Below are 61,206 nucleotides of genomic sequence, written 5' to 3' on the forward strand. Positions count from 1 at the left end.
AAAAATGCTGGGATTACAGGCATGAGCCACGGTGCCCAGCCAAGAAAAGCATCTTACACGGGAGGTAGAGATGATGGAGCGGGGGACGGCCTCATTGCTGCTTTCAAACTCTTTTTACCAAATACTTTTTGTCCACACCTAACCCTACACAGAAGAGTGGCCGAGATGCCCTGCTGCCCACCTGCCCATGGCATGGCTGCCCTCCCAGCATTCCTTGCAGTGAGTGACATGTGACTGGGCTCCAGCCGATCAGAGGCACGCAGGCGCTAAAACTACCTGTGTGGTCGCCCAGGCCAGTCGCCTCCCTGAGGGTGCCATCTGTGCCCGGGCACCTCTACCCCTCCATCCAGCCTGGCATGGCCTCCAGCAGCCTGAGCCCCAGAGCCTCAGGGACAGCAGAGTCTTGGACCTCCCTCCACCCCCTCTGCCAGCCAGGACCACCCATGCTTAGGAAATGGAAAGAGACTTCCTGTGCCCAGCCGTGCTCACAGAGGACGTCGAAACACACACAGATACATGTAGGTAAGAGCTAGGCTGCCCCGGTAGAATTAAAATGGGGGCTTCCACCTCCTGTTTCCCCGGGAGCACAGAGGGGCCCCCAAGAAACAGAAGACACTGATTCAAACCCACCCCAAACCAGGGAGCTGCTTTCAGTATCCTGCAGAAACTCTAAGAATGGGGGATAAATACAAAGTGGGGGCCTGGAGACACGCACCCCAAAATAAGACGCACATGGCAAGAGCAGAGGGACTCAGGCCGAGTCTGCTCAGGAGTCCCCTTCACAGCAGGCAAGGAGGGCGGTGTCTCTGCTTGGGAAAAACACCTCAGTCTCTGCTGCCCGGGGTGTCCCCGGGGCTGAGATGGAGCAAGGAACTGAGGTCCCCTCCGCACGGCAAGTCCCAGGTGGGCTTCATCCACCCTCGCTTGATGGTGACAATCAAACATCAGCATCTAGTCACACAGCCAGTGATCGCAGCAATGCATCAGGCCCAGGCTAGACACCTGCCAAAGAGAGCAGAGGGGCAGGGGCCCCAGAAACGGGGGAAAGAGAGGAGGTTGCTCTTGTTGGGAGGCGGACCTCAAGCCGAAAGAATTTCAAACATCAGATTAACACCGTTCTTCTTTATTTGGGAAAATTACTAACGATGGCCTTGCTCTGGCATAAATTTACACTGAAATGGCACTTCTACGCAGGAACTGAGGACTGGTCAGGGATTCGTGGGACCCCAACTTGAAGTTGGTTGCTCAGAAGTTCCAGAAGCCGGGTTATGACAGACACGTGGGTAGGCAGCGCTGGGGACGGAGCCCTCGCCCTGTGGGGCCCGATGCTGTCTCCAGGTGGATGGTGTCAGAACTGAACTGGCGGACTCCCAGCTGGGGTCCACCGCAGAACTGGCTGCCTGTTTGTCGGGGAAAGCCCGCACACTTGCCCAAAGAATTCACCTGTGTCGTTGTGTGGTGTAACAGCAGAGGAAAAACACACGTAGGCTCTTTTCAACAGACGTCCTGAGTGCCCTGAGTACACCATGGGGAATTACTAATGTCCTTGCCCTTGACTCATCCAAAGCGCCCAGACCCCTCTTGAGGACATTCTGAGCAGGGTGTCACTCTGCTTCCCTGAGGGGCAGAGACCTGTCTCAGGAGTGAGGGCTCTCTGGAGGCAGGGCAGCATGTGAGGTCTATTTGGGTGTGAGCATAAGAGTGAGAATACGACAGTGAGACAGAGTGTGACAGTGTGTGAGATTGAGTGTGAGTGTGAAAGTGTGAGTGTAAGAGTGAATGTGATTGTGTGAGCGACTGATAGTAACTGTGTGTGAGAAAGTGTGTGAGAATGACTGTGAATGTGAGAATGAGTGAATGAGAGGAAGTGTTAGTGTGTAAAAGTGAGTGTGAGTGTGATATTGTATGTGCGAGAGTGAGTGTGACTAGCAGTGAGTAGGAGTGTGAGTGTGACACTGAGTGGAGTCTGAGTCTATGAGGGTGATTGAGGGTGAGTGTGAGTCTGAGTCTAACTGTGCATGTAGGAGTGTGAGTGTATGTGTAAGTCAGAGTGATGAGTGAGTGTGAGTGTGAATGTGTGTCTGAGTAGTGTGAATGTGTGAAAGTGTGAGTGTGAGTGTTAATGTAGGAGTGTGAGTGAGTGTATGTGTGAGAGCGATGTGTGTATGAGGGTGTGTGAGCGTGAGCCTGAGTGTGACTGTGAGTGTGAGTGTAGGAGTGAGTGCGTGTGTGTGAATATGAGTGTAAGTAGTTTATGAGTGAATGTGAGAGTGAGTCTAAGTGTGAGTAGAGTGTGAGTGTGAGTATGAGTGAGGGTATGAGGGCGTGAGCGTGAGAGTATGAGTGAGGGTGTGTATGATTATGAGGGTGTGAGTGTGAGCATGTCAGTGTGAGTGAATGTGTGTGGAGTGTGAGAGTAGGCGTTTGAGTGTGATTGAGTGTGTGAAAGTGAGCATGTGTGTATGTGAGTGTGATTGAGTATGAGGGTATGAGTGAGTGTGAGTGTGAGTGGAGTGTGAGTGAGTGTGAGTGTGAGTGGAGTGTGAGTGAATGTGAGTATAAGTGTGTGAGTGTGTCAGTGTGAGCGTCAGAGGGAGTGAGCATGTGAGTGTGAGTGTATGAGGGTGTGTGTCAGTGAGTGTGAGTGAAAGTGAGTGGGAGGAGTGTTAGTGTGGAGGAGTGAGTTTGAGTGTGAGCGAGTGAGCATGTGTGATTATATGAGGGTATGAGAGCGAGTGCTGTGTGAGAATGAGTGTAGGAGTGTGGGTGTGTTTATGTGAGTGTGACTAGTGTGAGTGAATGTGTGTGAGTGGTGTATGGTGAGAATGAGTGTGAGTGTCACTGTGAGCAAGAGGCAGTGTGAGTGTATCTGAGATTATGAGTTGAGTGTATGAGTGTGAGTGTGGGCGTGTGTGTGTCAGAGTGTGAGTGAAAATGTGATTGTGTGTGTGAGTGCAAGATGAGTGGGCATGTGAGCATGATTATGTGAGGGTATGAGCCTGAGTGTGAGTAGTGTGTCAGCATGAGCTTGAGTGTGTGTGTGAGCATGAGACAGTGTGTGTGTGTGTGAGTGTAAGAGTGTGTGAGCATAAGTGTCTGAGTGTGTGAGCATGAGTGAGCATGTGAGCATGATTGTGATTATGAATGTGAGTGTGAGTGTAGGAGTATGAGTGTGTCAGTGTGACTGTATATGAGTGAACGTTAGTGTGTGTATGAGCGTAGTTGTGTGTGTGATATTGTGTGTAGGTGTGAGCAGTGTGTGTATGAATGAGGGTGTGTGAGTGTGAATGAGTAGTGTATGAGTGTGAGTGTGAGTGTGCATGTAAACATGAGACAGTGGGTCAGTGTGTGTGTGAGTGAATGAGTGAGCCTGAGTGTAAGTATAAGACTGGGTATAAACTTGAGTGTCAGAGTGCGTGTGAATGTGAGATAGTGTGTGTGAATGCGAGTGGGAGTGTGTGTAGGATTGTGTGTGTCAGAGTGTGAATGTGAGCATGTGAGTCTGAGTGAACATGAGTAGTGTGTATGAGTGAAGGTGAGTGTGAGCATGAGTGTGATTGTGAGTAGATTGTGTGAGTGTAGGAGTGTGACTAGGAGTGAGTTTGATGTGTGTGTATGAGGGTGTTTGTGTGTGAGACTGTAGGAGTCTGAGTAGGTGTGTTTGAGTGTGAGTGTGCGTGAGGGTAAGAGCATGTAATAGTGTGAGCGAGTGTGTGTGTGAGCATGAGACTGTGTGACCATGTGACAGTGAGTGTAGGAGTGTGTGACTGTGAGTGAATGTGTGAGCATGACTGAGCTGTTAGTGTAAGCCTGTGTGAGCATGACTGAGTGTAAGAGTGTATGAGTGTGTGTAATGGTAGGCTTGTGAGTAGGAATGTATGCATGAGTGAGGATGTGTGTGCGTTAGTGTGAGTAGTGTGAGTGTAAGCATGAGTGACTGTGGGTGTGAGCAAGTGTGTGAGAGTGAGTGATAGTGAGTGAGTGATAATGAGTGTGTGATTGTGATTGTGAGTGAATGTTAGAGTTTGTGTGTGTGTGAGTGTGGGTGTGTCAGGTGTGGTGGGCTCTGGAGGCGGGGCAGCCTGTGGGGTCTATTTGGGAGTGTGAGTGCAAGTGTGAGAGTTAGTGTGTGATTGTGTGAGTGTGAGTTCGAGTTTGAGTGTGAGTGTGGGTGTGTCAGGTGTGGTGGGCTCTGGAAGCGGGGCAGCCTGTGGGGTCTATTCGGGAGTGTACGTCTGAGTGCGAGTGTGAGTGTGTGAGTGTGTGAGTGAGTGTGACTCAGGCACGAGCCGCAGGAGCCCGGGGCACTGGCCGGATTCGGGGTTTGAAGGCCCGGGCGGGCGCGGTTACTTCTCCACCTCCTCGCGGGGGAGCCGGGCGGGCCGAAGGCGACAGCGCGGGCGCCATCCCCAACACCCGACGGGCTGCGCGTCCCGGCGCGTCCTCCGCGGCACTCGGTAACCAGACGCTTGTCCCCAAGGGGAAAACCGCCCTCTGGGGTTAGCGTTTGGCGCGCGAATTCCCAGCAGACGGAATCCAGGCCACGTTCCCTGTCCTCCTTGCACCCGGGGAGGAGGACGGTGCCCGCGAGGCCGTGTGAGCATCCCGCCGCCGCCGCCGCCGCCGAGCCTCCCGCCCCCGGGGACCCGCGCCCTGGAGAGCCCCGCGCACCCGCGGTGCCCCGTGCGCAGCTGAGGCTGGAAGTCGGGCGTCGTCCTCGCAGTGGTGACTCGGACACAGACTCCAGCACTGACGGCCACCGAGGCGCAGCCGGAACGCGGTGCGCTCCTAATCCCCGGGGGGCACAGCTTCCATTAACCCGGAGCCGGCACGGCAGCCGAGCCCCACCCAGGCCCTGGGGGGCGCGCGCCCCGGGGGCGCTGCGGGGCCGTCACTGCTCGCTCCCACGGCACGCCGAACTTCAGGATTATTAACGGGAAAAGGAGGGATGACTTCACGGGGCGCCCAGGACAAGGCCTAACTCCAGCGTCCTCCGGAGAGCTGGGATTCTCGGCCAGCACAGGGCGTGAGGACAGAGGGCGCGCGGCCGAGAGAAGCCGGGGGACGCCGGGGAACCGGGTCGGAGCCCTCGGGTCCGTTTGGGAACGCTTTCGGCATGGCCACTGTAAACGCTGCTTTTGGCTACGTTTTCTGCCCGGAGCTCCAGTCACTCACGTGTGGTGTCTTCTCACCGTGTCTGCTGTGTTCCTCCCTATGCTTCTATCTTCATGGAATGTTTTTCTCTGACCTACTTTCCAATTATTTTTTATTTTTCAACGACTTCGAAACTATTTTAAATCCTCTTACTGAGTTTTCAAATGTTGCTGGCAACTGCAGTTCTAGAGAGTGGAGGGAGAATAGGAAAAATGCAGTCAGAAAAAAAAAAAAAAAATGCAATACAAACCTTTCCTTTTTGTACTTGTCGTTTCTCCACTGACGTTCCCGGCCCTGTCTTTTTCTCCTGGCGGACACTGTCCCCAGCGCTTTCTGCAGCCGCCATCTCGGGCACGGTGTCTGCATTCCTGCGTGGACGTTTTCACTCGCTGGGTTCTCAGCACTTACCGTCGTGTCGCGTCTCTCCGTCTGCCTGGCTGTTTCTTTCCTTGCCTGACATTCTGTTTGCAATGTTTTGAGCGGAGAATCTGAGGCCACAAGGCAGCTCCTCCCGAGCCGGAGAGCTGGCCAGCTGGAGGGCAGGGCGGTGGCTCTGGGACCTGTGTTTTGCGTGGCCTCTCTCTGCACTTACACTCAGGAAAAGGCGACGCCTCAGGCAGGGATTCTCGCAGGGTGCAGGCTTCTCTCTGGGCAGTTGAATGTCATGCATGGATTACTTTGTAAACATCATATCAATATCGGTGTCCCACATTAAAATGTGAGGATAAGAAGCCCTCGTTGACTCATCAGTCTTGAATGGCTTAGAAAATGGGGCGCTCCGTGTTTGGGAGTGCGTCTGCCTCAGGCCAGCCTCTGTGGGTCAGGTGGCCGAGGGTGGGAGGAGGAGCAGGTGGGCAGCCCCATGGCTGTGACCCCGGGAGAAAGGAAGGGCCACCCATTCGCTCTTCTCCACAAAGTCCTGGGACGCGGGGAGCGGAGATGGGGTCTCACTCTAAGAGGCTGCTTTGTAGCCACACTGCTACCTCCTCGCTCAGAAGAAAGGTGGGCCACCCCCGACGAGGACAGGTGGCTCCCACTGGTTCGGCTGCTGATGGTTCCATGACTTTCTTCTCTCTAAGGCTTCACGGAGACGTCTGACTGATGTCCACCCCTGAGCTGGCGAGCATTCGGGTAGAGCACCCATCTCTACTTTTCTCACCCCTAAAATCAGAGGCTGGTTCTGAGCTGGCGCAGCTGCTGTCCCAGCATGCCGGAGGCAGGACTTTCCCTGCTAAAACCGGACATTCCTAGCAAGCAGACAGCAGGTCACTCTACCTCTGAAGAACAGCTGGGCCTGTGCGTGTCGCCCTCAGGCATCTGGCCCCAGCCTTCTCCTCCAGGAAGGCGGGGAGAGGCTGCTCACTGGGGCACTGCCAGGGGCCTCGGGCCGTGCATCCTGCCCAGGGTGTTCCTGGCATCTGCCTCTGTACCCACAGCCACCGCGGTGTGTGTCCCAGGGATTCTCAGCATCGAATTCTCCCTGTGCCTCCCTCACTCTGGAAGTTAGCAGGCTCTGTTGGAAAACATCACAGCACGCTGCTCTCAAAAGACCGCAGTGAGGCTCCAAACTGCTCTGAGTATGTCAGTCACTTAGAACAGCCAGAAAGCGGCAGAATCAGCTGCGGCGTAGAGTCGGGCTCAGGGGACAGACAGCGTCCCTTGTCTTGCAGAGAAAATGCCAGCAGTCTGCAAATTTACGTGAAAAGCTTTGTGATTTTCCAGTGTCCTGAGTAATTCTAGCCAATATGCATGACCAGCCTCACACTCGCTGCTGCTGTCACTGTGTCTGTATCAAACTGACCGTTCTTTGGAGCTTCAGAGGGGACAAGGAGGAAGAGGTCAAAGCCAACTTCGCTACAACCTCAGAGGCGCCAACACCCTCCTGCTACAGGCGCATCTGTTCTCACCCAGCTCCTGCTGCTGCCCCGCGGGAGTCCGCAAAACGCCCTCCATGGCGACAAGGTCTTTGGGCCTTCAGGACATGCCGCCACCCTCTGTGCGGAAGAGCAGCCCAGGCAGCCCCAGCCCCACACGTGCGGCTCTGGGAGACAAGGATGTGTCATCAGGTGAGACTTAACCGTGAAAAATCTTCCAAGACACAGCAGCCTCCCTGAATTAAAACCACGTTTCTTCACTGACTGACTCTGGAGGCAGCTCTGAACCCTGACTGGCTCTGCTGAGCGCTCCGTGCAGGTGCGCCGCTGGGTGACGCTGGGGCTCAGCCTCTGGGTGGAGGCCTGGCTGGTCGCTGTCCTGAAGTGACTGGGCATTGCCTGGCCTTGGCCCCGCTGGTCCACACCGCCCCTCCCTGGGGCTGCTCACTGACCCAGGTCGACACAGCACATCCCAGACCCACCCAGCTCCTCCCTGGGGTGCGCACTGACCCAGACCCACCCAGCTCCTCCCTGGGGTGCGCACTGACCCAGGGAGGGAAGGTGGGCCATCCTTTCAGTGGACTGAAGACTGTCCAATGGGAAAGCAGAGCCAGCCCAAGGCCTGGCTGGAAGAGCGGGTCTGGGTGGCAAAGGCGGCTCGTGGGGGCAGCCCACACGAAGCCTTCCCTGGAGCCTGGAGCCCCCTGACCGCAGCTGAGCCTGCTGCACTCTGGCTCCCTCTATGGAAAGAGGACGTGGGTCTGCCCTCCTCAATATCACCCGGAAATTCTCTGGGGACAAGAAAACGCCTTCCTTCCTCCCTCCCCCTTTCCTCCTCCTTTCTTTCATCAGGGAACAGCTTCCGGCTGCCTGCACCGCTCGGCACTGTAGGAAGAAGCCGTGACTGACTTCACGAAGCTCCAGGTCTCACAGGGGCGACTGAGCTGCCCACAGATGAGGTGACAGAAGAGGGGGAGAGCCAGACCTCGATGGCCCAGGAGGGAAGAGATCCCTTCTGCCTGGGGAGACGGGGGCTTCCTGGAGGGAGCCGGAGCGAAGGGCTCACCAGGGTGGGACATCTAAGGGTCCCGGGGGACTGGCTGTGGGATGCTGCGGTCCCGCCTACGTGGCTCCTGGATGTGCGTGTGTGCTGAGGTGGAGGGGACAGGGAGCCCATGTGCCAAAGGACACGCGCCTGTCGCGTGGAGCAGGAGAGGCTGTGCACACCCTGAGTCGGGCTTTACAAAGACTTTCCGGCAGTGATGGAAAGGAGCCGCACAGAGGCGCGAGCCAGGGAGGGGTGGTGGGGCAGCGAGGGGGTGTCGGGGTGCACAGGCGGGAGACCCCTGAGCCGTGGAAGCTGCTCACTGAAGGCCAAGGTGGCGGAGGGGGCTGCCGCGGTGCTAGAGGTGCGTCCCCGGCGGATTTGCCTGTGTTGAAGGAAATGCTCCTTAAGCCGTGCAGGGTGAGCCTTTGCCCACTTCCGCCTGCCTGCGTGTCACCTGCCTGCTCCCAGGGACAATAAGCTCAGAACAGTGAGGATGGGGCCGCAGAGGCCCCTGGATCAGGCTCACCGGGGCACCCAAGAGACTGGCATTCCATAGCCTCCAGGGGGTGGCAGCCAGGCTGCCTGGCCTCAGCACACACGACCTCTGAGCAGAACTCACTTGGAAAACAGGAGCCACAGGCTAAAACTCTCCAGACCACGCACCAACATTTTCACGCGGACACGCCTGCGTATCTGCGGAGCCCAGCCGCCACATCCTCCCCAGCTGCTACGCCTCCCCTGCCTGTGAGGAGGGAAAGGGCTGAGCGAAAGGCCCCTGCAGGCCAGGAGGGGCAGGCACCAGGTGGGAAGATCTCATGGCAGGTGGAACCAGGAGGCCAGGAGCTCGGTCCCTGTCTAAATGCGTGTAGGTGGGCTCCTAGGGGCGAATCTCACTGCCAGGACAGGCTTCTCCTGCGTGGAAGCCCACAGTCTCTTCAGTGGCTCCTACCTGTGCCGCACCACAGTGGATGCCAACCACACACCGCCAGCCTCCGAGTCATGGCAGGGTGGGAATGAAACTGAGTTTGCAGGTGCACGAGAGTGCTGTGGGTGCCCTAGCGCCCTGGAAGTCCCGGCAGTTGACAGTGAGTTTCCGGTCAATGACTTTATCCATGACTCAGCAGACACCTGCAACCTGGGAGTGGATCAGCAAGTGTCAGTCCCAGCTGTGTTCATGGAAAGTGGCACCAGAGAAGCTCATGGGCAGAGTAGATGGCACAAAGGGAGCCTGCCTCCGTCGGTTTTCTCACACAGGGCATGGGCACTCACATGCAGGGCACGGGCACTCACACACAGGACACAGGCACCCACACAGGATACGGGCACCCACACACAGGGCATGGGCACCCGTACAGGACACGGGCACCCACACAGGACACAGGCATTCACACACACAGGACACGGGCACCCACACATATGGCATGAGCACCCACACACACAGGACATGAACGCACCCACACACAGGGCACCAGCCAGGTCTGAACTCACACCTTGTGCACATGGGAGCCGCCTCCTCAGCCATACACTGGAGCCATCCCTCGGTCTGGACATCAGCTGATTCTCCAGCTCCCAGGGAGCCACAGTGGACTTAGCTGGTCCGATGTTGAAGACACGGGTGCCAGGGCCACGGTGCCAACAGACCGACTTGAACCTGAAGTGCCCACCTCTGCACACTGTGTGCATGACTAGGCATTGGAGTGCGGGATCCCAGGCAGGTGCACTTGGCATTTGGACAGATGGTGGCAGCCTTCTCCCTCACAGCAGCTGCAGCAATGTTACCCTGGCCACTTGGCCGGAGCAGGCTGCTCACCCACACTGTGCCATGGTCTTATGGACAAACCCTTTTCAGAGTCTGGCATTAGCGGGTATGTCCTGGTCGTGAGGAGAAACAGCACCTCCCATCAGATAAAATCGACAGGAGGCTCTGCATGGGCTTCCTGGGGAGTGGGGGGGTCTGGGGTCCAGTGTGAATGCCTTCACAGTGGCCTTTGTGCTGCTGACCCCAGAGTCCTCCACACTCCACTCACAGGTTCATACCGCAACGTCATTTTCCGCACTGCCTACAGAGGACCAGATTATCCTCCAGTGTCTACAGAGAACCAGATTATCCCCAGTGTCTATGGAGAACCAGATTATCCCCAATGTCTACAGAGAACCAGATTATTCCCAGTGACTACACAGAACCAGATTATCCCCAGTGTCTACAGAGGACCAGATTATTCCCAGTGTCTACAGGTAACCAGATTATTCCCAGTGTCTACAGAGGACCAGATTATTCCCAGTGTCTATAGAGAATCAGATTATCCCTAGTGTCTATAGAGGACCAGATTACCAGTGCCTACAGAGGAGCAGATTATTCCCAGTGTCTACAGAGAACCAGATTATCCCCAGTGTCTACAGAGGAGCAGATTATCCCTCATTGTCTACAGGGGACGGGATTATCTCCTAGTGTCTACAGAGGACCAGAATTCTTGGACGTTCAGAGCAGAAGAGGATGTGTCCCAGGCTGCGGTGTCCTGGCCCTGGCTTCCCACGAAGCTTTCAGCAGCACAGGCATATGCTTTGTGTTCTTAGTCACACATTTACTTCAGCAGTGACCCAAAGCTTCAAGCCCAGGACGACCTCATAGATAAACCACTTGGGGTGGGCTAAAGCAAGCCTGCGGGTCAAAAACCAGTACCAGGACCTGACCCAGACAATGCACAAATCCCTCACGCCAGGGAAACCCAGGAGGTTTCCCTGAGGCTGAGCCCCAGGACGAGGTGATAGGATCAAGTTTCTGCAACGCTGCCATCGTAGGGGTCAGAGGGTTCCACTGGGTGTCACCCCCTTACCCCCTTTCAGGTCACTGGAGCAATCATGAGGCCTAACCAGACGCACGTGATGAGTGTGGATGACTCCGGAGGAAACCTTCCGAAGGTTTCCAGGGACACATTCTTGCTCCTTCAGAGTAATGGGACCAGCGGGTCACTCTGCTTCCTGATAAAGCAGTGATCCCACATGCATGTGCAGATAAAACTGCTTTCCCTCCGCCCAGAATAAAAGAGGAGGCACCCAGCCCTCCACCCAGCACCAGCAGCTGGCGACAGGGCCAGAGCTTGTCAGGGCGGGCCCCACGTGCACACACAGTTGTGTGGAGGGCTCCCTGCCCTGTATGTCTAGTTATAACAGAAAAGTAGAAATCCAGGGGAACATTCTACCTGTGTATCTTACCCACCCATTGCACAGTTCCGGTTCAGAACCATAGCAACCTGGGCACAGAACTGCTCCGTCCTCCACCTGCACCACCGCAAAGCCACTGCATGGTGAGCCTGCATGAGAGTGTGGTGGGGACAGACAGGAGGATGCACGTCCCCAGCTGTTTTCTGCAGAATTCTGGATACTTTTGTGTTCCATAGAGAACGATAAAGTTGACGAAAAATCCACAAGGGTTGCTGTGACTGGCGCACGGCGGGCTGGTCTCCCAGGGAGCTGGGCCCACTCTGACCACCTTCCCGGCCACGCAAGGGACCGGAGGGCCTCCGTGTAGCAAACGCCACCGGGCTGTGCCTGTGGGAGATAATGTGCGCCAAACGCAGTCTCATCAACCCATCTGCCCTGCGACAACCAGAAGCTTGTCCAGGCGGAGAGAAAACATTCATCCAGAGCTTAGCAAATAATGCCATCAATTGAAACAGGTTTTGCTTCCACTGAGATGTCTTTAAAAGCACAGTGAGTTTGAAGTAACGGTTGTTTTAAACTGCCTACTTAGGCGTCGTGAGTGCATTTCAGTGAGAGCGTTTTGTTTGTTGACTTGTTTTTGTTTTTGTTTTGAGACCGAGTCTCGCTCCGTTGTCCAGGCTGGAGGGCGGTAATGTGATCTTGGCTCCCTAAAACCTCCGCCTCCTGGGTTCAAGCCATTATCGTCCCTCAACCTCCTGAGTAGCTGGGATTACAGGCGTGCACAACCACACCCAGCTAATCTTTGTGTTTTTAGTAGAGACAGGGTTTTGCTGTGTTGGCCAGACCAGTCTCGAACTCCTGACCTCAGGTGATCCGCCCACCTCAGCCTCCCAAAGTGCTGGGATTAAATGTGTGAGCCGCTGCACCCAGCCAGATCTATTTTTACAGCATCATAGTGTTTTAAGAAAACTTTTATGGCTTGTGACAAATAGCATATAAATCAGTAAGTTTTGTGAGCAAAGCTGTGTGAAAGGATAATACAATCTTGGGACCCCAGTGCACTCTGCCAAAAGGAAAAATTTACACTGGAAGCTGAATCATGCAAAAAGTGACCTTTCCTTTTGCTCCTCAGCAGAGGGCTGTGGATAAAAGCATCTCCGCCAGTAGCTGCTCCCCATAAAGTGCCGATGTAAGGAGCTGAAAAGGAACACATGACCCAGCCCTCTGCCCGCCCTCTTTCTCCCGCAACGTGTGGATTCTGTAACGGGTGCATACCCTCCCTCTGTCCCCTCCAGCCCACTTTCCCCTTTAAAGTTCAAAGCCCTCAATGTCGTCTTTGGAAGAAGGCAGGGACCACAGACTGTTCCTATGCTGTCGCGTTCTCCTTTTCTAGAAATGTCCTTAACTTCGGCAAAATAAACTTCGAAACCGATGGAGACCTGTCTCAGATGCTTTCTGGCTTATGGCTATGGAACCAGGACTAAGATCAAAAACAGGACACAAGCAACCCCCCTGTGGAACTGTGACCCAACCCCCGTGGGGACCGTCGTCCTGACCCAGATGCCCGCTGGCACTGCCCAGTTCTGAATTCCACGCAGGTGGCCCCAGAAGGAGGCCCCGGTGTCCTCCTTTGTCCCGGCATCGCGCCAGCCTCACCCTGTCGCGGCTGCACCTGAGGCTTCTTTGCTGTCCTTGCCTTGTTGGGCTCTGTCCTGTGAACACACCACGGTTTATCCACCAACTCTGTTGTGAACGGGCCTTTGGGCTGTCTTTGGTTGGCCGCTGTGAATACACCTGCTGTGAACGTTCAGATGCTCGTCCTTGGTGAATTTACATACGCATTTCTGTCGGGCACGTGCTGGCCTGCATCGCTGCCTCACTGCCTCACTGAGCCTCCCGTGTCCTGCTGCAGGACCCCTCACATGCACCGCAGCTCCCACTGCTCCACAGTTAGGACATGATTTGATGTTTCTGCCTTTCTCATCTTACTGCTCTAACTGCCATTCTAGTCAGAGCACAGGTTCCTCATTTTGACATAAATCAAATTTCTCTCTGTAAGTTTCTGGTGCCTCTAGATGTTCCATTGGTCCATGTTTCTTTCAAAAGTCCCACCTTGTGCTATTTACTGCAACTTTAAATTAAGGCACAGTACCCAATAGTGATAGTCCTTTGACTTAGCTCTTCCTCAAGATTGTATTAACTAGTACTAACTCTTTGTATTTAAAAACATTTTGTGATACTTCAGTTCTGGGATACATGTGCAGAACGTGCAGGTTTGTTACACAGGTATACAAGTGCCATGGTGACTTGCTGCACCCATCAACCCGTCATCTACATTAGGTATTTCTCCTAATGCTATTCCTCCCCTTGTCCCCTGCACCCCAACAGGCCTCAGCATGTGACGTTCCCCTCCCTGTGTCCATATGTTCTCATTGTTCTACTCCCGCTTATGAATGAGAACATGTGGTATTTGGTTTTCTGTTCTAGTTTGCTGAGAATGATGGTTTTTAGCTTCATCCATGTCCCTACAAAGGACATGAACTCACTGTTTTTTATGGCTGCATAGTATTCCATGGTGTATGGATGCTGCATTTTCTTTATCCGATCTAATATTGATGGGCATTTGGGTTGGTTCCAAGTCTTTGCTATTGTAAATAGTGCTGCAGTAAACATACATGTGCATGTGTCTTTACAGTAGAATGATTTATAATCCTTTGGGTATATACCCAGTTATAGGATTGCTGGGGCAAATGGCATTTCTAGTTCTAGATCCTTGAGGAATCACCACACTATCTTCCACAATGGTTGATCACATTTACCCTCCCATCAACAGCATAAAAGCATTCCTATTTCTCCACATTCTCTCCAGCATCTGCTGTTTCCTGACTTTTTAATGATCACCATTCTAACTGGCATGAGACTATATCTCATTGTGGTTTCAATTGACTCTTTGTATTTTTACATAAATTTTAGAAATGATTTTTCAATGTCCTCATGCACACAACCTCTGGTGAGACTTTGATTGCAGTGAATCTATAAATAACCTCCAAAATAATTAACATCTTTAAATATGAGACATCATATCCATGAATATGGTGCACCTCTATTCTTTAGGGCTTTAAATTTTTTCTGAATGATATGTAGATTTTTGTAAAAGAGTTTAAATATCTTTGATTAGATTTTTCTTGATTATTGGATATTTTTGGTGAAATCATAAACATAAAAAAAATTTTAGTTGTCTCTTGCTGGTATATAGAAATACAATGGATTTTTACAATTTTTAAAAATTATTGTTTAAAAAAATTAACAGACTTTTTTTTAAGCACAGTTTCAGGTTTACGGAAAAATTGATCAGAAAGTACAGAAAATTTCCAAACTCATCCCTCACCCAGTTTTCTCTACTATTAACATTTTGCATTCATATGACACATATTACAATTGCTGAGCTAATATTGATACGTTATTTAGCAAAGTTCATAGTTTACTTTAGGATTTACTCTTAGTGTTTCAAGTTCTATGGTTTTGACAAATGTATAGTGAGTGTATCCACCATTATAATGTCATCAAGATTTTCACTGCCCTGAAAATCTCCTATGCTCCATCTGCTCATTGCTCTCTCTCCCCTGAACCTCTAACAACCACCGATCCATTTACTGTCACTACAGTTTTGCCTTTTCTAGCATGTCATACAGTTGGAATCATGTACAGATGGCCTCCAAATTGCAAGGGTTCCACTTGTAAGTTTTCTGCTTGATCATGATACTAATACAACCACTCTGTTTTTCACTTTCAGTAAGTAATTCAATAATTACATGAGGAAGTCAACCCTGTATTATAAAACAGGCTTGTACTAGATTATTTTGCCCAACTGTAGGCCAGTGTAAGTGTTCTGACAACATTTAAGGTGGGTCAGGCTAAGTCGTGACGTATGGTAGGTTAAGTGTATTAAATGCGCTTTCGGCCTATGATATTTCCAATGTACCATGGGTTTATCAGGATGTAGGGCTACCATAAATCTCTTAAAGTATTTTACAGAGTTTGTCTCTTTTTGTCAACAATTATGCTTGTAACTGTAACTACCCTGGACGTTTTGCTATTCACAGACAATTGTTGTCTTGCTTTAATCCTTCTTAAAGATGATTTTGTTGATGAAAAGAGTGAAGCTCTGTAAAATATTTTAAGAGATTTATTCTGAGCCAAATCTGAATGACCGTAGTTCATGAGATAGCCATCAGGAGGGCCTGAGAACATGTGCCTGAGGTGATTAGGGTACAGCTTGGTTTTATATATTTTTAGGTGGGCATGAGACATCAGTCAAATACATTTAAGAAATACATTGGTTTGGTTCAGAAAGGTGGGACAACTCAAAGCAGGGGCTTCCAGGCTACAGGTAAATCTAAACATTTTCTGGTTGACAATTGATTGAATTTATTTGAAGATCTGGGATCAACAGAAAGAAAATATTCAGGTTAAGATAAAGGATTGTGGAGACCAAGTTTTATCGTGCAGAGGAAACTCTCAGATAGCAGACTTCAGAGACAGCAGGTTGTAAAATATTTACTATTGGACTTAAAAGGGTGCCTGGCTCTTAGTTGATTACCTCCTGGATCTGAAAAGGAAGGCAGGAAGACAAAGAGGAAAGGGGGATTCTCTATAGGACGCGGATTTTCCCACAAGAGCTTTTGCAGGGCAATTTCAAGGCATGGCAATTTCAAGACATGGCAAGGAAATATATTTTGGGGGGTTAAATATTTTCTTCCTTATCTCATAATGTTATGCCAGAGTCAGATTGAAAAGTAAGTCATGATATATAGGGTCAAAGAAAACCCATCTGATGAGAATTTATGGTTTGTAGGGCATGACTACCTAGGCCCCCTAGGTAGATATTTGGGCAAGATACAAATTTAGAGCCTAGTCCTCAGTTTACAATCAGCTACAGGACTTTGACAGGTGCTCTCAAATACAGGCTTCTGATGACTTTGGATATTGTGATGTTGGAATATGGGAAAATGTACAGGATTCATGAAGAGCTGAAATGCTCATGAATATCAAACAAAATGAGCATTAACTAAATGGACTGAACTCAGGAAACTGAAGCAATCTTTTCTACATTTGATTGGAATATTGATGATCCTTGTTTTGTTTTTCAGAGTGAAGGAAACTTAATTTAAACTATTTATGGCCACTACTGATTGAGTAAGGTATACGCCTGTGAACAAAAATTTGGAGCATGTTTGTTTCTCTCTGCCTGGTTTCTCTAGAATTTTGAAACTATCTGTGAGTATTCTTGTGACAATAGAGTTATTTGCATCTGTGCAGTAAGAATCCATTTTTCTTTTGCAACAGGACACAGTTGGAAAAACTGGTCATTTACCTCGACTTTGACTGGAGGGGTATGCTTCCCTTTGAGGACTCAATCTCAACTTGCAGAGCTGATAAAAGCCCAGTTGGGAAACTGGCCTCATGCTCTTGCATATGCAGTCTCTGTACGGGGTTCCTGACCTGTGGTCAGTAAAGAATGTCACTTTCGAACAGGCCTAGGAGCTCCAAGTTTATCTTGGGACCTTAACAGGAGAGAATCACCCAACTCACAGGTGTCTGAGGATACAAACCCATGGTTGGGTTTGGCTTTAAAAAGATTCCTGTGGAACAAACTTGCACCAAAGCCAATCCAAAAGGCCTAAGTAGACATAGGCCTAAGTAGACATTATTGGCTTGCACCAAAGCTTGCACCAAAGCCAATATTGCCTTGCACCAAAGCTTGCACCAAAGCCAATATTGGCTTGCACCAAAGCTTGCACCAAAGCCAATATTGGCTTGCACCAAAGCCAATCCAAAAGGCCTAAGTAGACAAAGGCCTAAGTAGACATTATTCTTGATGCACTTTATGCAAATAATTAGGCCAAGTATAAAACCAAAGTCTATTTTGCAAACAACTTGGTCCTATCATAATTTGTTTTCTTTTTAAACAAAATGAGGACTAGAAAGAGAGAAATTATGATCCAAAATTTATCAAACATATCATACATCTGTCATTAAATTCTAAATTCATTAGTTGTTTTTAAGTTTTTGTCTACGTTTTAGATTAACTCTGCTTGTTCCTGCAAACCAACCAGCAATCTCCAGCTGCAGCTCAGAAAGAACAAAAGGGATGGGTAATGTAGAAATCCGGATCAATATGCCAGGTCTGAGCAATTATCCTGCAAATCCTGCCAGGTGACGGGAACAAGCAGGATGCCCATCACCTGGAGGTTTCTGCTTGGGAAAGTAAGATCAAGGGAGCTAATAAAAGCCAAGTGCCATGCACCCAAATCCTAGCAAGCGTAACTGTAGCCACCAGTCATCTGGGTATGTCACGAGACATCCTTTCCTCTCCCTGGTTGGAGGAGGACTGAGTTCCAGTTTCATGTCAGCATTTGGCTCATGATAAGGAGTCCATGTAACCCCCTTGGGGCACATTTTTGTCCCCCACTCAATTCCAAGCTTCGGCTCAAAGCCCTAGGGAAGAGAACTGGATCTGAGGGACCCAGAGGCAGATGACACGGAAGTTAGAAGGCACAGTGCAGGTGAGGGTGGCTGATTTCTGCTGATTTAGCGAAGCCCAAGCTTCCCGTTTCACGGACAAAGGCCACGTTAGTATCCACGGCATAAATGAGGTCTCGGGAGCTCCAAGGCCACTGACAGTAGGTGGGAAAGAGACAGGTGACAGCGGATAATTCCTATTCTCTAAGCCCCCTGCTCCGTGGTACAAGCCGCTTTAACACCCATGGCAGCGCCTGCCAAGGTCGCTGGAAGTCGGGCATGCAAGGTTGGAAGATGGAGGAAGGACAGTCTCCCTTCTCTCCCTCACGTACCCCGGGTATCTGCCAGGAGGAGAAGGGAACCAGGACGCCTGCTCCCCTCTTTCCAGATGGGTAGCCATTCACCTTCAGTCTGTGCCCCTTTCGAATGCATCCTGAAACCCTGGGACTCCTTTTTTTTAAAAAAAAGCCTTATTTTTTTCCTTTCTTCTCTTTTGTCTTCTCTTCACTGAGAGGTAACTGTCTCTGTACCATGAGACACTCCCCTCAGATGCATACTCCGAACTGGAAAGAGTTAATTTCCCAAACCTTAAACCAGGTGGCTTAGGATCGAACTCGGGACAGGAACCCAGGAGCCAGACATGCCGGCAGAGGGTCAAGGGGTTGCTTTTGTTTTTGTTTTCTGCCAGCCGGGCTTTCGGCCCGCCGCTCCCTGTGCAAACGGGTAAAAGGCCTCGGGACTTCTGAGCTGTCCTTACCCGCCTCCTGGCTTTGTTCTGACCAATATTTTCTAATAACCTGCTTGTCACTTCTCGCCCTCAGGCCATCAGACTCCAAAGGGTCATGCGACCAGAGCCTCCGATGATGGTCCCTTAGACCGACCTGCAGGGGGTGCTGCCCGCCGTTTCCCCAAAACAGTGCTCCCTGTCGGCAGGAGGCAGTTAAGCTTGGTCTTCATCCTTATCCTTATTCTAACAGCAGTTAGATGGCCTTGAGAGGGGGATGAGACAGCAGGTGGGGGGGGGGTCCCTGAGAAACTCCAGCCAGCCTGCCCGCTGAGGCGGAGCCCCAGGAAGTTGATGACGTTTGCAGCAGGGTGGACCCTGGGCCCTCCTCTTCCTTGCGGGACCTGGCAGGAGCCGCTCTAGCAGAGAAACTGGGCTGCTGGAGGATCCCTGTTTTCCTTTTTACCCAACAAAACCAACCCTGCTTCCCTCACGCTTTATACCGTCTGAGAGCCTAAATTGTCGTGGCTGTGGGACAGACGAGAACTCTGTCTTCCACTGAACTAAGGAAAAGTCCTGTAACGGTTAGATTCTGTAACCTTTCCAAGCCTGATATTTCCTTACTACTAATGCAGTTACGTTAACGTTTCGTGTAATTACTGATGTAATTTTATTTAAATCTTTTCTCTTGCTATTTGTTTGCCTCCTTTTTGATTATCCAAGTGCTTTTCATCGTCACAGTTTATTCGCTTGTTTGTTGTATGAACTGCCTGATACAGGTGCTTTTTCATCATGGCTTTTGCAAAGCGATACTACTTTTCTGAAGACAATTTTGGTTGCGTCTTCCTAGACGTTTGTGCCTCTCACTTACATTTCCAAAACATATTGTTTGGTCAACAACTTCTCCACCTGAAAGCTCACTACATGAATTTGATAGAACAGGTGATATTTTGACTTGGCTTCAAGCAAAAACGCAGTCACCGATTTGTCAACACTATGACTTTTCGTTGGAAGTTATCACAGGGGACACATCATGTGGTGCCACCCCACGTCTCGGTGAAGCAAAGTCTCTCCTTGTGACCTCACAGCAAGTGTGAGCATGCGGGCAGCGCAGGGACCCCGCCCAGCAGCTGCCGTATTTCTGAGCCCATCCACATCTCCTGCCAAGCCTTTCTTATAGCCCAGTGTGGTGTCTCTAGCTTTGTGTTTAAGGGCAGCTTAACTGCGAGGTAAGCACAAGCTCCACAACCATGAAAAACTGGTGAAGAAAATAGCGCAGAAAGAAAAAAAAAGAATGAAAAAGCTTTCACCCAGAGCACCGGGTGTGACGAAGAGGAGAAGGGGAGCGAGTGGTCTGTGCGGCTCATCCTCAATGTACGCAGACCTTGAGAAGACAGCATGCTGAGTTCTTTGTAGGTCTGGAAGAGTGTGTCATGGAGTGAAAGACTTCACACAGTGGTGGGGAACGTCGATGTGTCTTGTGTTGTATACAGTGGACAGAATAGCTGATAGTGGATAACCATTCCCAGCTCTGATCAGAGCAGAAAACCCCACCGGCGCTCACAGCACTCACGGTGAAGTGGTGTCTTCGGGAGCACTGCTGCTGTGTGGTATAAAGTCACGGGAGAGACCGCGTCTGCTGCCTCGAAGGAGAAAACGTTCTCACGGAGCCTGCTTGGCTCTGACGGTTCCCGAATCTGTTGAAGAACACCACGCAGGCCCTCCCCATGCTGCGCATCGTCTCCTGCGGGCAGCCTCCCCCACCACCGCTGCGTTTGCATTTGATTGCTGCCATCTAAATGCTTACAGTTCAACCGAGAGAGGTGCCAAAGCAGTGACCTCAAGCTTAGTGGCTTCGTGGGCACCAGACTCAGGAGCAAAGTGAAGGCCGGAGCTCCTCCTCTGTAGAAACAGAAGCTCTGTTGTTCCCGTGGGTTTATGGGGGAAGGAACCATTGCCCCCTTTAAAAATCCCTGCCGCTACAAAGAAAGAAGAAAGGATCCCTGCGGCTTGCTCTTATGTTTTAGATTAGGAGGCACTCAGGCAGGTTTGCAGCAAGTGTCTATTGCGTGTTGCTGGGTTTGGGGTTCTGCTGATCCCATCCTCCAAATAGTGAACACAGTACCCAGTAGGGAGTTTTCAGCCCTTCCCCACTCCCTCTCCCATTTGGGAGTCCCCAGTGTCGACTGCTGCCCTCTTTATGTTCGTGTGTACCCAGTGTGTCACTCCCACATGTAAGTGAGAACATGCAGTACTTGGTTTTCTGTTCCTGCATTAATTCACTTGGGATACTGGCCTCCACCTGCATCCATGTTGCTGCAAAGGACATGATTTTGTGATTGTGTTCTTTTTCATGGCTGTGTAGTATTCCCCGGTGTGTCTGTACTGCATTTCCCTTATCCAGCCCAGCATTCATGGGCATCTGGGTCAAGTCTGGCCCTTAGCTGTTGTGAGCAGCAGCTCGCTTCTAATAACACGCTGTTGATTCTCGTTATTCAAGGTGGTTATCATCCTTTACCTGTGCCAGGTGTGGGCTGGCTCCCTGGCCAGGCTGCAGGCTGGTGGGCCTCTCACTGGCAGTGGTAGGGAGGCTGGAGTGGGATTTCCTCTTCAGAAGGCTCCTGGGGCTCACAGTCAGGTGATGCATCTTCACTGGGCATCTACTTGGCACCAGGCACCAGTCCTGAGTTGGGACTTTCCATCTGCAGGGTTCACAGCTCTGAAGATGTGCCCCGGCTGCCCCGGCTGCCCCTGCACACTGGAAGAGGCGGTGCATCCCACCAGTGCCCCGCCGGCCTTTGCTGGCGCCCGTCCCCCACATGCACCCGTGCAGCACATGACGGGTGCGCTCCATGCATGAGCTTCCACAGCTCAGCGGCACAGCAGAAGCCGTCCCGCACGGCTGCGGAGCTCGCAGGTCTGGTCCTGACAGAACAGCAGGTAGGAGGCCATGGCCGCCGCCCCCCCTCGTTCCCGGCTTCTGTCTGTAGGTCAGCCGGTTTGCCGGGGTTCATGTGTAACTCTGGAAGTCAGTGCTCGCTGCAGTCACGCGCACTCACAGGCTTGCGTAGCGCAGAGAATATGAGGCACCCCGGGCTCCCAGCCGAGGCCAGTGAGACCACACTCCGCCTCCTTGTTCAGCTCATCCTTGACCAGGTTCCTGTGACCACCCATGTGGTGCCAGGTGCCACATTTGTCACATTTTCATGCTTTTTTCTGGTGATCTGTGTCTAAAATGGCCCTGCGTGTCTGCTGAAGTGTTGTCTGGAGTTCCTAGCCCCAGGCTAACCACAAGAGAAAACATCACACACATCCCCCAAAACACCTGACCCAGACTCCTAGCGGGGTCGGGGTCAGGGGAGAGTCTGAGAAAGTGTCACAGCCAAGAGCGGCCTGTGGAGGCATGAGGGCGAAATGTCCGCTCTGCGAGGTCCTGGATGGCCCCGACACAGAAAAGGGACACTGGGGAGAAACTGAGGCAGCCTGAATGAAGCAAGGGTTTTCTTTAATGATGATGCATCAGTATTGGTTGCTTAAATGTGCAAATGTCCTTTGGTAAGGTCAGATGTTAACACGGTAGTGGGTAGGAAGTGCGGTAGGTAATGGGGTAGGAAGTGGGGTAGGTAGTGGGGTAAGAAGTGGGGTAGGAAGTGGGGTACTTATGGGGTAGGAAGTGGGATAGGTATGGGGTAAAAAGTAAGGTAGGTAGTGGGGTGGGAAGTGGGGTAGGTAGTGGGGTAAGAAGTGGGGTACTTCTAGGGCAGAAAGCAGGATAGGTATGGGGTAAAAAGTGGGGTAGGTAGTGGGGCAGGTAGTGGGGTGCTTATGGGTGGAAAGTGGGGTAAGTAGAGGGGTAGGTAGTGGAGTAGGCAGTGAGGTAGGTAGTGGGGTAGGAAGTAGGGTAGGTATGGAGTAGGAAGTGGGGCAGAAAGTGGAATAGTAGTGGGATAAGAAGTGAGGTAGGAAGTGAGATAGAAAGTGGGGAAGTGGAGTAGGAAGTGGGGTAGGAAGTGGGATGGGAAATGGGATGGGAATTGGGGTGGGAAGTGGGGTAGGAATTGGGGTGGGAAGTGGGGTAGGAAGTGGGATGGGAACTCGGGTAGGAAGTGGGATAGGAAGTGGGCTAGGAAGTCGGATGACCAGAACATTCTGCATTGCCTTCACGTGTGTTTTGGAAATGTGAAACTGTTCTGAAATTTAAAGTTTATGTTAGAAAAAGTGGGAGATTCAGGGGTTGTGGAACTATTCCTAGCGTCAAGGGCAGAACAGGACACACTGTCCCTTTGCAGGTGCACCCTGGCCTGCAAACTCCGCCACTCCTGCTGTGAGGAGACCCTGAGGACGGGAGCTGGGATGGCAGGGCTCAGAGCCCGCAGGAGCAAGGGTGTGGCCATGCTCTGACCATCCCCGCAGCGGCCACCCTGGGCGCGTGAGCCTCCCACATCCCAGCCAGATGCGCCAAGACAGAGCCACACAGGCCCTGCCTCAGCCAGGCAGGGAAGAGGAGCTGCGCTGTGGGTGCGGGGAAGGCTGTGTCTGCAGCCCCCTTCAGAGTCAGGCTGCATGCAGAGGGAGCCGGAGGGAAGGAGGGAGATGCCTCCTGGACGGGCTCTGTGGGCTTCACGGCAGCCCACGCCTTCCGGGTAGGACGGGCAGTGTCCACACCGCCAGCTACGGGGAGGTGGGCAGCTGATGGCGAGTTGGTGGCCAGGATTCTTGATTCCACCCCACAAGGCAAGACACAGACAAGACTGCCCGGCCACACAAGCCAGTGAGCCAGAGCACAGCACGGCAGCTGAGGTGCCACCACGTCGGAGCCCGCACCGGCTAAATATGTGAGTTGCTAAAAAAGATCACATTCATGGACTTGAGTTTTGTCTTTGCCATTATCCCAAACAGAGCCCGTGCTTTTGGACGGGCTCAAGGAAAATGTGCCAGGTGGTAAAATCCACTCATGGGGGTGGGGAGGTTCAATGTGGAGCAGACACGGGTCTGAAGTGGGAACTGGGTCCCGGAGCCAAACAGACCGAGGGAGAAATCTCCGGAGGCTCTTGGGGGCGGTTTTCTTGCCTGAACTCTCTTCTTGATTGAGGAATCCCCCAAATTGTGTGTCTGGGGGCCAGTCAGGTCCCTCCTCCTGCATCTAAAGCCCTGACCCCATGCCCCCCACAGCCCACCTTGTGGTTGCTGCCTCTCGGATGGGGCACATGAACACACAGTGTGGGTTCATGTCCATCCTCTGGGGCTGGCCTTGGCCATGGCCGTGGCGCTCTGGGAGCCGGTATGGAGCAGTGGAAGCCACGGTGACGGGAATCTCCAGGGCGGTCTGGCACTGCCCAGGCCTTCCCCGGCTCCGGCCCGTTGTCTGGCCAGCTGTGCACACCGGGGGCCCCCGAGGCCTCCGGCACCCTCCATGCTGGCTGGGAAGGCCAGTGTCAGCCGCTTGGCCATGGGCAGCCTTGTCCTGGCCCCAGCATGTGCCCCTCCCTCCGCCCTCACTCTGCCGGCCACATCCGCTCAGCCACGTGAGCCACATGGCGCCAGGGTGTCCTCTTGTCTCGAGCCTCCAAACCTCGTGAGCCTCAAGGGCATGTGGCTCTTCCTGCCAGGTTGACACGCCTGAGGGAGGACTAGACTGAACTCAGGATGGCCCCAGCTCATAGCGACCTTGTCATCGTCCACCTGGGCTCCGGCCTGGGTGAGTCCTTACTGGCGGTTGGGCGGGGGCGTCCTGTGCCCTTCAGCTGATGGATGTGTGCTGGGGGGCACAGGTCAGGAAGCAAAAGCAGAAAAACCAGGGAGGAGCGTGGGGTGTGGAGGCGAGGAAGGGTCCTTCCCTGGCCAGCGTGTGTGACCAACTGCGCCTCATGTCCCAAGGCCATGCCCAGGAGCAGCCCCCACTGTGTGTCCAGAGGGCACACACACACTCGACCCTCCCCTAATCCAGTGGTGACCTTGCCCCGAGTCGGGATGCACTGGGGTGGCAGGAGGGCAGCACTCCGCACAGCAGCTCAGCTCTAAGCCGCACGATCGGATGTCTTGCGCAGTCACCAGCTAATCCAGGACAACCAGAGAAGGTCACTCGTCAGGGCATGGTGGCCACCTTGCACCCTGCAGGACAGGTAACTTGGAGAGGGCTCAGGTTATTCTACTCCACAAAGACACTGCCCAGAGGCTGGTATGATAAGGGCCTGGCAGGAGTGGAGGGCATCTTTCACAGGACTCCCGCCAGGCGGAGGAGGGCAGTGTGCTCACAGGGCAGTGTTGTGTGGAACCCCCAGCTGGCAGCTCCAGGAGGGTGAGGAGGCGGTGGGCTCCTCTTCCAGCCAGCCCCACTCAGAGCCTTGGACAGAGGGTGGCGCAGCACGGAGAGGCAGGGGGAGCTGGGGCCAGGCAGGAGCAAGAGGCCCGGAGGGAGGCTCTGAGACGCAAAACCACACCTGGAAATCCAGACAGTGCCGGGAACACCCTGCGTGCTCTGAGGTTCACCTGCGCACATACCCGCCCGCGGACCCGCACACCGTGTCCTCTGGGTCCTGCCAGAACTATTCACCTTCATTCGCTGGAGGTTGTCTTAAAGCAAGGCCCCTATCCATCCGCATTTTAGCAGAATTGATTAAAATAAACTCAACACTTTCATGTCGTCCTTTTGGGGATTTCCTCAAAGGTTTAGCTATTTCAAGCACTATGTTGACTTTATAATTCACCTGCTGGAGAGAGCTGGCTTAAGGGATATTCTGAAACGAACAAGCAGCCACAGTCATCTCAGAGAAACTGCAGGTCACCTGTCCCATCCCAGCTCCGAGCCTCTGCGAGTCTCCCCTCCATGCAGAGCTCCCTCCCAAGGGATGACACCAGGGATGGCCCCCACTCCCCACACCGCAGAGGCCTCCAGATCCCGGGGTGTGGGCCCAACACCCCAAGAAACTCAGGGACCAGTGGCCACTTCTCCTTGGGGACAAGAGTTTGTCCAGAAAATGTGGTGGGCAAGATAGGCTGGGTCTGAGACAGGCCCCCAGGAGCCGGGGTCACAAGCCAGTCACCCCCGGCAGCAGGTGGTCGCAGCAACACATCAAGCTCTTGTGACTTTGAGTGTGGCCTCTGGAAAAGGAACTAAATGGACCGACTCATGTCCGAGACGCCTGTCAGCCTCTGTCAACCTCGATCCTCCCTGGGAGGCCAGACGCTGGGCCGGGACCCGGAGGGTGGGAAGTTACAGCCCAGAGAAGGGGGGTTGGGGGAGTGAGGACGATGGAGGGGGGAGGACAGGGTGGGGTGGGGGCTGGAGGTGCGGAGGATGTGGGGGCACTGCGGAGGGGAATCTCGGGTGTGGAAGGGCCAGGGTGCCTGTCACCAGTTGGGCGTCTGCATCTGCCCCGGCTCGTGGCTTCTGTGGCCACAGGCGCTGCTGCATTTTGGCACTTGTGAGTGCCCGTGTCCTCGCCCACAGGAGGAGGCCGCTTCTGCAGGGCAGGGCCCCCGATGGACTTTAGCAAACCCCTGAGGACCTTGGACCTGAGGACCCCCCACAAGGAAAGGTGGGGTGCAGGGCTGGCCGGAGAGGCTCTCTGTAGAGCTGCTTCGGGGGGGCTGCTTTACCAGGCCCTCCACTGGGTGTGAGAAGGCGGCCCCTGGTACAGGAAGGCTCTGCTCGGACCGCCATACTGAGGCCGGTTCCAAGTCAGAGGACGCGGTGCAGACGCATGGCCTTGAATCCATGTGGCTTTCCTACAAACTGGGGGTGAAGAGCACTCTAGAATTCTGGGGTGAGCCCCAGACCATGCCCTTCCAGTGAGCGAGGGGGCAGCAGCAGCAGACTCATCTTAGGAACCTGTCCAGGGGCAGTCTCTGGAGAGGCAGAGACAGAGACACGAGGCAGCACCCCCCAGAGACCCTGCTGCACGTGGCCACTAGCGTGTGGGGTCACGCCAGCCTCCTGACGGGGGGAGGTCCCCAACACAGCGTCAGTTCCCAGCGGTGGAAGCTGCCTGGCATGGGCTGGCAGCCGCTTGACCAGGCTTAGCCAAGGAAGCATTTCCCAGAAAACTTCCTTCCCGTCCAGAGAGCAGCCTCGGTTCTGGGCATGCCGGGCATGGGGCCGGCACAAAGTGTGGTTTAGAGCCGCTGCTCCAGGAGCTGGGGAGTGTGACCGACCGCACGATGCATCCTGCCACCTCCTGAGACCCCTTAACGCGTGGTGAGGGGGTCTGGAGCCACCCAGCCTATTCCGGTTGGGGCTGAACTCCCAGAGGGGAAGAAGTCCTGGGGCTGAGGCTGTGCTGAGTGGAGTTAGGAACAGAGAGGTGGATTTGGGATGTGAATTCAACGTGGGTTTTAATTCTCCAGGGTGAGAGCGTGCATGTATGAATGTTGCCGTGGTCTGAATGGGCCCCCCAAAATCCATGTGTTGGAACCTTAATACCCGGTACAACAGTGCTGGGGTGGGGCCTTTTGTGGGGAGCTTAGGTCATGAGGGTGGAGCCCTTGGGAGTGGATTAATGATGTCACACAAAGGACTGTGGGAGCGGGGCTGGCTCCATTTCACTTGTCTACCCCATGAGGACACAACGTTCATCGCCTTGTGCATGGGAAGGAGCCTTGCCAGATGCCAGCACCTTGCTGTGGGACTTCCCAGGCTCCAGAACTGTGCAAGGAAAAGATGTTCTTCATCAACATGCATTTCATTAAAGTGTCACAAACGGACTAACACACATGTATTGCTGGGGTGTGTATGTGTGTGTGTGTGTGTGTGTGTGTGTGTTTATAGGTTTATTGATGTATGGCATTGTGTTTGTGTGTCTGTGTTATGAATTTGTATGTATGTGTCACTGTGTGTGTATTTATAAGTTTTTAGATGTATGGTCATGTGTTTGTGTGTGTCTGTTATGAATTTGTATGTATGAGTGTGTCACTGTGTGTGTGTGCATTTGTAAGTTTGTAGATGTATGGTTATGTGTCGGTATGTGTCTGTTATGAATTCCTATGTGTGTGTGTGTGTGTGTGTGTGTGTGTGTGCATGTTTATAAGTTTGTTGATGTATGGTTATGTGCTTGTGTGTACCTGTGTTATGAATTTGTATGTCAATGTGTCAGTATGTGTTTGTATGAGTGTGTATGCATTTATAAGTTTGCAGATGTATGGTTATGTGTTGGTGTGTGTCTGTGTCATGAATATGCATGTATGTGTGTGTGTTGGTGTGTGTGTGTACATTTGTAAGTTTGTAGACATACGGTTATGTGTTGGTGTGTGTCTGTGTTATGAATTTATATGTATGTGTTGGGGTGTGTGTGTGTGTGTGTGCACATTTATAAGTTTGTAGATGTATGGTTATGTGTTTTTGTTATGAATTTGTATGTATGTTTGTGTCAGTGTGTGTGTGTACATTTATAAATTTGTGTATGTATGGTTATATGTTTGTGTGTGTCTGTGTTATGAATTCATATGCATGTGTGTGTTGGTGTGAGTGTGTTTATAAGTTTGTAGATGTATGGTTATGTGTTCACATGTGTGTCTATGTTATGAATTGTTATATACGTATGGGTCGGTGTGTGTGCATTTATAAGTTTGCAGATGTATGGTTATATGTTTGTGTGTGTCTGTGCTATGAATTCATATGTATGTGTACGTCGGGGTGTGTGTGTGTGTGTGCATTAATAAGTTTGTAGATGTTTGGTTATGTGTGTATCCGCCTTATGTATTTCTACATGTGTGTGTCGGTGTGTGGGAGTGTGTGCATGTGTGTTCATATGTTGGCAAATATGTGAATGTGTGTGCACTGAGTATATGTGTTTTTATTAGTTTATGTGTAGATGTGTGTTAATCAATTTGTGTGTGTGTGCGCATGTATGCCACATTCCTTGTGAAAAGAAAGATATTTTCCCAAACACAGAGTGACCCAGTGCCCCACTGAGTTCCTGGAGCCTTGGCGGTTCCTCCGTGGGAACCGTGCTCAGTGGGCCAGTCATGACCCAGGAAAGCTGCAGGAGATGGAGCCAGCCCTGCAGGGTGTGAGTGAGCTGCTGCTGACTCACTGCGGACTCACCCTGGGTCCTCGGAAACAAGGACCCTTGTCCCCGGCTCTCCGCGCACCCAGGATCCACTCAGACCACAGGAGCCGTGCGCAGGACGCCGGGGAAGATGGGGGCCCCTCTTGTCTCCGCCTCATCTTCCATCGGCTCAGGATCTGTCCACCACCTTCCCCTTATCCCCACATTGCTGCAACCTCACCCTTTCCTCCACATTCTTTGTATCCAATAGAGCAAATAATAATGGGCTTTAGTTATTTTTCATTGAGATAAATTTGCAGGTAAGAAAATGAAGAATAAAATCTAATTAGTGATAATCCATCAATCAGGCTAAAAGATACAATCTGGCTTAGTGAACATCGCATCTTTGTCTGCATTGTTGAAACAGACAACTGTCCCGCGTATTTATCAATGAGAAAATGAAGCGCTGATGTTTTTGCCATGCCTGCTCTTGTGACTGTACAAGGCTCATTTACTATTTACACAGTTATTGAGAAGGGAACGTTGTGAATGGGATTTCTTTTACATAACTGAAGATGTCTTAAAATCCTGCTACCCTAAGAGTTTACTCACTGCATTCTCATTTCATGGATACAGAGAAGGCCATCCCGGGTGGACTGCTTCTGAGCTTCAACAGTGGAAGATTTTCTGTAATGAAATTTCAACTTGACTCTCATCTGAGGTGAGAGAGTGTCTGGTGACATGAAGCTCGAGAACCACACACGACCTCTCACGAAAGCTTCTGTCAGATTCCCATCGGGTGCCAGCCCACTCAAAGGCAGCTAAATGTCACTAGGAAAGTCCTCTTGGCACTAACTGTAATGTAAGATGCAGGTTCAGAGAGGCCAGGTCCATCGTATGATGAAAGCTTGTTAGGGATTGATTTATCCGTCAGATTCCAAATTCATACATAGTAAAGGAGGAGAGATTTATGTCTTCTGCCCTTATAAAGAGTAATTCTTATTTTGTGTGTTTTAAAATTTGGGCTATGTATATAATATATTGTGGGAAGTGGAAAAGTTCCTCTCTAAAGTTTCCTGTCTTGTTAGCTTTGTGAAGCCCTATCCTGTGTAGCTGTTAGACATGCCATGCTTACAGGCACGTAGTATATTCTGTGTCCTTGTACTTTAAGCCAAGATATCTGTTCTGGACGTGCTCACAGGCATGTCCCAGCTCCCCATTGCTTTTACTTGTTTAGAAAAGTTTTAAGTTGTTAGCCAATCAGGTTTTAGTTTAAATTGTGAGGTCTGGCTCCAGCCAGCGGAGATCAGACACAGCAGTAAGGGTGACCCCAAATGCGTAAGGGATAAATCTGTCTGCTTTTCCTTTGTTCATTGTACCCTCTTGGCAAGATGGCTAACGAGAGTGCCCTTCCTGCAGTTCAGGAAGTAAAAAAGTAAAAATTGCTTTACTGAGAGATCCTTTGCCTCAGCGCTGATTTTTCTTTGCAGCACCGAGCATCTGTTTCCAACATTTATAGATCTATACATAGCTCTGTACAATCAATATTGCATACCTAATATATTATATAGAACATTACATAAATAGTATATAAATTATATAGATCTGTGTGTCTAAAAATAAGGACATAGAGAGAGCTATATAGGCATACTTTGTTTTATGGTGTTTTGCTTGATTTTGCTTTGTGGATGTTACACTTTTTACAAATCAAGGGTGTGTGGCAACCCGTGTGGAGCAATTCCGTGGGCACTGTTTTTCCAGCAGCAAGGGTTGCCTTCATGGCTCTGGATCACATTTCAGTGGTTCTTGCCATATTTTAAACTTTTTCATTATACAGATGTAATGGCAATCTGTCATCAGGGATCTTTGATGTTACCACTGTAACCATTTTGGGGTGCTATGAAGTGTACCCATATAAGACACAATGTAATAAATGTTTGATGTGTTCTGACTGCCTCCCCCCAATCAGCCGTTCCCCTATCTCTCTCCCTCTTCCCAAGCTTTCCTACTCCCTGGCACACACCACTATTGCAATGAGGCCAGTTACTAACCCGCCATGGCCACAAAGTGCTCAAAGGAAAGGAAGAGCCATCACATCTCACTTTACATGAAAACCTAGAAATGATTAAACTTGGTGAGGAGGAGAGGTTGAAAGCTGTGATCAGCTGAAAGCTAAGCCAGGCTTGCACCGGTTAGACAGGCAGCGAATGCAAAGGAGAAGGTCTTCAGGGAAATCACAAGGGCTGCTCTAGAGAGTGCATGAATGATGGGAAGTGAAACAGCCTTGTCACTAATACGGAGAAAGTTTTTGTGCTCTCGATAGATAATCAAAACAGCAACGACATCCCCTTAAGCCACAGCCTCGTCCAGAGCAGGTCCCCAACTTCCTTCGGTTCAATGAAGAGAGGTGAAGAAGCTGCAGAAGAAGAGTAGAAGTTGGCAGAGGTGGGTTCACGAGGTTTAAGGAAAGAAGCCATCGCCATGACCTGAAAACGCAAGGTGGGGCGGCAGGTGCTGATGGAGAAGCTGCAGCAAGTTACCTTCTGCAGCCAGGAGATCTGGCTGAGACTGGATGAAGGTGGCTGCACTAAACAACAGATTTTCCCTGTATATGGGACTGCCTTCTTCTTTTTTTTTTTTTTTTTTTTTTGAGATGGAGTTTCGCTCTCGTTACCCAGGCTGGAGTGCAATGGCGCGATCTCGGCTCACTGCACCTCCGCCTCCTGGGTTCAGGCAATTCTCCCGCCTCAGCCTCCTGAGTAGCTGGGATTACAGGCACGCGCCACCATGCCCAGCTAATTTTTTGTATTTTTAGTAGAGACGGGGTTTCACCATGTTGACCAGGATGGTCTCGATCTCTTGACCTCGTGATCCACCCGCCTCGGCCTCCCAAAGTGCTGGGATTACAGGCTTGAGCCACCGCGTCCAGCCCGGAACTGCCTTCTATTAGGAGAAGCGCCATCTAGGACGTCCCTAGCTAGAGAGGAGAAATCAATGCCCGGCTTCAAAGCTGCAAAGGACAGGCTGACTCTCAGGAGCTGGGACAGCCAGTGACTTTCACTGGAAGCTGATGCTTATGGACCATTCTGAACATCCCAGGGTCCCCAAGAACCCTGCTCAGTCTACTCGGCCTTGCTCTACAGATGGAACAACAAAGCCTGGATGTCAGCATGTCTGTTTACAGCATGGTTCACTGAATATTTTAAGCCCACTCTTGAGAACTACTGCTCAGAAAAGAAGACTCCTTTCAAAATACTGCTGCTCACTCACAATGCACCTGGTCATGATGTTCTTCTGAACCTTGTGGCCAAGACCCTCCAGGGCTCTCCCAGGGGCTCCGTCTATTCCGGGTTGAAGTTGCCACTTTTGTGTCCATCATCAAGCGGTGTTTTCTCAGGATGATTTCGTATCATGAAAGTGCTGCAGATGCATAATTTAAAGGGCTACATTTTATCATAACGTCTTCTTCCATTTATTCCGCTGCCTCTGCGCCCCATCCCTGTGGGCCTGTCCTCACTCTGCCAGGACCTTCACAGCTGTTCCCTCTGCCACCTCTGTGGTGTGAACCCCCTCACCCTGCAGCTGCACCTCGAGGAAAGCTCTGGCCCTGAGCAGCCAGTGCCCTGGTGGGGATTCCTGCAGGAGAAACCAAATGGGGAGGGGCAACGTGAGCATGATAGGGCAGGACAAGGTGTCAGGAGGGGGTCCCTGCTGGCCTGGTCCCCAGGGGCTCTGGGCGACAACCCACACCCCAGTGATGACCCGAGGGAGGCCATGGCGGCCATTTTGCCCACCACTGCCAGTCACTGGCTCTGGGCCACCCAGTCTGAGCTCAGGACCTCGCAGTCTTCTCCCAAAGAGGCACAGCCCCCTCAGCTGGGCACAGGGTACAGACCTGGACGGGACACCAGCACCTCCATGAGCCACATGAATGGCAATGGGCCCCATCTGCCACCGCCTGCTCTGCACAGGAGCATTTGGGAGGTGCTGGGGCACCTGTGTTGATGGAGCACAGGGCAGAGGGGCACTCTGTGCATGTGGGAGTCCCGCTCTGGCCTGCCGACCTCAGCCAGTGTGCAGCAAGCAGGAGATACAGGCCTTCCTGGAGGTCTCGTTGCCACTGTCCAGGTCAGCACCGACCGCTTCCTAGAGCATGACCGGACGTGGAATGGGCCCAGGGCCTCCACTGGGATTGCAGAGACAGTGAGGGAGGCTGTGGCCTGGGAGGTGAGGCTCGCAGGGGTCAGCACCGACCTGGCCTCCTCTCGGATTACACCGGTGGCCTCTCTCAGCCTCAAGATTCTCATCAGGGAAATGTTGCAGAAAACAGGCCTTCATGTCCCAGAGGGATATGAATTCACCAGGGCCCTGTAGGGCCGTGGAGTCCCCACAGGGTCGCGGGGTGTCCCTTAGGCTGTGCTGAGGTGCAGGGTCCAAGAAGCAAAGAGACAGGACACTGAAGAACTGGTGAAGAGCATCTGGACTCGGGGGTCACACCACCTGTGAGCGGAGATCAGCGGCGGCCCCAAATGCCCCGGAGCATCTGTGTTGATTAGGTACAAGCAGGGGGCAGGGTTGTGAGTGAGCTCATCATCTATAGGCCTAGTAATAGGGCATCCATAATCATGTGAGTTACAAGTGAGGGAGTCACCCCATTATGTCACCTGGGCAGAGAGGTGGGCCGTGCGCCATAGGGGGGCCATGCCATGAGCAGTAGTAGAGGGTCGTGTACAGAAAAGGAGTCCACCCCCATTAGGTCACCAAGGCAAGGAGGTGGGCTGTGTGCAGCAGGTGTCACGTGCAACACTTCTTATCTGGGGGCTGGAGACTTCAGAGGGTTTCTAATAGAAGGATGCTGTAAGCCAATGCAGTGGGAGCTGGCAGACGTGTGCTCTTCTCTAAGGTATTTATGGGAGGATGATTTGAGCTAGCACAGAAGCGAGAAAAGACTGACAGAGTGTCCAGCCGCCGTGACTGGTCACACCAGAGGGGCTCATCTCCCTCCGTTACTTCCAGGATCTAAGGCCTGAGGCCAACTTTCCACAGGAACTGGATGCAAGGTGCTACAGCTCCTTTCTCAGGAGGCGAGGCTCCTGCTCCAAGCCTGCCGTACAGCATTTGCCCTTTCAAGCAGGGCCGCCGCCGCCTGGGTCTTCGATTCTCGTCCTGGTCTGGCTGTTTTCCCATGTGCTGCTTCTGCTCTGTGACTGCTCCAGGCATTCCTCCTACTACAGACTACTGTATGGTTATATAGGAGGATTCTATAAATCAGCACTGAATGTGTCAGTACAGCTCCGACTACAATACCTGTATGATTATATAGAAAGGTTACATAGAACTACGTATGCTAGATATAAGTACTAAGTATGATTATATAAGCTGGATATATGTAAACAGTAAGTTATAACTCAGGCACTAATTCTACAAACTAATATATGATTGTATATGAAGGATTATATAAAGGAAACAGCTGAGCAATGACACTATAAACTAAGATATTCTTCAGGCACTGGCTGTGCCTGGGGTCTGGACAGTTCTCCTTCCTCAGTGCCCATGGTGGGTGTTACCCACAGGCCCTAAATCACCCAGGCTCATGCTGTGTCTTCACAGGGACATGGCACTCCTGTCTGCTTCATTCCATTAAAGAAAAAAACCAGGCACAGCCACGGGTGCAGAGCTGATCGTAAACAACTCACCAGCGGTTCCCCGCTCCGCAGCCACCCCAGCTGCCATGCTGACGCGTGGCCATCCCTGTGTGGTTCTTTCTGCTGGACATGGCATTCGCCTCCTCCCACACCTAAGAGGCCTGGGCCAGCCCTGTGGCTCAGCACGAGGAATGTTGTACATTGGGCAACTGTGAGAGCGGACTGGAGCCAGGAATCCGCACTCAGGAGCTGGACACGGGACATCGAGGGCGCTGCTGGCAGCCAAAGGGTGTTTGCAGGGGGAGGTGGGGAGACTAGGGCAACCTTGACCCAGGCTCTTGCTGGGATAAACACCTGAGCGACATTGTCAGGAAGGAATCCACCACTCAAGGGCTCAGCAAATACTAGCTCAGCAGGGGGCACTCAGCTGCTGGCGCAGAGAGCACTCGTGCAGACACAGTTGCACCCAAGTTGGGCTGCCCTCGAGTGTAAGGAGGGCACCCGGCCAGGCAGCACCCACCCTGGAGGCACCCTTGGCAGGCGCAGCCCACCTGACCCAGTTGCAGACAAGACCCGTGGCTCAGAGGCTCCGGGTGCGTCTCTGTCTCTGTGGGCTGAGGGGCATGGCGGAGCCCATCCTCAGCCCCACGGAAGCCTGAAACACCACCCTCTCTCACTGCTCACACCCGGCCAGGCTCAGAAAGAGGCTAGAGGCACTGTGTGCTTTGCGAAGCACACAGGACGAGCACAAGGGTTTGCAGCCCAGACATGCCAAATGCCTAAAGGGGGCACTCATTCAAAAACAAAGCTTTAAAGCTAAGGATCTATAATCCTTTGGATATATACCCAGTAATGGGATTGCTGGGTCAACATGGATGAACCTGGAAACCATCATTCTCAGCAAACTGACACAAGAACAGAAAATCAAACACCGTATATTCTCGCTCATAGGCGGGTGTTGAACAATGAGAACACATGGACACAGGGAGGGGAGCACTACACACTGGGGTCTGTTGGGGGGAAATGGGGGAGGGGCGGGGGGTGGGGAGGTGGGAAGAGAGAGCATGGGGAGAAATGACAGATACAGGTGAGGGGACGGAAGGCAGCAAAGCACACTGCCATGTGTGTACCTATGCAACAATCTTGCATGTTCATCACATGTACCCCAAAACCTAAAATGCAATTAAAAAAAAAAAAAGGAAAAAAAAAAAAAAAAAAAAAGCTAAGGATCATTTCTTCAAGGTACAATAATCTCTCTTTTTAGAAAAGTCAGTTTTCAACTCCATCTGTCTTATAATTGAAAATCTTTATGTAGTGAAGCATCTTGAAGTAAAACAAGCTGGTAACAAGCCACCGTCACAATCTAATGAGCATGGCACAGGGGCGCCTCCCCGCACACACCTGTCCTCCACCACATGGCTGGTTTCTGCCAGGTGCCTGGTGCGTTGCCTTCAGGCCCAGCCTCCGAAGCATACATGTTGGCCACAGCCTTGTAGAATAGTTAAAATTCATAAATGCACTGGGGTTTTGGGGTACCAAGCCCCTCACCTTGCAGGGAAGGAAGCCGAGGTGCTGAGCGCCCAACACCTTGATCAAGGACACCCAGTAACCCCACAGCAGGACCACCATTGACCTCGGCTGCCCTGTGCCCTTGTCAGGCGTGGTCAGGCCTGTGGAGTTTTGTTTGGCACACACCTGGCATCAGGAAAGTCACCTCCAAGATGTCCCTCCCTTTCACTCTGCCTCTCATTACCAAGCTCAGACACAACCTCGCCTACTTCCAGACATCCAATTAAAACCCACCTACACAGAAAACCTTTTGGGCTGTGAGGATCGGTGTTACAGCTGCGGGCCCTGGGAGGTGGCGCTCGGCCCTTCCTGTGCCCCTGGGCCCCAGGTGCCCTCACCTCCAGCACAGCAGTTTCCTGCACTGAGACTCATGCTGAGACTTTCAGAGCGTTCATTTGAGCGGGACCATGTGGCCAGTAAGAGCCCCATGATGAAAGGCCTCCCAGTCTCTGGAGGCCTCCTGGGAGCCACTGTCCTCATGAGATGTCCCCCACTACACTGGGCTTCAGATCCTGGCCAGCCACAGGATTCTCCCAACAGCCCGCCCCATGCCCCACAGAGCCAGGGCCCTTTCACCCTGCGGGCGGTCACCGCAAGGCCACGCAGCCTCCGGGGGCTCACCCGGTCCCTGAGTGGAGTGGGCCGCCTTCCACCCGTGTGCCAGCACCTGTGACTGTGAACTGCTGATGCTCTTGCTGCCCAGTGTTGGGTGCTGGGCACTCGGACATCTGGTGCTACTGAGGGCAGCGGGTCCCCGTCACCAACAGCGTGCACAGAAAGGAGGTGATCAGAACAGCCCCTGTGGTTCAGCAGGCTCAGCATCCAGGCCCACCAGAGCCTTGCAGAACTCCACTTCCCCCATCAATGGGCTGCAGAGGAAACGTGGGGCTGGGCGTTTCTATCCAGGGACCGTCCAGACAGCTCAGATCACAGAGCCACAAAGACTGGCAACTGAAGGAGACAGTTCCCCAAAATCCACAGGAATGGGGGGCTTTAAAGTGGTGAGGGCTCTAGTCATGGGGGCCCTAAGCCGTGGCGGCTGTAAGCCATGGGGGTCCTCCTGGTACCCTCTTTGGCAGAGGAGAGCCCGCCTGTGCCAGTGCTCACTGCCCGGAACCCGAGGACCGGCTCCATGCACTTCAGGATGTGAGGAAAAGGCGGAGTCGGGGAGGCTCCTGAGCATCCCGTAAACTCTTGAAGCTCCTCCAGGCTCAGGACGCCTCTTTGCCCGGCCAAGCCCAGCAGAGCTGTCTGCTCCCCGCACCCCGGGGCTGACCTAATTAAAGCCTGCTCTCTCCGGGCCCCATCTGTGCGTCCATCGCCGCCAGCCTCGGGGGGCCCTGTCTGCTCAGAGCGCGTCTGAGTGGAACAGAGGCTTTTTGTTGCACGCGATTTCCAGGGCCGTGCTGGCTTCATGCACCGCGCAGCCTGCTCCATAGGCCACGGCCACCGGGCCAGCGTCCAGCCGGGACACAAGGGATCTGTGTGCCACGCTGGGTCAGCACCACATCGCAGCCCGGCGGGAAAGTGGAGCGGCCACTCCTAAGGCTCCAGCTTGTTTGAATGAGACTGCTTTTCCCAGAGGGGCTGAAGTGTCAGTCCACGCCGAGAGCTGGCTGCCTGCCAGTGTCGCTGCCTTTAGATTCCAAACGAAAATATGACAGAGCCAGAAGCTGGGTAAACTGCTTTCCCTCCCTCCCTTAAAAGCCAAATGGAATAACTGAGATCAAATCCAACTCTTAAAAATGCATTTGCCTGAGAACTCTACGTGCCAAGTGTCAGCCTGAAATAATCCCTTTGCTGACACTCTAAGCCCCGAGAAAGGCTGCCTGTCACAGAGGTGCTGACGCCACCAGACACAGCTATGCCAATGAGCTGAAGCCTCATTCTGAAAGCGAAAGGGCTGGCTGCGAACCGGAGCTAAAACCAGACGCCTATCAATGCTGTTAGCAGTAAAATGACCTATTATTAGGAAAGCAGTTTTACTCTGAAATTTAAAATAGAATTGAAAAAAGCAAAATTAAAATAAAAATATAAAACCATCATTTCACTGTCAAATGAAACAAAACTCAATGCCCAAAGCTTATAGTCATCATTGAACACTTGAAAAGTCTCAGCATCTCGCCCCTCAGCCCCACTCCCGAGTCCCACCCAGCCTTGTGTGTGAGACCCTGAGGGGCGCCCAGGTCACCTCTTTCGCCCTCTGTGCACTGTGCCCCCAGGCTCAGCCACGTGGGGTCCATCTGCTGTCACTCCTTTCCAAAGGGTGCTTTCTCTACCATCTCTGCTCGGACTCCTGCAAAGATCCAGAGGCCCCCCTGAAAAGCACTGCCTTTGAAGCCCCCCAGAACCCGTGCCTTCTCCTCACTGGTCACACAGTGGGGTTACTACAGGGCTTCTAAAGATACCCCCATCCTACCATCTGGCCTGGGCTGCACGCTGATGCTCACAGGAGCGGGTGCACGTGGTCATGGTTACGCATCCGGTCGAACGTGTCTTCCGTATCCCATTGTACAAAAGTCTTCTCACTCCTTCCACTTCTGCCCACGGGAGCAGGTGCGTGCAGTCGTGGTTATGTATCCAGCGCCACGGGCGTCCTGTTCGTCCATCCTGCCTCCTGCACCAGGAGTTCATGACCCGGCCTGACTCCGGGGTCCGTCACTTGGATCACCTCCCTGACTTGCCTCCCTCGTGCTGAGTGACCCCTCCTTTCTCCTACCCAGAGGTGGGCGGCTGTTCCTGCCAAGCGTGGGTAGTAAATGCTGCAGGCTTCACAGGCCTTCTGGTCTCTGGTGCAAGAGACGCGTGTCCTGGCCCGAACTGTACGTGCTGCCTGGGTGCTGCAGGGGCCTGGGCCACCGTCCTGTCACTGCCTCATTTTACTCGAGGCCAGGACATGCATCCCTATGCCTGATGCAGGGGCATCTGTGCTCCAATGCTTTCTACACTGTGTGTTTCACTGTAGACAGGGCAGTGATGCCCTGACCCTGGAGGTGTCCAAGGACCACTCACAAGGGTGCCTGGGGCCCCTCCCTCCACACTGGAGATGTCCGAGGACCACTCGTGGTACCCAGGGCCCTCTTTCCGCCCTGGCCCCTGGCTGCCCCCACCCGCTGCCCCTTCGCTGAGCCACTAGCTCACACAGGCTGGCTCGCAGAGTACCCAAAGAGAACCAGGAACACACCACCCAGAACCCACCAGTCCCTGAGGGCTTCTCTGAGGTCAGTACACACAGTTTCCGTCCCCAGAGCTGCACAGACTGAGCCGGGAGCCCTAGGAAGATGCTGCCAGGACTGTGCTCTGAGGGACCCAAGAGCAACATGGTCTGATGATGTGGGAGGTGTCTCAGCCAGGGGAGGGCTGTGCTATCTGAGGCAGCTCCAGCCCTCTGCCTGCTTCTGTGAATAAAGTTTTATTGGAACATGGCCCCATACTTGCGACGGAAACTGTAAGGCCCATGAAGCATATAGTAAGGTCCCCACGTGTGACCTTGGCACTCAAAGTTCCAGGGAAGAGGCAGCTGTGAGTCCTGGCAGGTGTTGTGGGGAGGCCGCCCACCCTCGTCCACTCCTGCCTGGGCCTCGGTGGAGGACCCAGCAGCCTGGAGCCTGGGTGTAGCAACCCCTGCTGTTGTGGAGTCCTCTCAACCACGTCCTGACTAGGGCCACTCCAAGATGCCCCGTCATTGCTGCCTCTAATGAGCATCTTCTTGCTGGCCCTGGCTGAGGAAGCCATTGGGAACTCAACCCCCAGGGTCCGTGGCTGAGGCCGGCGGGTTCCATCGCTGCCCTGCCCTGCTGCCCTGGGAGAGAAACTGTCTCCTCCCATCCCTCCAGAGCACGCCCTGGGGGTGTCGCACTTGGAAGCAGCAGAGACTTGGAGAAGGTGGCAGCTCCCTGTGATCTGCTCCCATCATGGTCCACGTTTCACGGGGCCTGGGCCTTAGGTAGCTTCAGGAGCTTTCTTTAAGAAAAATGGGCCAGGCGCAGTAGCTCAAGCCTGTAATCCCAGCACTTTGGGAGGCCGAGGCGGGTGGATCACGACGTCAAGAGATCGAGACCAGCCTGATCAACATGGTGAAACCCCGTCTCTACTAAAAATACAAAAAATTAGCTGGGCATGGTGGCATATGCCTGTAATCCCAGCTACTCAGGAGGCTGAGGCAGGAGAATTGCCTGAACCCAGGAGGCGGAGGTTGCGGTGAGCCGAGATCGCGCCATTGCACTCCAGCCTGGATAACAAGAGCGAAACTCCGTCTCAAAAAAAAAAAAAAAAAAAAAAAGAAAGAAAAGAAAAATGGCACACAATCACAAATACTAAATCGATAAGAAACAGTATTCATGCAGAATGAGTAAAGAGATGCCAACGACGGCAGGTGTTTCTAAGGAGCATCACCCAGGAAGAAGACTCCACCTGGAGCCGTCACTCACCTACCGAGACCCGGCGGACCCCACACGGCCTGCTCGGGGCTGCGTCCTTCCTGCGTCTCGTCCTGGGCTGGGGTGTGCTGCCGTCCACATGGGGACAGAGGACGAGGAGCCCAGCCCCGCCTTACCTCCCAGTGGCTGTGCAGCGTGGCTTTGTTGGCACTGGCAGGTGGGGAGTCACTGCTTTGCAGGCAGCTCGCTCGGGCTGACACCACACCCACACCCTCCATAGGCGGATTTTCTGCCCTAGAAGAAGTCATGCCCTTTGACCTCACCTGGCACGGTTCCCTCAGCCACATCTGAAGTGTCCCTCAAGAAGGGAGCAGAGAATACGGCATTTGACCTCGGGGTCAAAGAGCATGGAGAGTCCACATGGGCAGGTGGGCCCGGGGTGGGGGCTGGGAGGGAATGAGGCAGCCCATATGTCCTGAGGCAGCCCAAAAGCCCACTTGGGGGAGGGGGTTGCCCCCAGGCTGGAGCTGCCTCCTCCACACTGTGCCCTGGAGAGGGGGGAGCCCTAGAGAATGTTCTAGAAGGTTTGGAGAAGCAGCAGCCTTGGAGAACATTCTGGAAGGTTTGGAGAAAGGGGAGCCCTGGAGAACATTCTGGAAGGTCTGGAGAACGGGGAGCTCTGGAGAATGTTCCAGAAGGTTTGGAGGAGGAGCCCTGGAGAACATTTTAGAAGGCTCAGAGAAGGGGGAGCCCTGGAGAACATTCTGGAAGGTCTGGAGAAGTGGGAGCCCTGGAGAACGTTCTGGGAGGTCTGGAGAAGGGGGAGCCCTGGAGAACGTTCTGGAAGGTTTGGAGAAAGGGGAGCCCTGGAGAACGTTCTGGGAGGTCTGGAGAAGGGGGAGCCCTGGAGAGTGTTCTGGAAGGCTCAGAGAAGGAGGAGGGCTGGAAAACGTTCTAGATGGCCCAGAGAATGGGGAGCCCTAGAGAAGATTCTGGAAACTTTGGTGAAGGGGAGTCCTGGAGAACATTCTGGAAGGCCCAGGGAAAGGGAAGCCCTGATGCGTGAAGACCTCGAGCAGCAGGCGACCCCCCTCGGGGCTCCTGGGTGAGGAGGAGGGTGATGGTGTTTCCCCCCGAGCGGCTAGGAAGGGTGCTCTGCTTGGGAAGATGCTTCCAGAATCTTCCTGACAGGCAGGGGATTGGAGGAACGCCTCTCCCAGGTGAGGCTGCCCTCCTCTGCCCTCCTCCAACTCCAAGGGGCTTGGTCGGCGGCCGGGAGACTGCGCAGGCACCTCGCCCGCATCCACAGGGCCCTGGCACACTCCTGGTCTCGCTGTGTGGGCGGGTGTCTACACCAGGGAGGCCCGGAGCTGGGACGCCACGCCCAGGTCTGGGTGGGCCGCTTCCGACCCTGTGACCTGGGGCTGTCGCTGCAGGGGCCTCCCTGGCCGCCTGGTTGTTTGCTGTCACCTCAGCGGGGCTGCTGGGGCTGCCTCCCTCTGCAGATGCCACCGGGTGCCCTGGGGAGCAGCAGGCACTTCCTTTCCTGCACTCCAGATGCCCCTTGAACCCGGTGCCCCGCTGGCAAACCCTCTGGGCCCTCTCAGGTGACGCCCTCCACCGGCTTCCTCCTCCGCCTTCCTCTTCTTCCTTCTCGGGCTGCGTCTCCTCCTGACCCCCTGGCCTCCCCATTCTCTAAACCACCTAGAACGTTTTCCAGGGCTCCCCCTTCTCTGAGCCTTTCAGAACATTCTCCAGGAAATGTTTTTCTGCCCCTTTCTTGAACCTTCCAGAACACTCTCCAGGGTACCCCCTTCTCCAAACTTTCCAGAATGTTCTCCAGGGTTCCCCTTTCTCTGAGCCTTCCAGAACATTCTCCAGGGCACCCCCTTCTCCAGACCTCCCACGAAGTTCTCCAGGGCTCCCCTTTCTCCAAACCTTCCAGAACGTTCTCCAGGGCTCCCACTTCTCCAAACCTTTCAGAACATTCTCCAGGGCTCTGCTTCTTCAAACCTTCCAGAGTGTTCTCCAGGGCTCCCCCTTCTCCAGATCTTTCAGAACATTCTCCAGGGCTCCCACTTCTCCAGACCTTCCAGAATGTTCTCCAGATTTTACTGAGTCTCCTATCGTTAAGGCAGAATTCAGTCTAAGGAAGGAAATTATTTCTGGATGTGTCTTCTGAAGAACGCTGGGCCCCCTGAGCACTAGAGACATGCCGCGTCTCTTTACACTTGGACTTTAAACAAATCCGGGGACTCTGTTCCATGGGCGGGCTGTCTGCTTGGGGGCTGCACCGTCCCACCCGTGCAGGCAGCCCACCCAGCGTCCTCTCCCCACCGAGCCTGACCCTGAAAACGAATTACTCGGACAGCAGGCCAGGCCAGTCCCAGACACCTAAACCTGCTCAACCCCCTTCTGGGGTGGACCTGTCCCACTTGCAAATGTGGGTTCCTGCGCAAGGAGGTCCATTTTCACAGGTATTTCTTCTTTATGCTGGCTCAACGCAGCGATGGCTGTGGAAGACACCGGGGCCGGAGGGTCGGCAGTTTCCCTGCACGCTCAGCTGCTCCTGTTCCAGAAGAACCGGCCCCTGATTAGGATCCCCCGTGGGGAAGCCTGCATGGATTCTTCTGTATGCCCACAACATGGCTGGGGCTTCACTGCATGTTCTCACAATGAGAACATATGGACACAGGGAGGGGATCATCACACGCCGGGACCTGGGGGTGGGGGCTAGGGAGGGAATAGCAGGGGGTGGGGGTTGAGGAGGGACAGCGTTAGGAGAAATACCTAATGTAGGTGACCGGGCGATGGAGGCAGCAAGCCACCGCTGTGGCACATGTGTACCGATGTGACAGACCTGCACGCTCTGCACATGTACCCCGGAACTGAAAGTAGAATAAATAAGTTTAAAAAAAAACGAAGTGGAAATCCCTTGACCAACGTTATCCCAGTGGTAAACAACAGTACGGGGGTTTGAAGCCAGCAGGGTTCTGGTGCCTGCCCCACACCCCACAATGGGAGCCACAGAGCAGAGGGGACACCTCTGGCTCTAGTGCCGCACGTGCACGTTGGCACTTTAAGTCCTGTCGCTGCGCACGTGTACGAGAGATGTACGTCCAGAGAAACACATGTGCACTCTGACTAGAAACAAACCCAACTGTCAAGATGAAGATTGAGGACACATCCTTGCTGGGCCCATCTAATTCTGAATCATCTGGGAGTTTCGAAGAAATATTTTGCTCAAAGAGAAGGTTTTAACTTGTCCAAGACAGAATATGCTGTCTCTTCCTCTAGAAGTCGGAAATATTCAAACCCGGAGTTCTTCCAAAATACCCTAAATTGGCTGTGCTTTTTTGTGGTAATTTAATCAGTTACTGAAGCTGAAATGCCTGGCTTTTCACAAAACGCAGTTTGCACTGTGAGATCCAACTCTGTAAAAAGTGTGGCTGGTTCTTTACTCTCATGAAGTGATCAGTGTTTTCCAGCTAACCAGTCACATCAGCACAAACTCTACCGAGACCAGGTGATGTGTTCCTGCCCACCCGTGTCACTGCCTTCCCGAGTCACGGCGAGTCACTTCCAAGATGACTGACTCCAGAACAGAACGGGAAGCACATGCTAAGACATCAGCACTGAGTAAGCACTCACTGTGGGCCAGGCCCTGCCTCTGGACGCCTGTGCTGAGTAAGCACTCACTGTGGACCAGGCCCTGCCGCTGGACGCCTGCGCTGAGTAAACACTCACTGTGGACCAGGCCCTGCCGCTGGACACCTGTGCTGAGTAAGCACTCACTGTGGACCAGGCCCTGCCTCTGGACACCTGTGCTGAGTAAGCACTCACTGTGGGCCAGGCCCTGCCTCTGGACACATGGGCTGAGTAAGCACTCACTGTGGGCCAGGCCCTGCCTCTGGACACCTGCGCTGAGTAAGCACTCACTGTGGACCAGGCCCTGCCTCTGGACACCTGTACTCCCCCTCCAGATTCCATGCTCCTGCAGGTAAGTTTTAGTTCACTCCTACTTTGCAGAGGAAGGCAAGTGAAGCAGAAAGCCAAGTCGCTTTCCAGGGTCGCACGACAGAGCCCAGAGTCCTAACTCCCTGTGTCACTGCCCTCCAGAGTCATGGCAAGTCACTTCCTGAACAGAAGTGCCTGACAGGCTGCATCTCTCCCAGCTGAGGGATCAATGCTGGCTACCAATGCACGTCTAAGACAATCCTTTAAATACGAACATGGAGAAAAGGAGAATTGCCAAAAAACATTGCTGGAAAACGTTGCCCATATAAATGTCTGTCTGAAAGAGCAAAATCTTCTACTGAATTAAAGACTGGCACAACTCAATGGTGTAGAAGCAGATACTTCATTTTCAGCTTAAAAATATCACTGCAGGAAAATACGTTCATTCTGGGCTATCAATGTGTTTTCTAAATGAAGACCATTCTAAAAACACACTAATAAAGTTAAATATATGCTGTTTCAATCCCAGCAGATACAGACACTCCAAGGAGTCAAGGACCGCAAACCAGTGATGTTTGCGAAATCCTGGCCCAAATTTCCTCCCTCAAACACTAATGTTAATGTCTGACTCAGTGTATTAAGAGATATGTCCTCTTCATTGAGTCTTTCAAATCAAGTGGCTTATGAAATGAACCTGTGATCCAATAAGAGTGCTTGGCCTCACCACCTCATATTGAAAATATGCACACGGGTTCCGTGATGACAATTATCTCAATGCTGAAGGGCCAGATCAGGTGATTCTGGGCGTTTGTTGTCAGAGACCAAGTGCTTCCGCTCAAGATGACTTCCCGGTTTGCTCAAGCAAGAGCCACTTAACGAGCAAACCCTCTGGGCTGCTCCAGCTTGGGTGACAGTGCACATGTGGGGTGACGTAGACAGCTGTGTGGAGAGAAACAGGTGTGCATGCAGGTGTGAGCGCAGGTGCAGGTGTGTACACGGGGCAAGTGTGTGCATAGGTGCACATGTGTGTGCAGGTGTGTACACAGGGGCATGTGTGTGTATAGGTTCACTGTGTACAGGTGTGTTTGGAGGTGTGTACACAGGGGCACGTGTGTGTATAGGTGCACATGTGTGCAGGTGTGTGTGCAGGTACAAGCCACATGTAGGTACATTCATGGTTCCACTGACAAGTCATCCACAGCGCCTGTGCCCACTTACTTCCACGCATGAGTGATGAATGAGTCACCATCCAACTGAGTAAGAGGCCCTTCCCAGGAGCCGGCACCTGTAGTCATGTCCTGCCACATTTCCACAAGAGGTAGGGAGATAGAAAGGGACAGAGAAGGAGGGAAGGAGGGAGAGGGCACCGGCTCACACGTTCAGCCCACCTGCACGTGGTCCGACTTGGTACACATCCAGCCTGGCCCTGGCCCTGGGATCTTAGAGACAGGCCTCAGCCTGAGCTTATGATATTTTTACCTCCTTTACCTCCAGGGGAAAAGCTCCCTGCTTTTCCCCTGGGCCTCTTCCCCCATCCTTCTCAAACATCTCCTCCTCGAAGATCTCCTGGGACTTCTAGGCAGGAAGGAGCTGCTTCTCTCTCCCTGAAGCCTCTGGGCTCACCTGTGACGGTCTGAGTCCCAGTCTGACACCGGGGCCAGAGACTTCTGTATTCTGGTTCCTGCTCTGGCCTGCACTTAGGGCTGTAAAAGGGCTACTTAGATACGAATGAGAATGAGGATTTATGAAATGAAATCTTTCTAGAATTTTTTTAATTCTCCAAATGAGTCTCTTTTCTTTATTTTCTCAATGAATATTATGCAACCAAAATGTCTTGGGAGTTCAGAGCCAAAGTCAGCGTTCTCGGGAAGCCCCTCCCCTAGAGCTCTGCCGGGCTCTGCAACTACAGAGGTGAATACGGCTCTGGGGGTGTCAGAGCCAAGGGGTGTTCTGAAGGAGGAGCTGGGCTTTGGGGTGTGAGGCAGCAGCCCACGGTCAGCAGACAGCAAGGCATGGGGGGCCAGCGGGGAGGCAGGGCTGAGGCGAGGGCTGGGGAGGTGGGGCTGGGAGGGCAGGAGCCCTCAGCCACCCCGGGGTCGCCATAGCTCAGCAGCCTGCAGGAAGAGAGGGCAAAGGGCCGGGCCAAAAGGTCCCATAGAAACTGGGATGAGAAACAAAAGCGAGGTTGAGCGGGAGCAGCATGTAAAAGTACTCAGAGGGATTCAAAAGGCTCGTCTAAGTCTGCTCGAATGTGCAGAGAGGGGTCTCGGGCCTGGGTTTGCTTTTCCAGTCCAAGTGTCTCCAGGAGCTGCATGTCCGTTCGAATCAGCTGTACTCGCAAGCAGTGGAAATGTCCAAAACAATACTCACCGAAACGAGATAGAACTTCATTCCTCCCTCCCATCCGTTAAGGCCAGAGCTAGCCAGTCCAGAGCCGAGAGCGCCCTTCCCAGGGGCCGGGACCCAGACTCCTTCTCCCTAGTTGCTGCTGGCCTGGTTTCCCTTCCATTTGAGCCAGGATTTCGCAAACATCACTGGTTTGCAGTCCTTGACTCCTTGGAGTGTCTATATCTGCTGGGATTGAAACAGCACATATTTAACTTTATTAGTGTGTTTTTAGAATGGTCTTCATTTAGAAAACACATTGATAACGCAGAATGAACGTATTATCGTGCAGTGATATTTTTAAGCCGAAAATGAAGTATTTGCTTCTGTGCCAAGTTGTTTTACAGCCCAAGATGGATGCTATAGCTCCAGCCAACACAGCCACCTTCCTGCCAACAGGAAGTTATTCAAGGGCACTTCCCAGAAGCTCCACAATCTTGGATCATTTCCCATGTGCTGCCAGGAATTAGTCACACAACAAGTAGGTGTCAGGCAGGCTGGGAATGCGGTCTTCACCCTGGGTAGCCACATGTCCAGCTAAAACACGCAGCTTGTATCAGCAGGAAGGAGGTGAGGATGGAACCCAGGAAAGGCCATCAGGCTCTGTGGGGCCTGGCCACTGACTCCTCCCTGCAGCAAGTGCATCCTTGAGAAACTTTCTCTTCTCCCAGCCAAAGGAGGTCTCTGTCTTTGTGACTCTCAGAAAATATTTGTACGCCAAATTCTTCACAAATGACACAGAGATTGTACAGTTAGCCATGCTTCTGTTTTAGACAGTATAAAATTACATGTGATTTTAAAATAGGAGACACGCCTTCCTCATTCCATCAGCAGATGCTGGGGCTTGGGGGAGGGGGGCTGCAGGAAGGGAAGATGTCCTCGTCACAACTCTCCTGAAACGGTGAGATGGTAAGGCAGGGGTTTCCCTTACACTCCCGTTCCCAAGTGTGGGAAAATAATTCCACCCAGCATTTCTCAAAGCCAACTGGAACGAGTTACTGTAAGCAGTCTCTCCATAAAAGATCACTCCTTGAGAATGCTTGTTTTCATATTTGTGCTATTTTTGACATTTTAGGAAGCAAAATGACATCCAAACATTTGTTCTGCAAACCCAAAGTGTGAAGAAAGATGCATTCAAATACTAAAAAAGGCTGCATGCCTCTAGATTTCAAAAATCTTTTTAGTTTTCACAAAGACCCAGTGACAAGATTATCCTTTCAGCTCATGTTTCCCACTGAGCACCAAGTATTTAACGTCAAAGAAAATGGGACAGACACAGCCGCTAAGGGAGATGCTGTGTTCATTACACAAGTGTTTTTACACCACTTGGGACCCCATGAGCTGCCTCTCCATGGAAGCAGCGTCAGCATGCCGTCTCTGCTGCCACAATTACTACTGCATGCTTTAAATGCCTGTCGAAACATAGTAAACAGAGTCAGAATTTCCTAACGAAATATAGAAACAATGTCAAGTGTCTAAATCCTTAATGTCAAATGCCCCGTAGTTGAGAAAAACGGTTTCGTCTGGGAACCAAGTGTTATGAACCAGAGCCTCTTTCTGAAAAGTCACCTGCAGACATGGACAGCCACAGGCCAGACCCCAACAGGGACACTGGATGAGTGCCCAGACAAAGATCCCCACGACCAGGAAGGAGCTCACCACCCTTCTTCACTGGTCCTGGCTATGACCTGGGTCGGGCTCTTGTGCCTCAGTTTCCTTGTCTATAAAATGGTCCTAACTCCCTCACCAAGGTACCTTGGAAACTACTCTTTGCCAAACAACGAACCCTCCCCTAAGATGCAGGTAGGACGCACAGGCTCATGAGAGCTGTGCACACTGCAGGGTCCAGGGCTTGTCCTGAAGTGGCTGCAGGAACAGTAGGGGCAAAAGCCAGGGGCCAGAGCATGACTGCCTGGGGGGCAGGGAGGACCCTCAGGAAGGTCTGGGATGAGGCAGACGGGTCAGGAATGAGGGGCCACAGTGGCAGCCAGGCCCAGAGGCATCTCCCTGCTGGAGGCGTGGGTGCCACTGCTGGGTCCAGTCAAGGAAGCCCCATTCACCCACTTATGTCCAGAAGCATCCTCTGGCCACAGAGGTGAAAAACCAGGGCAGAGCCAGGGCCAGCCACGAAACCAGAGCTTCTCCGGGCAGGAGGTGCTGGCGTGGCAAGGAGGGGCTGGGTCCCGGTCATCTCTAGGTCCTGAGTTTGACTCTGGGGCTTTGCTGACCCTGGAGACATGACCTCTCCCAGGCTGGGCCAGCACATCGAGACAGGAAGCTGCTTACCTGCGAGCACACCTTCTGTATTAGTCTGTTCTCATGTTCTGACAAAGACATGCCCAAGACTGGGTAATTTATAAAGGAAAGAGGTTTAATGGACTCAGATCCACGTGGCTGAGGAGGCTTCACAAACACAGAGGAAGGCGAATGAGGAGCAAAATCACACTTTACATGGTGGCAGGCAAGAGAGCTTGTGCAGCGGAACCCCCATTCATAAAACCATCAGATCTTGTGAGACTGATTCACTACCATGGGAACAGTATGGGGGAGACCTGCACCCATGATTCAGTTATCTCCACCCAGCCCAACCCTTGACACAGGTGGGGGATTACTACAATTCAAGGTGAGATTTGGGTGGGGACACATTCAAACCATGTCACCTTCCACGTGGAAACCAAACAGGCCAGGGTGCCCTCACCCACCACCGGCCACCTGCCCTGCCCACCCCAGGGCCAGATACTGGACAGCAGGGGACAGCTTCTACACGTGCCCTGGAGCCTGTGGAACCATGGACTTATCCTGTGAGCCAATCCTGAGCCTTGCCATACCTGAGTAATAATAAAACCTGCATTTTCAAACAAGGTTGGGCCATCAGGAAATGCAAAGGAGTATAAGGGTGAGAGGCAGAGGCAGGGCAGTCTGAGGGTACCAGAGCATGGGTAACTACCCCCCACCCCCCACCCTGGGATGGTCCCAGGAGCAGGGGATGCAGGCTTGGGAAGGATGTTAAGAATTCAGCGACAGTGCAGGAGATTTGAAATGCCTGTTAGACCCCACTACGGACTAAATTGTGCCCCCACCCCACCAGGGCCTACAGTGAAATCCTTACCCCATGGTGATGCTGTTGGGGGTGGGAAGGTCGGGGGAGGGTAACACTGGAAGAACTGCCTGATGTCGGTGACGGAGGGAGGGAGGCAGCAAACCACCATGGCACGTGTGTACCTATGCAACAGTCCTGCAAGAGCAGCACGTGTGCCCCAGAACGTAAAGTACAATACAAAAAAGAAAAAGAGACCCGCCCTGCCTGCACCTGGATCTCAGACTTCTGACCTCCGTTACTGTGAGAAGACACCTTCTTATTGCTTCGGGCCACCCACTTTGTGGTCATTAAGGCACAGCCTAAGAAGCGAATACACTGCCCAGTGTAAAATTCCGTCATTAGTTCAATACAAACACAGCAGACTACCCAGCACAGAATCCCCAAGCCCTGTGATTCACTCGGAGGCAGAGGCAGAGCTGCAGCTGTTGCCCCTCCAGAGGAACTCCATCCTGGCGGAGAGAGCCGCCTTCCAACCCCAGTGCACAAGAGAAGACTCGCCTCGCAGACCTGATTAAATTAGGAAGGGTTTTGGCAACCTTTTTTGTTTTTTAAAATTTCTATTTAAAACTGCCATATAGTGAATGAAACCCATAAATTTAGACCCTGTGGTGGAACGAGCTCAGTATTTTGAGGCATAAACCTGGTTTCCAACCTCAATGCTCTTCCTGACCTTCTCTGACACCTTGGGCATGTTGTACAGCCTGCAGAGATTCGATGTCCTCCTCCAGAAACTGGTTTAACACCTCCTGATGGAGTTAATAAACAAGCAGATAATTCATGCAAAAGTGCCCAGATCACCGCTGATGCTGGAATACTGACACGAACCCTACTACAGACAGGGCCACAGTGGCCAGGTGCACCACATCCTTTTTACTTTAGGCACAAGGTGAACGTCTGAGCAGACATTTTCATTTGTATAGCCTTTCTGGAAATCAGAAAAAAGCCTAGATTGCAAGCAAGTACCCATATGATTTACTAATGAACAGTTTATCAGTGTAGATTTTCAACTAAATTTGAATGCTACTTTGTGTTAGATGAGAAAAAAAAGTGGAAGTGAAAGACTTACAGTTGAGTCCATTTTTTAAAAAGTTGTGAAGTGCATTAAGATATCTGGAGAGAGAACAGGCATGCGTTTTTAAAAATATGTTTGGAGTTTTCCACTTTGGGTATGTCCCTGTGAGCTGCTAATAGATAAGATTCCTGAGAAATTTAGTATTTTATGTTTTGATGACCTGACTGTCTTGGAGAATAAACAAAAGCTGGCAAATTGTGAATGGGAAGCAAAGCTTCTATGACGAGGTGTACACAGGGTCACTTCCATTGTGGATGGGAGGTAAAGCTTCTATGACGAGCTGTACACGGGGCCACTCCCATTGTGGGTGGGAGGTAAAGCTCCTACGATGAGGTGTGCACAGGGCCACTCCCATTTTGTAGCTTTGAGCTGAGGTTAGAATCACAGAGTAGCTATTACCATGGCAGAAAGTCCACTAAGGGGTAGGGGGAACCCTAAAAAGAGGAAAGACATGAAGAGGAACCCCAAATTCTGCATGTAAGCTCTATCCGTGTCACGTCACTGGTGAACACCAGCGTCGCCAGGTGTGGAGTGACCTAGGGCAACTCAGCCGAGGACTGAACTGAACCAAAGTTGAGGCTGCCACCCAGGAGACAGAATTCACATGTGAGTCAGACCCAACCAAACACCGCGGAACAGAAGCCACCCGCATTCACTGAGAGAACGTGCGCCCCAGAGTCTCCCACGTCCCACGTGAAGAGCAGGGAAACGTGACCCAGTCTCAAGGAAGAGGATGTCCAAGCAAGCTCAGTCCTGACGAGCCAGCATAGAGACAGCAGAGCAGGCTTGAAGACAGTCATTCCAGCCACGCTCAGACCAAAGAAAACATGCGACAAGCAAAGAGATGGGAAATATGAGCAGAGAAAAAGAAGCTGTTAAAAAGAACCCAGTGAAAAACTCATACTGAAAAATGCAGTATCTGAAAATACAAATTTGCTGGGTTGGCTCAGCAGCAGAATGGCCATGACAAATGAACCAAAACAGATCATTCAAAATTGTCCAATAGAAGGAGGGGAATTTTTTTAAAAGAAATGAATAAAACCTCAGGAACCTATGGAACAATATCAAAAGGCTTCATACACCTGTGATAGTAGCTCCAGAAGAAGAAACAAGAAAAAAAAAAATGTACAGAAAAAAATGTGAAGATGTAGTAGCAGATAATTCCACAAATGTAATAGAAGATACACATTTTCAGATTCAAGGATCTCAGAAAACATACAAGCAGGAAACTCTAAGAAAACTACAATTAGGAAGTTAACATCAAGCTGCCAATGACCAAAGATAAAGCTAAAAAAAAGAGACAGCCAGATAAAAACAACATGTGACATTCACAAAACAGAGATTGAAATCACTGCTGGTTTCTCATCGGAATGTTCAGAAGCCAGAAGACAGGGCGACAAGGCTTTTAAAGGGCTGAATGAAAATCAACTGTCAGCCTAGATTTCCAAAATCATTAAAATATCCTTCAATAATGAAAGCAAAACAAAGATTTTAAAAACTATTCACGTGCAGCAAACAGGTACTGCAAGGAGTGTTAAAGGAAATTCTTCAGGATGAACATGTATCTTACGGAAACAGGACTTTCAGAAAGGAATAAAGAGCTTCAGAAATAATAAATAAAGTGATTATTAACTTACTATTAATTTCTTTAAAATACATAGGGCTGTTAAAAGCAAAAATTATTACATTCTCTTGTAAGGTGAGCAATCAATGCAGATATAATGCACATTCACAGTATGCCACAAAGAATGAGGGTAAAAGGACCGCTAGAAAAAGAGTAAAAAAATCAAGGAAAACTCTATGCTGTCTATAGAAGATCCACATTGAATATAAAGACACAAACAGGTTGATAGCAAATGTACCATGCAAAATTCAGACTAGATTGTATTTATTAATATCAAGAAAAAATAGACTTCAAAACAAAGTGTATTACCAGAAATAGAGGTATTTCATAATGCTAAATGTATGTACCTAACATCAGAGCTTCGAATAACAAAAAGCAAAGGTAAAAAGAAAAAAGAATGAGAAGGAGAAGTAAACCATATCACAGTGTGAACATCAGTAAATTACAGACAATCAGACCCAAATGTCAGTTAAAAATGACACAACATCCTGATCCACAAGCTCGAGCTCATTGATTTTATAGAACACAACACCAGCAGGAGCAGCATATACATTCTGCACAAGGTCACAATATTTTTTAAGTACCATTCACAGTAGCACAAAATATTAAATATTTAATGATAAATCTGACAAAAGATGGGTAAGATTAACACATTGGAAACTACAAAACACTGTTGAGGAAAATGAAAGCCTGGATGAACTCAGAGATGTGCCATGATGGGGTCAAAAGACTCAGTCTTGTCAAGATGTTATTTCTCCCAAAATTTATGTGCAACATCACAATCTCAAAATCGCAGATTTTTCCTGTAGTAATTGACAAACTCATTCTAAGATTCATGTGGAAATGGAAAGGTCCAAAAAGAGCCGGAACAACTTTCAAAAAGAAAAACTAAGTTCAATGACTAATGTTACCTGATCTTAAGACATGTTATAAAACTGTAGTAGTCAAGATTTGCATCCAAATGAATAAACAGGTCAATGCAATGAAAAGACAGTCCTTGGTCAATTTTTCACTAAGATGCAAAGGCAATTCAGTGGAGAAAGGGGTCTTACAACAAATGGTATTGAAAAATTCTATATCCATAGGTAAAGAATACAAATAAAAAACGGCCGGGCGTGGTGGCTCATGCCTGTGATCCCAGCACTTTGGGAGGCTGAGGCAGGTGGATCACGAGGTCAGAAGTTTAAGACCAGTCTGGCCAAGATGATGAAACCCAATCTCTACTAAAAATACAGAAATTAGCCAGGCACGGTGACAGGTGCCTGTAATCCCAGCTACTCGGGAGGCTGAGGCAGGAGAACTGCTTGAACCCCGGGCGGCAGAGGTTGCAGTGAGCCGAGACCGTGCCACTGCACTCTAGCCTGGGAGATAGGGTGAGACTCTGTCTCGAATAAAATAAAATAATATAAAATTTTAAAAAAATTAAAAAAAATTTTGCATCTATACCTCATACCATGTAAAAATTAACTCACAATGGATTATAGACCTAACTTTAAATTATAAACTATAACACTTCTTGAAGAAAACAAGAGAAACTATTCATAACCTTGAATTAAGCAAAGATATTTTTACGTGTAACATCTAAAGCATGATTGTTTTTTAAAAAGGTAAATTAAACATAAAAATTAAAAACTTTTCTTCAAGAAATGTTGTTAAAAGAATGAAAAAACAGCCAAAGAATGGTACAAAACATTTGCAAATCACATATCCTATAAAGAAACTGTATTCACAATAAATAAAAACTCTCTAGACCCATTAATAACAAAACACATAAAAATACTTTAATGAGAAAAATATTTGAATAGATCATCAAGGAAGATTTATGGGTGATAAATGAGCACATACAAAGATGTCCTACATCATTATTCAGTTGGGAATGCAAGCTAAAATCACAACGAGACACCACTGCATATGTATCAGAATGTCTAGAACTTAAAAGTCTTACCATACTAAGTGTAGGCAAGAATATGTAAGAAATGAAACTCTCATACACAGTGTGGGTTTGGGAATGTAAAATGGTCCAACCACTGTGGGCAAGAGCTTGACTGTTTCTTTAAAAATGTATCACCCAGGCTTCCCACTGATAAATATTTACCCAACAGAAATGGAAGCCATACACCCGTACCAACACTTGTACTCCGACGCTCACAGCACCTTTATGTGTAATAGTGCCAAACCAGAAACAACCCAAATGTTTATCAACAGGAGAATGGATATTCTCCTGTTGATAAATATAATTGTGGTATATTTTTAACATTTTAAATATAATTGTGATATAATTGTGGTATATCCATACAATGGAATACTATTCAGCAATAAAAACAAATAAATGATTGATAAAACAAAAAAAGGGTGAATCTCAAATACTCATGCTGAGTGAAATAATTGGAACCAAAGAAGAAACTGTATGATTTTATTTATATAAAATTCCAGAAATGCAAACTATTGCATAGTGACAGAAAGTAGAACAGGGGTTGCCTGGGTATAAAATGTGTGTGTAGGGGGGCTGTAGGGATGACAAAAGGGAGTGACAAAACTTTGGGAATAATAAATATGTTTCCTATCTTGAATGCAGTGGCAATTTGATAGCACGAGTGTGTGTGTGTGTATACATATATACGGGTATATATATAAACAGCAAAATGTCTTTAAATTTATGTGGTTTATTGTATATCAATTATACTTCAATAAAGTCATGATAAAAAGGAAATAATGACTATAAATTTTCTAAATTTTATTAAAAGTATAAACTTACAAATAGAAGAAGCTCAATGATTTCTCACACATTGGTACATCATAATTGATTTGCTGGAAAACAGTAATAAAGACAAAATTTTGAAAGCATATAAAAATGCAAACAAAATTAAAACTTGTTGAGTTAGAATTCTGTATTTATCAGGGGAAAAATCCTACAGAAACAAAGGTAAAATTTAAAAAGTTTACAAATCAAATCTGAAAGATTACTTGCAAAAAGCTCTGCACTGCAAAAATAGCAGTAAAATTTCTTCAGTGGGCAGAAAAGTGATATAAGAAGGAAACTCAAATCTAAAGAGAGCAATGAAAGTGCTTGAAATGGCAAACGTACAGATAAATGCAAAAGCCTCTTAATTGTTTTTGATCTCTTAAAAAGATTTTGTTCAAGCTGGGCGCAGTGGCTCACGCCTGTAATCCCAGCACTTTGGGAGGCTGAGGTGGGCGGATCACAAGATCAAGAGATTGAGACCATCCTGGCCAACATAGTGAAACCCTGTCTCTACTAAAAATACAAAAATTAGCTGGGCATAGTGGTGCATGCCTGTAGTCCCAGCTACTCGGCAGGCTAAGCAGGAGAATTGCTTGAACCTGGGAGGCGGAGGTTGCAGTGAGCCGAGATCACACTACTGCACTCCAGCCTGGCACCTGGTGATGAAGCAAGACTCTGTCTCAAAAAAAAAAAAAAAAAAAAAAAGACTTTGTTCAAGGCAAAAAATGTGTATCGTGGAGCCTATAGAATATATAAGATTAAAATGTATGAAAGCATCAGCATAAAGGATGAAAAGAGAAGTGAAAGTGTACTCGTGTAAAGATCTTCAATTATATGTGAAGCAGCACATTATTTAAAATGTCTTCCAATAATACACATATTAAAAGCAGATACTAAAAAGTTAAAACAAAGAGGTATCGCTGATGAGCCAATGGTGGAGATAAAACCCTAAATTAATCTAGAAGAATGCAGTTAAAGAGTAAACATAAAGACCAGATAAGACAATGGAAAACAAATAGCAAGTTTGTATATTTAAATCTAACCATATTAACACATCAAATATGGGTAATCTAAACATGCCTATTAAAAGACCAAGATTTTAAGATTAGATTATAAAGCAAGACCCAACTTTATGCTGCCTACAGGAAACCTTCTTTAAATATAAAGCCATAGTAAGATTAAAAGGATCGAAAAATATGCCATACAAACACTAAACGTAAGGAATCTGGAGTGACTATGTGACTATCAGACAAACTAGACTTCAGAACAAGAATGTTACTAAAGTAAAAGAGACAAAACATGATGCTGAAGAGGTTGATTCACTAGGAAGACATAACAATTTTAAATATATATGTACCTAAAAATATAACTTCAAAATATATGAAGCAAAGACTAACAGTATTGAAAGATGAAATAAACAGATCCACACTTATGTGGGTCTTTCATTCACTCATATAATGGTAACAGAAAAACACAGATACAGAAAGCTTGAACAAAACTAAACTATCAACCAGTGCAGTTGATTGACATTCACAGAGCACTCCAGTCAAAAACAGCAGAGAACCCATTCTCATAATATGCCCGTGAATAGTCATAAACACAGGCCATAGAAAGATTGAAATCACACAGAGTATAGGTTATGACCACAAATAAATCACAATAAAAATTAACTGGAAATTCTCCAAATATTTGGAAATTAGCACACAACAAAGAAAACCATGTGAATCAAAGAAGAAACCACATGAGAAGAGAAAGTGCATTGAAAACTGAATGAAAATGAAAAATCAGCATGCCAACATTTGCGTGTGGGCAACCCCCCATATAGGCACCGAGGAATGAGAGCTAAGCAGAGCCCTGGCACAGCTAGGGCTTGAGGAATATCTCACTTTATAGTGTTACTACTCAGCTATTTCCTTTTATATAATCCTTTACATAATCATATATTAGTTTACAGAAATAGGGCTTGTAGGCTTCCTTTATAAAAATCCTCTCTAAATAATCATATAATAATTGATAGTATGAGCGCCTAAAGAATATTTCCCTACATATATACCTATAATTATATCTTAGTTCATAATCGGAGGAATGCCTAGAGCGGACACAGTGCAGAGCATGGTTTAAGGGAAGACAGTTATACCAGGACAAGAATCCACGGCCCAGGCGGCAGCGTTCAGTATCGTAAAGACACCCGCTGTGTGGCAGGCGTGGGGCGAGAGCCACTCCTCCTGATCAAGGAGCTGTAGGACCCTGCTCCGGTTCTTGCGGAAGGCTGCCCTCAGACCGGCAATCCACCTTGGTGACTGAACTTTGTCAGCTCTTGCTACTGTGCTGCTCGAAAAGCATCTTGCCATAGAAGCCACTGGAAGCTGCCAGAAGGTGGCGGTAACCTTGACAGCTCTGTCACTGCCATGTGATTTAAACATCCTCCGATAAAACTTCTTAGAAGTAGTTTCCCATAGATAGATGTGTCGCACACTACACTCCCTTACTGCACCTGGCCCTTGCCTCCGTGGGAACCGGGCCCTCGCCTTCGTGGGAACGGGCCCCTTGCTGCGCGCTGTCCATCTCCCGGCCTAGGTGACCTAATGGGGGTGGACCCTATGTTTTATTGCTCATTACCCTACCACTATCCTTAAAGATGATTTCACTCACTGCGCTGCCCCCAACCTACACACAATAAATACTCACGCTTCTGGACATTCGGGGCCTCGCCTGACTCCGCTCATGGGTGGCGTGGCCCCCTGAGCCCAGCTGCGTTTTCTTTGTGCTTCTGTGCCCTGTCTCTTTATTTCTCGGATCCTGCACCTCAGCACAGCATAAGGCTCACCCCACGACCCTGTGGGGCCCTCAGCCTTATATCAGGCTCCCAACGTGCCCTACACAGCATGCCAACATTTGTGGAATTCAGATATGGCAGTACTTCGAAGGAAATTTGTAGTGTTACATGAGGCAGGTCTAACATCAATGGTCTATACTTAGAACTTAAGAAAGTAGGAACAGAAGACCAAGTTAAACCTAAAGGAAGGAGAGGAAAGGAAATAATAAAGACAGAAATCAATAAAAATAGAAAACAGAAAAATAACAGGAAAACAATCAGTGACTTCAAAAGGTAGCCATTTTTAAAGTTCAACAACAAAATAAACTTCTAGCCAAAGTGATCAAGAAAAAGGAAGAAGACACACATTACCAATACTATGAATGTGAACAAGGACATGAGTCTAGATCCTACAGATATTAAAAAGGATATAAGGGATTACAATAAACAATTTTATGCCAGTAAATCAACAGCTTAGATCAAATGGACAAATTCCTGGAAATATCTGAGTTACTAAAACTGACTCAAGAAGAAACAGAAAAGATGGATAACACCATATCTGATGAAGCATTCAAGTTCATAATCTTTAAATCTTTCTGAAAAAGGAAACTCTTATTCCAGATAGCTTCATTGATGAACTCTAATAAACATTTAAGGAAGATATAATATCAACTCTCCTCACCCTTTATTTAGAAAGAGAGAATCTGGAATAATTCCTAACTCATGTTTTGAAGACAGTATTATCCCCATTAGAAAACCAGGCAAAGGCATTGCAAGAAAAGGAAACTATGGCCGCTATTTCTCATGAACATAGACACAGACATCTTTAACATGAATGTATCAACTTAACTTCAGTAACATAGAAATCGATAGTACAGTGTGGTGAACTAAGGCTTATCCAGAAAAACAAGGTTGGTTTAAAATTGGAACATAAACCTATCTGATTCACTGTATACACAGGATTCAGAAGAAAAATTTAAGATAATCTCGATAGGTGCAAGCAAGATTTTTGACCAGAATGATTAAAAACTACTTGTTAAACTAGACATAGAAGGGAACACCTTCATCCCTTTTCACGGCATCTGTGAAAACCCACAGCTTACATCAATACTGGGTACTGGGTACTAACAGACCTCAAGGTTGTTAACAAGACAAAATGCCCAGGCTCAGGACTCTGCCCAACATTCTGCAGGGGATGTCACGGTCATACATGTTGCTGGTGAAGGAAAGATAAACTTCTTATTCACAAGTATTATGATTTTGAAATGGGGAAAATCCTAAAGAATCTACAAAAAGAGTCATTAGAACTAATATATGAATTTAGCAAGGTTAATGCATACAAAGCAAATATTTAAAATCAGTTGTATTTCTATATACTAGCAACAAACATCTGGAAATTGAAATTAAGAAGCAGTACCATTTACAACAGCATCAAAACAGGAAAAAGGAACAGAATTAGAAAACCCTGTGTAAGGCCTATGCAGTGAAAGCTATAAAACATTACTGAGGGAAATTAAAGAAAACCTAAATAAATGAGCTCTATACCATGCTCGTGGATGGATAACTCAATATTGCTAAGATGGCAATTTTCCAAGATAGCAATTTTCCAAATTGATCAATAGGTTCAACACAATCTCATTAAAAATCTCACCAACCTTTTGTTTGTTTGTTTCTGGAAACTTCAGTTTGTTGACAAAATGATTCTAAAATTTTGGCCAGGTGTGGCGGCTCACACCTATAATCCCAGCACTTTGGGAGGCTGAGGTGGGTGGATCACCTGAGGTCAGGAGTTCAAGACCAGCTTTACCAACACGAAGAAACCCTGTCTCTACTAAAAATACAAAAAATTAGTTGGGTGGATCACCTGAGGTCAGGAGTTTGAGACCAGCCTGGCCAACATGGTGAAACCCTGTCTCTACTAAAAATACAAAGTTAGCCAGGTGTGGTGGGACATGCTTGTAGTCCCAGCTACTCAGAAGGCTGAGACAGAAGAATCACTTGAACTTGGACGGCTGAGGCTGCAGTGAGCTGAGATCATGCCACTGCACTCCAGCCTGGGCAAGACAGAGTGAGGCTCTGTCTAATAAATAAATAAAAAATTTCTAGCTGGGCATGGTGGCTCACATCTGTAATCCCAGCACTTTGGGAGGCTGAGGCAGGTGGATCACCTGAGGTTGGCAGTTCGAGACCAGCCTGACCAACATGGAGAAACCCTGTCTCTACTAAAAATACAAAATAAGCCAGGCATGGTGGTGCATGCCTGTAATCCCAGCTACTCAGAAGGCTGAGGTGGGAGAATCGCTTGAATCCAGGAGGCAGAGGTTGCAGTGAGCCGAGATCACGCCATTGCACTCCAGCCTGGGCAACAAGGGTGAAACTCTGTCTCAAAAAAAAAAAAAAAAAAAAAAAAAAAAAAAAAAAAATCCCTACGGGGAATCCAACAATCCAGAAGAGCCAAAACATTTTGGAAAAGAGAAAAATGGACGACTTTCATTGTCTAATTTCAAGACTTAATACAAAGCTTTAGGAACCAGGACAGTGTGGTGCTGGCAGTTGCAGAGGTACAGATCAATGGAACAGAACACAGAGTACAGGAATAGACTCAACTAGATACATATTCTTTTTTTACAAAGTTGCCAAGGTAATTCAAGGGAGAAAAAATATTCTCTTCAACAAATGGTGCTGAAACAGTTGAATGTCCAGATGAAAAAAGTTTAAACTACGAAAGCCTCTGCCTCTACTTTACTGTATACCATGTACAAATGTCCACTTGCAATGGAATACAGACCTACATGGTAAAGCCAAAACGAACACTTCTGAAATAAGAAAATCTTAATGACCTTGATGCAGGTAAGTATTTTTAAAAGAGGATGCCAAAAACATAATCCCTAAAAGAAAACACTGATAGGCCAGGCGCGGTGGCTCATGCCTGTAATCCCAGCAGGTGTATCATGAGGTCAGGAGTTCGAGACCAGCCTGACCAACATGGTGAAACCCCGTCTCTACTAAAAATACAAAAAAAAAAAAAAAAAAATTAGCCAGGTGTGGTAGCCTGCACCCATAATCCCAGCTACTCAGGAGGCTGAGGCAGGAGAATTGCTTGAACCCAGGAGGCAGAGGTTGCAGTAAGCTGAGATCCTGCCATCACATTTCAGCCTGGGTGACAGAGTGAGACTCGGTCTCAAAACAAGAAAGAAAGAGAAAGAGAGAAGGAGAGGAGAGAAAGAGAGAGAGAAAGAAAGAAAAAGAAAGAGGGAGGGAAGGAAGGGAGAAAAGAAAAAAGAAGAAAGACAACACTGATAAATTGGACTTCATCAAAATTCACAGTAACTGCTCTTTGAAAGACAGTATCACTGCTTAACAAACCATCTCAGTCTGTGGTGACTGAAAACCCACCACAATTTTCTGTTCGTCGTGATTCTGTGGGTTGTCTAGGACGTTTATCCA

The 61,206-nt window shown here is 50.1% G+C and overlaps 1 long non-coding RNA gene across 4 annotated transcripts; it reads right to left on the reverse strand.

Annotated features, from left to right (window-relative positions):
• Nucleotides 1-31,369: 31,369 nt before the first annotated feature.
• Nucleotides 31,370-53,781, reverse strand: LOC104652100 (uncharacterized). Of its 4 annotated transcripts, none has more exons than XR_012514271.1 (4): nt 42,854-53,781; nt 38,104-42,632; nt 37,876-37,980; nt 31,370-32,106 (listed from the first exon to the last, which is right to left on the reverse strand). It is a non-coding gene; the product is annotated as an uncharacterized LOC104652100 (long non-coding RNA). The 4 variants fall into 4 exon arrangements; XR_012514270.1 differs by lacking the exon at nt 31,370-32,106 and having other exon boundaries at nt 32,587-37,980; nt 42,854-42,951; nt 46,391-53,781; XR_005580326.2 differs by lacking the exon at nt 31,370-32,106 and adding an exon at nt 32,587-37,320.
• Between the last annotated feature and the right edge of the window lie 7,425 nt (nt 53,782-61,206).

The sequence above is a fragment of the Saimiri boliviensis genome, chromosome 1, assembly GCF_048565385.1.
Source record: "Saimiri boliviensis isolate mSaiBol1 chromosome 1, mSaiBol1.pri, whole genome shotgun sequence".
Taxonomy (NCBI): Eukaryota; Metazoa; Chordata; class Mammalia; order Primates; family Cebidae; genus Saimiri; species Saimiri boliviensis.